Raw genomic sequence first — 71,458 nt, 5'->3', positions numbered from 1 at the left:
AATGTCCTTGGACTGCTCTTTGGTCTTGGCCATGGTGGAGAGATTGGAATCTGATTGATTCTGAGAACAGGTGTCTTTTATACAGGTAACCAGCTGAGATTAGGAGTCCTCCCTTTAAGAGTGCTCCTAATCTCAGCTCATTACCTGTATAGAAGACACCTGGGAGCCAGAAATCTTGCTGATTGATAGGGGATCAAATACTTATTTCACACATTAAAATACAATCAATTTATAACTTTTTTGAAATGCGTTTTTCTGGATATTTTTGTTGTTATTCTGTCTGTCACTGTTAAAATAAACCGACCATTAAAATTATAGACTGATCGTTTCTTTGTCAATGGGCAAACGTACAAAATCAGCAGGGGATCAATACTTTTTTTCCCTCCACTGTAGGCAGTGCATTGTTTTCAATGAGCTTGCAGATTTAAATGAGAAGGAGAGCAAAGCCCCGCCATTGTGTAGCTCTACAAAGAAGAAAGTGGAGCCCGAGTATGTAATAAGTAGGGTGACCTCTCTAAATATATAAATTCACAAATAAACCGGGTATTAAAAACCAGCATGTGAGGAGGTTGGGACATTTGACTCTTTCTCTGCCTTCATTTTTCATGATTTTCCTGTTCTGTTGCATTGCTCCAGGCTTCATTACAGATGGGAACTGCTTCCTCGTGGGCAGCCCCCGAATCCGGCAGCTGAGGAGGGTCCCTACCAGTGCTGGAAATTCAGACCTCTATGACTCCGAGGACACCAACAGCTACAGTCCTCAGTGGAGCATTGTCCGCAACAATAACACCCCAGGGGACATGTGGTCATACTACTCGGAAGAGGAGCTTGGAGGGTATCCTATCTGGGCGCAGCAAGGTTACTACTCTGGAGGTGGCTATGTGTCAGAGATAGGCCTGAACAGTACATCTGCAGCCAGGTATGACATAGATCCGGTATGTTCTATACATCTAAATCACAAGGGGTATACATAGCTGTTTTGCGTTGTATCTTTTAGGTCACTTTGCAGTAAAGCAAGGAAGCAGAAACACTTTTAGTATATTAATCTGCTTACTAAACAAGGATGCTGTACATGCAAACTACTTGCAATTGTAGGAAAACAATACAAGACATACAGAGTATTACAGACAGGGCTGTTTTTCAGCGAGAGCGTGGGGGAACGCAGTTCCAGCACCACCAGCACTGAATGTATATAATGACAAGGGGTGCTGGGGTGTGCTGCAGGGTCTGTTGATGCTGGCTGCTGGGGGATCTATTGTCACTGGAGGGGATCTGTTTTTGCAGGGGGATCTATTGTTTCTGGGGAGGTCTGTTGTTGCTGGCAGGGGATCTATTGTTGCTGACTGCTGGAGGGTGTATTGGTGCTGGCTGTGGGTAGATCTGTTGTTGCTGCCAGGGGTCTATTTTTGCTGAGGGGGGTATTTTGTTGTAGGTGGTCCATTGTTGCTGGGGGGGGGGGTCTATTGCTGATGATGCTGGGGGGTGTCTATTGATGTTGGCTGTGGGGAGATATGTTGTTGCTTCAGGGGGTCTGTTGTTGCTGGGGGGTCTATTGTTGCTGATTGTGGGGGATCTATTTTACTGCTTTTCTTGTTATCATTAACAAGTTCCATACAACTTACTTAGTGCCACAAATTTTACATGCTTCTGTATTCTCTAAAGGGGTGGTACTGGGAGGTGGGTAGGGAGTGGAACCGAAATGCAGTGCTCGGAGGTGGGCAGGGGCGGAGACAAGGGGTGACTTTGAAAGGGGGAGTTCCTGCACCTTTTCTCTGATAAAAAAAAGCCCTGATTACAGATATGCATACAACACACATGCACATGCTACCTAACCTTCCTAACAAATGAGAATTAACAATGGTCTGAGTGACTATAGGGATACACTAAAAAGTCACTTAGCTTGGGTTATAGCAGCTTCACAAACTCTGTAGGCAACCAGGACTCGAGGCTATTCATGCGATTGCAGAAATCGAGATATCTCGTAGTGTAAATTTAGTATTATCCCCAGATGAAGTCCACTCTGGCACAAACTTTCCTTCTTAGTTCTCCCTGTTGTTGTGAAGCCCCCCCTTTCAACATATGCTGCTGGCCTTTTATTTAGAAAGTTTGGGCAGCCATTCCCACATGGGCTTATCCGTTTACCTTCGCCCCTTCCGTTCTACAGTTTCTTCTTTTTTAGTTTCTATGAGAGAAGCATTTTCTAACTCAAACTCTAGATGGCACTGCAGTATCATACATGCCATAGATCAAATATGTCAAAAAGTCAAGCTATTGTTGACTTTTCTACATGTAGCCTGGGTGCATTGTTTGACCAGAACTCTAAAACAATGGAAGCAGCTAAAAATGTGTACATTGGATATCCAGTCATTTACATTTGCCCAGCATACAACAATAGTATCTATTTTCCCATTATATTAGAGGGCAGCATGGGCAAATATTCTTCCAACTGCATTTTAGAAATGTTCACACAAGAAGACTGATGTCTACTCCTAAAAACAGCCCAACTGGACCTTGGCCAGGCCTCTGCTGTGTTTCACCTGGATTGGTCTTAATCCTAGAGACCTACGATTAAGCCCAATCCAGGAAAAGAGAGTCTAAGGGGCCAGGCCAGGGGCGAGGACTGTTCAGGTGCTGGGGAATTTGGAATGAACTTGAACGGTTGATGTCATTAGAGTGCGACCCTGATGTTTACACAATGACAGCCACCTACAGTCAGAAGCACACCCATTCAGGCAACGGGGGTGGTTTAGGAGGATGGTGTAAAAATATGGTTGTACCATGAAACATGGCTTTAAAAAATAGATTATGCCTTTAAAAGGGTCAATCCACAAAAAAACTGACATTTCAGTGTTCTGTAGTTTCTGGAGATCTCAACCACCATCTTTTTTCCTGTCTCTTGGGGACTTTATTGGTGAGATCACCTAATTCCCCACACCTGCTGTGGCCATTTTTAGGAACTCACACTCTCTGCTGAATATTATATTTATTTTATACTATGGAGATAGTAATAGGAGGAGCTGGAAGATGCAAAGGTGGTTGAGAATGCCAGAAACTCCCAGGTGGGCAGGAATTACGACAGGGAGATTTCACCATTGGAGTATCCAAGGCACATGAGAAGCCAGGGGCTGACTCCCACGAGGCTCTACTATAACTCAGTTGTAACTTTTGAGTAGACTAATCCTTTAATCCACATATCCCTGACTATCTGCTGGGTGAACCATATAAATCAATGGGGTAGCATGGGCCAAATCTCAGAAGCTATATTCTGGCCAATGGCCATGGAAGGCTCAGCAAATGCAGACGTGTATAATAAACCATTCAGCTCAGTATATCACTTTTTTAACCAAATGGCATCGAAACAAAGTTAACTATTTAATTTCTGTATTATTTCTACAGTATTCTAGATCAGCTGCAAAGAAGCTATTGGCTGGACAGCTTTACCAAAGTTATTTTTGTGGAGTTCAATGTGTACAATGCCAACATCAACCTCTTTGCCATTGCAACCTTTATCCTGGAGACCACTGTGATTGGTAAAGTAACAGCTTTACTCCTCTTTAAAGCTGAACTTAAGGCAGATATACTGTAATTTACAGCCCTAGCCAAAAGTTTTGAGAATGACAAAATATTAATTTTCACAAAGTCTGCTGTTTCAGTGTTTTTAGATATTGTTGTCAGATGTTACTATGGGATACTGAAATATAATTACAAGCATTTCATAAGCATCCAAGGCTTTTATTGACAAAGACATGACTTTTATGCAAAGAGTCAATATTTGCAGCGTTGACCCTTCTTTTTTAAGACCTCTGCAATTCGTCCTGGCATGCTGTCACTCAACTTCTGTCCACATCCTGACTGATGACAGCCCATTCTTGCATAATCAATGCTTGGAGTTTGTCAGAATTTGTGGGGGGGGTTTTGTTCACCCGCCTCTTGAGCCTTGACCACAAGTTCCTGATGGGATTAAGGTCTGGGGAGTTTCCTGGCCATGGACCCAAAATTTAGATGTTTTGTTCCCCAAGCCACTTAGTTATCACATTTGCGGTATGGCAAGATGCTACATCATGCTGGAAAAGGCACTGTTCCTCACCAAACTGTTCTTGGATGGTTGGCAGAAGTTGCTCTTGGATGATGTTTTTGTACCATTCTTTATTCATGGCTGTGATCTTGGGCAAAATTGTGAGTGAGCCCCCTCCCTTGGCTGAGAAGCAACCCCACACATGAATGGTCTCAGGATCAGTGGCGGCCCATCCTTTAGGGGCATATGGGCGCCACCCCCCCTATCCATGCGTCCTGCCCCCTAACCTACATGCAGGGCGCTGGATGCATGGATTCCAATGAGGTTTTCTTTTTTTTTTCGAAGCATGTGATTAGAGCCAGAGGCTGGTGCAACTGGGAGGTGGTAGGGGGGTTCCGTGTTCAGGTCCGTCTGCCGCACCCCCCCCCCCCCCCAACCGGCTCCAGCCGCCACTGCTTAGGATGCTTTACTGTTGGCATGACACAGGACTGATGGTAGCGCTCAACTTTTCTTCTCCGGACAAGGTTTTTTATGGATGCCCCAAACAATCGGAAAGGGGATTCATTAGAGAAAATGACTTTACCCCAGTCCTCACAAGTCCAATCCCTGTAATTTTTTTGCAGAATATCAATCTGTCCCTGATGTTTTTTCCTGTTGAGAAGTGGCTTCATTGTGGCCCTTCTTGACACCAGGCCATCCTCCAAAAGTCTTCTCCTCACTGTGTGTGCCGATGTCCTCACACCTGCCAGCTGCCATTCCTGAGTAAGCTCTGCACTGGTGATGCCCCGATCCCGCAGCTGAATCAACTGTAGGAGACGGTCCTGACGCTTGCTGGACTTTCTTGGGAGCCCCGAAACCTTTTTCACAACAATTTAAACCTCTCTCCTTGAAGTTCTTGATGATCCCATAAATGATTGATTTAGGTGCAATCTTAGTAGCAGCAATATCCTTGCCTGTAAATCCCTTATTGTGCAAAGCAATGATGACTGCACGTGTTTCCTTGCAGGTAACCACGGTTAACAGGGGAAGAACAATCAATGATTTCAAGCACCACCCTCCTTTTAAAGCTTCCAGCCTGTTATTCTAACTCCAGCTTTACAGAGTGATTTCCAGCCTTGTCCTCGTCAACACTGACATCTGTGTTAAAGAGAGAATCACTCACATGATGTCAGCTGGTCCTTTTGTGGCAGGGCTGAAATGCAATGGAAATTTTTTTTTTTAGGTTTAAGTTCATTTTCATGGCAAAGAGGGACTTTGCAATTAATTGCAAGTCATCTGATTACTCTTCATAACATTCTGTAGTAGATGCAAATCGCTATCATAAAAACTGAGGCAGACGACTTTGTGAAAATTAATATTTGTGTTCCTTTTCAAAACTTTTGGTCAGGGCTGTAGGAATGTAGAGGGAACAGGGATATGAAGGTTTTGGATCAGAGCTGGTACCCAAAACATCACAAAATAAATACTGATCTCTATTTTGATATTATGACCATGAAGCAAATGAGCTGTGAGCGCCGCTCCAAGCTTTCGTCCTATGATACTCCAGTGGCTCACATTGATGCTGGATGCCAGCCCTGTACACACTTGAGGAAAGAGGATGAAATGCCGCACTTCAAAAGAAATAACCCAAGTATAGAAAAGAATAGAAGCAGCTTCAGCCTGAGCCATGTCACTTGATGCGTTTCACCCTGCCTGCAGAGCTATGACTAAACATGTCGGAGGGTATGGCTCAGTATGGCTTCTCTACACCTGGGTTGTTTCTATTGGAGTGTGGCATTTCATCCTCTGTCCACTAGATTTTATATATATACATTTTTTTTTTTTTTTTTTTTTTACTAAAGTGGTTCTAAAGCCTAAGCATTTAACATTCATTGCATTAAAGTAAAACATGTTTAGGCATCGGTTTTGGCCATCACCACCCGTTTACATGCCTGAGCCCTCATTCGATGCAGCACTGTACACGTCTGCAGCACTTCTCTCCCCTCACTTCCGGGTCTCACTGGCTTTGCTGGGGCACCGGGAGCCATTGGCTCCCACTGCTGTCAATCAAAGCCAGGGGTGGGTCCGAGTCACGCTGTCTGTGTCAACCGACGCAGCAGCGGGGTTTGGGAGCGAGCATGCATAAGTGCTTCCCATGGGGGGCACTGGACAGAGAGGAGAAGCCAGGAGTGCCGGCGGGGGGACCCGAGAAGAGAAGGATTGGGGCTGCGCTGTGCAATTGCATTGCAGAGAGCAGGTAAGGATAGAGATGTTTGTTATTAAAAAAAAAAAATATTCCTTTACAATCACATTAACTGCTAGGCTCCATTCACACGTGAACGATTCCAAAGTTGCGCCAACTTTGGAGTGCAACTTTGGATGGGTGCAACTTGGATACAACTTTGGCTTTGACCAGTGATAATGGACAGCTGTTGCGCACAAGTTGCATTGTATAACATTCATGCAACATCTGATGGTTAACATTGAAGTCTTTGGCCCTCAAGTTACATGAAAGTCATACCAAAGTAGTGCACAAACTACTTTGAAGTTGCAGCAATTTTAAGTTGCGCATATATGAATGGGTATCATTGAAAACATGGGGAATGACTTGTCAGGCGACTTGTCAGTCCAAAGTTGCATGACCAAGTCGCACAAGTGTGAAGGGAGCCTAAATGAACCAATTTTTCTAACATCATTTTTACAGTTTAATTTTACTTTGAGGTTTATTCTGTAAACAGTTAGTTGTTATTTGTGTAAGTTAATTTTATCATCTTGAATTTTTCTGTAAATTAGTCCTGAGGAAGGGCACTCCCCAACAATCACCCTATAAACGAAACACAAACAAAAATGTGAACATTTTATTAATCCATATTATAAGGAACATAAACAACATCTATAAACCAAAACCCTAAAATAAAAAAATTAAAAACAGATCTTTATATAGCAGAAATGTTCCCTGATATAACCTTCCACCCTAAACAGGTGGATATAAGAGATACTATTATATATATTATATTTATATGAGCTGTATAGACAGTATCCATACGTATCTATAGGTTATTGGGTCAGATGGCTCTTTAAGCCCTGCAGCCTATTAATGTTAATTGAAGACATTTGGGAGATGCGGGACTTTAAAGGTGCATAACGATAAAATATTGAGTCAACAATATGTAAAAAAAAAATATATACAATTTTTATTAAATGAACAATGTCATAAAAGCAGTACATACAATATAATCATAGCCAAAGATGTATGCAAAACATCCTATTGATGACAACGATTTACTGTAGTCACGTTCCATATTTTTTTTCTACATGTTTCGCCATATGGCTTCTTCAGGAAAGAATGTGATGCTTTGTTTATTTAAGTATGAGAACCTGTAATCCGACAGTTTTAGTTGTGCAATAAAAGACAGAAAAATACAGATTAAAGTATTAATACATAAAACATAAATTATTAATGTTAATGTTATAGGGTCCCTAGATTTGTTTTCAATGGTGTTTTTAGGGTTTTGGCTTATATTTTTTTATAATATAGATTAATAAAATGTTTACATTTTAGTATTTATTTTGTTATATTTTGGGATCCAAAGCCTATATATCTTGATCCCTGGTATATCATTTGTTTGTTGGGGTAGAATTATAGCTGGGTTATAATTAAATCCATTCCATAACTGTATATAAAAAGAAATACAGTATATTTTTGTATACTGTATGTGAAATAGAATTACCACACTGTGATGGTTTGTACACATTTTGTAGTCACACTTGCACAGCAACATTCAGACTGAAAGTGAGGAAGGGACTGGAAGGGAGTGCTTTCATTCTAATGCAGGAAACATCCTTATGGTGTAGTAGGTAGTTTATATTTAGGGGTAGTTATATTAATTTTATAGGGACTAGTATTATATTTTTTTATTTTTATTATTTATTAACTTTATTGGGATTGGTACGATAGATAGATAGATAGATAGATAGATAGATAGATAGATAGATAGATAGATAGATAGATAGATAGATAGATAGATAGATAGATAGATATCTCTCTATATATAAATCTCTCTCTCTCTCTCTCTCTCTCTCTCTCTCTCTCTCTCTCTCTCTATATATATATATATATATATATATATACAGTGCCTTGAAAAAATATTCATACTTCTTGAAATTTCCCACATTTTTGTCATGTTACAACCAAAAACGTAAATGTATTTTATTGGGATTTTGAGTGATAGACCAACACAAAGTGGCACATAATTGTAAGGTGGAAGGAAAACGATAAATACATTTTTTGACAAATAAATATGTGAAAAGTGTGTGTGGGGGGGGGGGCATTTGTATTCAGCCCCCTTTACTCTGATACCCCTAACTAAAATCTAGCGGAACCAATTGCCTTCAGAAGTCAACTAATTAGTAAATAGAGTCCACCTGTGTGTAATTTAATCTCAGTATAAATACAGCTGTTCTGTGAAGCCCTCAGAGGTTTGTTAGAGAACCTTAGTGAACAAACAGCATCATGAAGGCCAACGAACACACAAGACAGGTCAGTGATAAAGTTGTGGAGAATTTTATGCAGGATTAGGTTATTAAAAAAATATCCCAAGCTCTGAACATCTCGCGGAGCTCTGTTCAATCCATCAGTCGAACATGGAAAGAGTATGGCACAACCGCAAACCTACCAAGACACGGCCTTCCACCTAAACTGACCGGCCGGGCAAGGAGAGCATTCATCAGAGAAGCAGCCAAGAGGTCCATGATAACTCTGGAGGAGCTGCAGAGATCCACAGCTCAGGTGGGAGAATCTGTCCACAGGACAACTATTAGTCGTGTTCTCCACAAATCTGACCTTTATGGAAGAGTGACAAGAAGAAAGCCATTGTTGAAAGAAAATCATAAGAAGTCCTGTTTGTAGTTTGTGAGAAGCCATGTGGAGGACACAGCAAACATGTGGAAGAAGGTGCTCTGGTCAGATGAGACCAAAATAGAACTTTTGGCCTAAAAGCAAACACATCACCCTAAACACCATCCCCACCGTGAAACATGGTGGTGGCAAGTTGTGGGGATGCTTTTCTTCAGCAGGGACAAGGAAGCTGGTCAGAGTTGATGGGAAGATGGATGGAGCCAAATACAGGACAATCTTGGAGAAAAAACCTGTAATGCCGCGCACACATGGCCGGACTTCCTGACAGAAAAAGTCAGATGGGAGCTTTCGGTCGGACATTCCAATCGTGTGTATGCCCCATCGGACTTTTTCTGTCGGCATTTCCGACAGACTCAGATATAGAACATGTTCTAGATTTTTCCGTCGGAAATGCCGATGGAGTTTAGCCCGTTGGCAAGTCCGCCCGTGTGTACGCGGCATTAGAGTCTGCAAAAGACTTGAGACTGGGGCGGAGGTTCACCTTCCAGCAGGACAACGACCCGAAACATACAGCCAGAGCTACAATGGAATGGTTTAGATCAAAGCATATTCCTGTGTTAGAATGGCCCAGTCAAAGTCCAAAGTCCATACAAATGCCCCCCACACTTTTATCACATATTTATTTGTAAAAAAAATTTGAAAACCATTTATCATTTTCCTTCCACTTCACAATTATGTGCCACTTTGTGTTGGTCTATCACATAAAATCCCAATAAAATAAATTTACGTTTTTGGTTGTAACATGACAAAATGTGGAAAATGTCAAGGGGTGTGAATACTTTTTCTTCTCACTTCCTGTTTGGCTATGGGACAGGAAGTGAAGGGAATCTCCCCAATGGGGACACAGATGGTGAAAAAAAAAATCTAGCGGGTTATAACCCTCCCCCACTCTATCCAAAGTGAAAATAAAGGTTATTAATATTTGTATTTTAACTGTGTATTTACGATTTGTCTGGCACTCACTATAATGTGTTCTGCTTGTACCTTATAGCTGAATCTAACCCTTGTCCCTATCACAGGAGGCTTATTGCCATCGCTTGACCTGCAGATCATGCGTCTTTACTCGACCACTGACACCACGGTGACCTTGCAGCTTGGGGCAGATATTCTGTTCTTCGTCATTTTACTGTACACCATTATAATTCAGGTAAAGGAAGGCGCAATCATGTGTCAGAAAGTCAATATACCTAAAAGAACGTTACAAAAATTAGGTTATGAGTTCCTGTGAAGTATTCCCTTCTTGCAAATATAATTAGAAATCAGGCTATTGTGAGATATAGATTACTGCTGAGATGCATTGGGCAACTGTGTGGGGCCCAGTAGATGAGGGGGGGCCCATCCCGGGATGTCTTTCCAGATACACTATTCTACCAAAAGTATTGGGACGCCTGTATTAACGCGCACATGAAATATAATGGCATGGTTTTAGTTTAGCTGTATGTATCTTGCTACTACCATAACCTACCACCAGCATGCCATGGTGTTTTGCCATTCATTTCTAATTTAAACGAAATGGGTTGTTTTACAAGGTGATCGATTACAATCACTTTGAAGGAGAATTCTAGGCTAGTAATAGTTTTGCCAATAGCTGAGATGTGATGTAATCTGTAGAAGTATTATGATTGAAGATGTGGTTTAATGCAGTGGGATTAAAGATACGATATTACCTTAATTAGTAATCAATCATAGATAGATGTTCCTTAATTAGAATTTGAAAAGGACAGGAGCAAGCTCTAGACCAGAAGTGACACCTACATGCCAATAAAATTCCCCTCATCCTTGTAGACATAGATCACCTCCCTGAAGCCTCAAAGGAAAAGGCCAAGGAACACACCAGACAGGTCAGAGATAAAGTTGTGGAGAAGTATAAAGCAGGGTTAGGTTATAAAAAAAATCTCCCAAGCTTTGAACATCTCACGGAGCTCTGTTCAATCCATCATCGGAAAATGGAAAGAGTATGGCACAACTGCAAACCTACCAAGACATGACCGTCCACCTAAACTGACCGGCAAGGAGAGCATTCATCAGAGAAGAGCCAAGAGGTCCATGGTAACTCTGGAGGAGCTGCAGAGATCCACAGCTCAGGTGGGAGAATCTGTCCCCAGGACAACTATTAGTCGTGTTCTCCACAAATCTGCCCTTTATGGAAGAGTGACAAGAAGAAAGACATTGGTGAAAGAAAGCCATAAGAAGTCCTGTTTGCAGTTTGCGAGAAGCCATGTGGAGGACACAGCAAACATGTGGAAGAAGGTGCTCTGGTCAGATGAGACCAACATTCAACTTTTTGGCCTAAAAGCAAAACTCTATGTGTGGGGGAAACTAACACTGCACATCACCCTGAACACACCATCCCCACTGTGAAACATGGTGGTGGCAGTATCATGTTGTGGGGATGCTTTTCTTCAACAGGGAAGCTGGTCAGAGTTGATGGGAAGATGGAGGGAGCCAAATACAGGACAATCTTAGAAGAAAACCTGTTAAGAGTCTGCAAAATACTTGAGACTGGGGCGGAGGTTCCCCTTCCAGCAGGACAACCACCCTAAACATACAGCCAGAGCTACAATGGAACGGTTTAGATCAAAGCATATTCAAGTGTTAGAGTGGCTCAATCAAAGTCCAGACCTAAATCCAATTGAGAATCTGTGGCAAGACTTTAAAATTGCTGTTCACAGACGCTCTCCATCCAATCTGACAGAACTTGAGCCATTTTGCAAAGAAGAATGGGCAAAAATGTCCCTTTCTAGATGTGCAAAGCTGGTAGAGACATCCCCAAAAAGACTTGCAGCTGTAATTGCAGTGAAAGGGGGTTCTACAAGGTATTGACTTATGCCCCGTACACACGGTCGGACTTTGTTCGGATATTCCGACAACAAAATCCTAGGATTTTTTCCGACGGATGATGGCTCAAACTTGTCTTGCATACACACGGTCACACAAAGTTGTCGGAAAATCTGACCATTCTGAACGCGGTGACGTAAAACACGTATGTCGGGACTATAAACGGGGCAGTGTACAATAGCTTTCATCTCTTTATTTATTCTGAGCATGCGTGGCACTTTGTGTGTCGGAAAATTTTATATCCTGCTCTCAAACTTTGTGTGTCGGAAAATCCGATGGAAAATGTGTGATGGAGCCCACACACGGTCGGAATTTCGGACAACAAGGTCCTATCACACATTTTCCGTCGGAAAATCCGACCGTGTGTACGGGGCATAAGGGGGGCGCCATACAAATGCCCCCCACACTTTTCACATATTTATTTGTAAAAAATTGGAAAAACATTTATCATTTTCCTTCCACTGCACAATTATGAGCCACTTTGTGTTGGTCTATCGCATAAAATCCCAATAAAATACATTTACATTTTTGGTTGTAACATGACAAAATGTGGAAAATTTCAAGGGGTATGAATACTTTTTCAAGGCACTGTAAAATGGTTGGTGTAGTGTATATAGAATCCAAGAGAAATCCACAAAATGGTTATATGGAGGCTGATTGTTCTTGTTGCCATATGACTGATGTGCTGGTGTCGAAAATCCTATCCTTGACCCAACCATCAGAACCATTCATGGCCATTTTAATACAATGAAGTGTGGAACACAGAACCACCCTGTGGGCTGGGAGGGGGACCCCCCCCCCCCCCCCCCCGAGTTGATTGGCCGAGGGCTAAAGTTCAGCCCTGAATTATATCTCATAAATGAAGGAGCAGGAGATATGGACGATGTGATTCACATGAAGCTGGTTTGGAACTGGTGCGACTTTCTGACGTGCTCCTGTCACAGGATACAACTCGGTACAAGAACATGCACAGTTTGGCTATTGGCTATGAAAATAAAAGGGATTACAAAAAAAAACAGAAATGAACTTTTACCTGTTTTATCCTGCGATGGGAGCAAGTTAGAAAAGTAACAATTCACCAGTCTCAAACCAGCTCCGTGTGAATCACATCGTCAATATCTCCTGCTCCTCAATTTATTGAGATGTGGACCTTGGCTTGACTTTAACCCTCGGCCAATCAACCCTGGAGGGGGGGGGGGGGTTATTTCTCTCCCAGTCCTCAGGATGGTTCTGTGTTTCAGAGTGCATAGGGTTAAATGGGCCATGAATGGTTCTGACGGTTGGGTTGAGGATAAGAATTTTCGACACCAGCGCATCAGTCCGATGGCAACAAGACCAATCTCTGCTTGGCTTTCACTATCAGGTTCCATATAACCGTTTTGTAGATTTCTCTTGGATTCTTTATACACTACACCAACCATTATATATGTACATTACCCCAAAATGTGTACAATCAGAAGGAATTGTTTCCACCTCTCTGCAACTAATAATTTATTTTTTTAATGAGAGCTAAAGTGGATTCCTTCGATCTTTGACATAAATGAATGGCTGTAGACATTTGAGAGCCTCCAGAGTGCATAGACTTCATCTCCTGCGGAGCTTGTAGACAAGTTGGCCAAATCTTTCCTTTTGAGGCTTCGGGGAGGTAACCATTCTATATCGTTCTACAAGGATGAGGGGAATTTTATTGCCACCTAAGTGTCACTTCTGGTCTAGAGCTTGCTCTGTCCTTTTCAAATTCTAATTGAGGAACATCTCTCTATGATTGATTGCTCATTAAGTTAATACCATATTTTTAATCCCACTGAATTAAACTACATCTACAATCATATACATCTTTCTTGCACAGGTTAGCCAGCATAGGTGTTATCAGTGCTGGGACAAGGTCATCTAGAGCCCAGGGGGAACATGCCAAATTGAGCCCCCCTCCCACCCTAAGATGTATGAGCATTATATGTTAACAAAAATCCCCTCCCCCCCCAAAAAAACATTGAGTGCTAATCTGCATGCTTAGCTCAAGTCCTCTCATTCCACATATGCCCCCAGCACAATTCCCGCCCCCCCCCAAAAAAAGTTTTTTCCTTCCTAACACAAAAGCTCTACCCCTCAAATTTCCTCCCAGACCACAAGTTCCCCCCCCCCCCCATTCCAAATCCCCCCTCCCAGCACAAATTCTCCCCCAATTCCCCTTCCTAACACAAATCCCCCCCCCTTCCCCCAAATTTTCCCTCCTAGCACAAATGCCCCCCCCCCCCCCCAGTCATCCCTACTAGCACAAATCCCCCTCCCCAAAAAAATTCCCCTCCTAGCACAAATGCCCCCCCCCCAGTCATCCCTACTAGCACAAATCCCCCTCCCCAAAAAAATTCCCCTCCTAGCACAAATCCCCCCCCCCCCCGCCCCACCATATTAGTTTTTCTAGCACAAACCCCCAAATCCCCCATCCTAGTATAAATCCTCTTCCCCTATCTCCCCTCTCAAAACAAATCCCCCCCCCCAAATCACCACTCCTAGCACACCTCCCCAAATCTCCCTTCCTAGAACAATTCTTACCTCCTGCCACCCTCCTCCGCCCCCCGCCCTCCCAATTTTCTCCCCCAAACACAAATCCCCTCCCCCCAATATCCTTGTGATACCCCCGAACCTCACAGTGCCCAGGGCAGTTGCCCACCCCTTGTCCCGGCCCTGGGTGTTAGGAGGGGGGGAAGGCACAGTTTTAAGACTTAGTTTGGTTAGGTGGTAGCCTAGAATTTTACTTTAACTGAAGATGACATTTTTGAAAATAATCACCCCTTATTAATAGAAATCTGTTCCTTCCATGAAAGCACCACCACTTGGTTGTATACCCCCCCCCCCCCCGGACCAGAGGTTCTCAGTCCTTCCCTGAATGATATCCTGGCAAATATCCAGAACTTGAATGTCTCCATACAATGTGCAGGTGTTGGCAATAAACCAGATCTGTATTTCATTTTCAGGTGATGCGTCTCAAGGAGCAGAAATGGTCCTATTTCCGTCAGACTCACAACTTACTGGATCTCTGCATTATTTTCATAAGTTGTGCTAACATCGGGCTATATATTAAGAGGATAATTCTTAGGAAGCGGGATATAAACCGCTACAGTATTGACCACTCAAGGTAAGGTGACGCTATTTGGCAGTGCGAACTGTGAACTCGCACATGAATCAGATCGCATGAGAGTTCTTACCCATGCGATCCGATTCTAGTGTTCGTTTGCGTTTTCATTAGTTTTTCGTTTTTTTTTTTTTCAGTTTTTCAGGTCATTTGTTATGATCGCCATTCGTAAATTTGTAATTTCCTAAATTCATAAATTTGTAAATTCGAAAATCCGAAAGAAAATCTGAAAATTTTAAAGAAATTTTAAAGAAGTAAAATCCGAATTTTTTTTAAGTTAAATTATTATTGGAATTTCCTTTCAAATTAGGCTGTTAGTGAACTTAACTAATACCAATCCCCCATCCTAGCATAAATCCTCTAACTATCTCCCCTCTCAACACAAATCCCCTCCAAATCACCACTCTTAGCACACTTCCCCAAATTTCCCCTCCTAGAACAATTCTTACCTCCTGCCACCCCCTCCAAATTTCTCCCCCCCGAACACAAATCCCCTCCCAATCTCCTTGTAGTTCCCCCGAACCTCACAGTGCCCAGGGCAGTTGCCCCTCCTGCCTCTCGTTTGCGTTTCATTTGTTTTTTTTTTTTTTTTTTGTTTTCCGGGTCATTTGTTATGATCGCAATTCGTAAATTTGTAAGTTTGTAATTTCCTAAGTGCATAAATTTGTAAATTGAAAATTGAAAATTCTGAAAATAAGAAAGAAAATCCGAAAATTCTAAAGAAGGAAAATCTGAAAATACTTAGTGTAGATTAATGGGGAAAAAAAAATAATTTACACAACTGTAGTCTCAGGTAGACGTGTGCACTGCCGAAAAATGTGTTCGTTTGCGTTTCATTTGTCTGTTTGTTTTTTTCCCATTTTTCGGGTCATTTGTTATGATTTGTAAATTTGTAATTTCCTAAATTTCCTAAATGCATAAATTTGTAAATCTGAAAATAAGAAAGAAAATCCAAAAATTCTAAAGAAGGAAAATCCGAAAATTCTAAAGAATAACCAACTAATAATAACTATTAAATTATAGGTATTGGAATTTCCTTTCAAATTTGGCTTGTTAGTGAACGTAACGAATACGAATTTATCCGAAGTTAAGAATTTATCCGAAATAACGAATGCCGCATCTAAACAAATGGAACGGAACTAATTAATAATAAAAAATAATAATAACATCTTTATTATTATTATTATTATTATTATAGTTAGATAGTTAGAAAAAAAAGTCCATCAAGTTCAACCAAGAAAAAAAAAAATACAATCTCATATACACAAACCTATATTATTATTATTATTATTATTATTAATAATTCATTACGTTCCATTCGTTTAGATGCGGCATTCGTTATGTTGGATAATTTGTAACTCTGGATAAATTCGTATTCGTTACGTTCACTAACAGCCAAATTTGAAAGGAAGTTCCAAATACCTATAATTTAATAGTTATTATTTCAGATTTTCGCATTTTCGGGTTTTGCGAATTTGCGAATTGACTAATTTTCGAATTGATAAATTTTCGAATATTCCGATTTACGAATATTCGGACAAATTCGTTGAACGGGTTTTCATTCATTCAGATTTTTTCAAATTAACAAATTTGTTGAAGTTGGTTAAAAGACAAATTCGGAACGAAGCGAATTGCGCATGTCTATTATCAGGCTGCAACATAACAACATTGAAAAAGGTGAAGGAGGAGTCTGAATACTTGATGAATGCGCGGTGTGTGAGAGTTCACAACCACTTGATAACAATGCACATTAACAAACGTGTGTTCACACCGCGCACAGGAACAAAGGAAGGTGATTGGCCCCTGAGATACTGCGAGCAATAAATGCAGAAAATCAGCTAATGATGGTTTATAGATGGACAATCATAATCTTTTTTTTTTTTTCCATACAGGTTTATTAGCTTCTACGAGACAGCGATGATAGACTCAGCGCACGGTTATGGAATCGCCTTTCTTGTCGCTCTTATGACCGCCAAATTGTGGCACCTCCTTAACTTGAACCCCAACCTGCATCTGATCACAGCGACCCTCCAGAAATCCTGGAATGAAATCAGCGGCTTCCTTCTCACCATCATCATCCTCCTGGTGGCTTATAGCATCTCCGTGAGTAGACTGATATGATCGATATCCAGAGGAGCCTTTATACCCGAGCAAATGGCATGCACCCGAGCGGCGATGCCGATGTCAGTCACATGCACACGGCTCACGGCACATGGGGCGCTTTCACCCCCTTCCTGCCCAGGCCATTTTTTAGCTTTCAGCACTGTCACACTTTGAATGACAATTGCGCGGTCATGCAACGCTGTACTCATATGACATTTTTAATCATGTTCTTCACACAAATAGAGCTTTATTTTGGTGGTATTTAATCACTCCTGGGATTTTTATTTTTTTACAAGAAAAAATGAAAAAAGACCGAACCTTTTAAAGAAAAAAAAAAAAGGTTTTTCTTAGTTTCTGTCAGTAAATTTTGTAAATATGTAATTTTTCTCCTTCACTGATGTGCGCTGATCAGGCAGCACTGATGGGCACTGATGAGGCGCCACTCTTATGCCGCACTGATGAGAGGCGGCACTGGTAGGTGGCACTGATAGGTGACACTGAGAGGCAGCACTGGTGGGCACTGATAGGTGACACTGAGAGGTGGCACTGGTGGGCACAGATAAGTGACACTGAAAGGTGACACTGAGGCGGCATTGGTGGGCACTGATAGATGGCACTGGTTGGTGACACTGAGTGGCGGCATTGGCGGGCACTGATAGGTGGCACTGGTGGGCAATGATAGGTGACACTGAAAGGTGACACTGAGGCGGCATTGGTGGGCACTGATAGATGGCACTGATTTGTGACACTGAGTGGCGGCTTTGGCGGGCACTGATAGGTGGCACTGGTGGGCACTGATAGGTGACACTGAGAGGCGGCATTGGTGGGCACTGATAGGTGGCACTGGTGGGCACTGATAGATGGCACTGATTGGTGACACTGAGAGGCGGCATTGGTGGGCACTGATAGGTGGCACTGATAGATGGCACTGATTGGCGACACTGAGAGGCGGCATTGGTGGGCACTGATAGGTGGCATTGGAGGGCACTGATAGGTCGCACTGGTGGGCACTGATAGCTGACACTGAGAGGCGGCATTGGCGGGCACTTATAGGTGGTACTGAGAGACGGCATTGGCGGGCACTGATGGGCACTGATAGGTGACACTGATGGGTGACACAGAGATGACACTGATAGGTGGCACTGATGATGAGGCACTGATTGGCAGCCCTGATGGGCACTGGTAGGTGGCACTGGTGGGCACTGCATAGCAGCAGTGGCTCGCTGTGTATGGGACCAATGTCCCTCTGACAGAAGCCAGTAATCGGCTGTCAGTGTGAGGAGAAAAAAAAAACAGCCAATTACGATCTTCTGTTTACATCACGTGATCAGCTGTCATTGGCCAACAGCTGATAACGTGGTAAGTGGCTGGGATCACAGAGCGCACCTCGCACGCCCCGCAGGGGGTCTGCAGGCAGCTCATGCACGGGAGGACGTACATGGACGGTCACGGCACAGGTCACCGCTCCTTCAGAGCGCATGCGCCAATGATGTCCTCGGTGGCGTATACAGTTAATATCTCGTAGACGGCGCACGTTTAGGAGACATTTACAGTACCGATAGGTAAGCTGTATTATAGACTGATAGGTACAAACAATACAGGGAAGTTTACTTCCTCTTTAATGTTTGTTTTACCCTCAGGTACGAAGGGGTTAATATAACTTTCACTCACACTATAATATCACAGTTGTTGTATTGTGTTAACATCATAAAATACAAAAAAAATTGTGTTGCATCAATTTTTGCACCTAGGACAGTTGTCTCAAGGAAGAACCGTGTGTGTGATGTTTTCTTGCTTTTCCTTTTCAGTGTAATTTGCTGTTTGGCTGGACGATCAGCGATTACAGAACTCCTGTGAAAGCTTTTGTGACCATCTTTAGCCTTCTCATTGGGATATTTAATTATAATGAGGTAAGGGACATAATATCAAATCATTCCAACAACACTCCATGGGATGTCCCATGTTGGTATGCTCTACACACCAATGGTTGTCAACCCTCAGTCCTCAAGTACCCCCAACAGGCCATGTTTTGGGACTTTCTCTAAAATAGCTGTCCAAAATACAGAGCCATTGACTCTGATTTAAAGCACCTGTGCAAGATAAAGGAAAACCTGCAAACATGGCCTGTTGGGGGTACATGAGGACAGAGTTGAGAACCACTGCTCTACACTGATCATAACATTATGACCATAACCCACTGTGGCATGGACACCACTAGACCTCTGAAGGTATGTTGTGGTGTCTGGCACCAAGCCGTCAGTAGCAGATCCTTACAGGATCCACGGACTGGATTTGTTTTTACAGCACATCCTGACTGGATTGAGATCTGGAGAATTTGGAGGCCAAGTCAACACCTAGAACTCCTTGTTATGTTCCTCAAACCAGTCCTGAATTAATCAGACCAGGCCACTTTTTTCCACTGCTCCGTGGTCCAGTTCTGAGGTTCACCTGCCCAGTGTGGGCGCTTTTGGCTGTGGACATGGGACAGCATGAGCACCCCGACCGGTGTGTGCGACTACACAGCCCCCTACACAACAAACTGCGATGCTCTGTGTGTTCTGACGTCTTTCTATCAGAACCAGCATTCACTTTCAGCAATTTGATCTACAGTAGTTCTTCTTTTGGATCATACTCCATAGGCCAGCCTTCACTCTCTATATCATCAATGATCCTTGGCAACACATGAACCTGACACCGGTTGGTCGGTTTTCCTCCTTGGACCATATATATATATATCCCCAGAGGTGGCTGGTGGTTTTTTGTTTGGGGGGGGGGGCAAACAACCCCCCCCCCCCCCCTCACTGTCTGCCTGCCACCGGCATTTACCCCATCTAGGCGGCAGGCAAATCGGCGATCAGGCAGCGGTGGGGATCGGGGGACTTTAGGCTGCAGTGGGTTTTAAGCAGCAGCTCCTGTGTCTTCTTCATTTTTACCATGCGTCTCCTCCCCTCCTCCTAGGCGTCCAATAGGATCGCCTATCCTCTCAGCCAATCGGGTGACGGGTATCAGACCCGATTGGGTGGAAGGAGGATCAGTGTTGCAACAGTAAATATTCATTCGCTGCTACAACACACCTGGGTGGCCTCCAGAGGCAACGCTCTGCATCCCCAGCCCACCCTATTGTGAAGCCTATTAGAGCCTCTGCCACCCCCCCACCACCACCACCATAGGAATTCATGCGTCCGGTGTACTGAAAGGGGCCGGGCACATGGATAGGGAGGATGGTGGAGGTGGAGAGGGGAGGCGGCACCTGTGCGCCCACAATAGACGGGCTGCCCCTGTCTATCTCTCTATAGCAGGGATATGCAATTAGCGGACCTCCAGCTGTTGCAAAACTACAAGTCCCATCATGCCTCTGCCTCTGGGTGTCATGCTTGTGGCTGTTGGAGTCTTGCTATGCCTCATGGGACTTGTAGTTCTGCAACAGCTGGAGGTCCGCTAATTGCATATCCCTGCTCTATAGTGTGTACTTATCTCACTCCAGAGCACTAAGTGTCATTTCTGTCTGCTGCTTCCTTCCTCTGCTATCTGCATGAATTCGCTTCTGACATGTTTTCCTGCCACCAAACTGCAGCAGATTCCCACCAGATTAGACCTGGTGTCTGTAGATAGCGCACATGCCTCTCTACCCATGCAGTGATTAAACTGCACAAGCAGAGCCTGCAGCCCCCCCCCCCCCCCCCCCCAAAAAAAAAATCAGCTGAACAAGGAGGCTGGTAGAGCGATCCAAGGCATGCATCTCCAGCTGAACTGCTCTCTCTGTGCACTACTTTTGTTGAATAGGAACAAGATCTGCTTCCTCAGCTGAGAAGAATAGTGAAGGCATAAAGCCTGCCCCACTCTTTGCAAATTCTCTCCAATATGGCAAAAGCTCTTGGGGACTCCCAAGTTTTGTTCTGTATGGTGCAATGCCAATATGTGACACCATCCATGTCAATACAGTGTTGACTATTGTACTACCGTGTATATTTTAAAAATGTAAATGTTTTTATTCGCTGTTCAGACTTCCTGCTAGACTGGTTTCGTACTGTTCATGTAGTTCCCTAGCTCACCTCCTATTATATAGATTCTAGTTCTTCTTGAATTGTCTGTTTTCATTTTAGGTCATCAACCTGGACCCAGTCCTGGGATCTCTGCTCATCTTCACTTGTGTCGTATTCCTAGTCATGGTAGTTGTGAACGTCTTCTTGTCTGCATTGCTTAACGTATTCTCCAGCGAGCGCAAGAACCCCACGGTAATTACATATATATGTTTTTTTTTTTTTTTTTCTTAAACTCTGGGAAAGTGGCTACTAGGCCCAGGCGGACTCATCACAGGGGGCAGATGTTCCACCATACTCCCCAAGTGCCAGGTAGTGTCACTGGCTGGGGAGGAGCAGGCAACTGTGAAGGGACAATGGTAAGGTAAATATATTTTATGTGGGTTGGGGAATGTCCTTTCCAGAGACACTGTCACTTGTACCGAATGGGCAAGGAGGTAATGTCCCTCTAAAGCTGTGGTGGTCAACTTTCTTGATATTGGGGGGGCCAAGCCTCATGTGCAGCCCCCAAAGTAACCAAAGGACCGCACCTAAAATTCAGTCAATATTCAATATCAGAGAAAGGAGACACAGAACGGGATATAGGCAGAGACTGCAGACATGGTATAAGAGATGGGCAGAGACTGCAGAGTCTCTGACCATCTCTTGTATCATGTCTGCGGTCTCTAACCAGCTCTTGAATCATGTATGCAGATATGATATAATAGATGGTCAGAGACATGATAGAAAGATGCTTGAGATGGACAGAGACTGCAGACATGACATAAGAGATGGTCAGAGACTCTGCAGTCTCTGACCATCTCTTGTGTCATGTCTGCAGTCTCTGGCCATCTCTTGTATCATGTCTGCAGTCTCTGACCATCTATTGTATCATGTCTGCATTCTCTAATCAGTTCTTGTATCATGTATGCAGATATGATACAATAGATGGTCAGAGACTGCAGGCATGACACAAGAGATGGTCAGAGACTGCAGGCATGACACAAGAGATGGTCAGAGAATGCAGCCATGATACAAGAGATGGTCAGAGACTGCAGACATGACACAAGAAGAGATGGTCAGAGACTGCAGACATGACACAAGAAGAGATGGTCAGAGACTGCAGACAAGACACGAGAGATGGTCAGAGACTGCAGACAAGACACGAGAGATGGTCAGAGACTGCAGACAAGACACGAGAGATGGTCAGAGACTGCAGAGTCTCTGACCATCTCTTGTGTCATGTCTGCAGTTTCTGGCTATCTCGAGCATCTTTCTACCATGTCTGCAGTCTCTGATCAGCTCTTGTATCATGTATGCAGATATGATACAAGAGATAATTAAAGACTGCAGACATGATACAAGAGATGGTCAGAGACTGCAGACATGATACAAGAGATGGTCAGAATGCAGTAATGGGACAAGAGATGGTCAGAGTGCAGACACGCTCTATGAATTGCTGGAGAGTGGTGACATGCTTCTGGAGACATATTACTACTATTATAGGGTCACACAGATTAGTGTCTGCAAGGGCCCCAAGGGCTGCACAAAAAGTTCCAATGGGCTGCATGGGGCCCACGGGCAGCAGGATGGGCACCAGGGCCCTAAACCAACCCTTGCTTGACAGGCATACGGTGGCCGTCCACTCCCGAAAATGCTAGTTGCCTGGCTGTCACACTAACCTGACTGCGAGCTTTCTTCTGCTCAGTTACCCCCTAGTGAAGGCAAATGTCCATCATGACAGCCAGTGAAACAGCCTCCTCCAAAAAGAAGTGGTAGTGGAGGTATTTTTCTCAAGAAAGGTTCCCTTCTAGTAACCAGTGCCTTGTGTCCTTTTAGCCTTATAAAGAAAAGGAACTGGTGGACCTGCTGGTGATGAAGCTGTCGGGGGCGCTGGGAATACGAAAGAAGGTGGAGGAGACAGCAGAAGAGAAGAAGGAAAAGGAGCAGTAAGAAGAGATGACATTACAGCCGGATTACTCGCCAGCAAAGCGAGACGTAGAAGTGACACCTAGACGCCAATGTTAACAGTCATAAATTACAAGAGCAATCTGACTTGCATGCAAACATAAAGCCTCAGTCCACCCAAAACTGGTGTTTAGATTGTGGTAGGCACTGGAGAATTAGGCCTTGTATTCCCGTGTGAGGGCCATGTTTGCCTGCACTGGGATGTACAGGTGTTCCCTGCAATCAAATATTCTCCCTAAATAAAAGTACATTTACTTGTAGCGGGGTAGGAATTACTTATCCACTGTGGAAGCAAGTAGTCGTTTTGCCAAGAGAAAATCAAAAATGGTTTCACTCATGACAACTGCCCTGAGATGGGCTTCAAGTTAAACTCCTGTCAATTACATAGTTGGTGAGGTTGAATAAAGACACCAGTCCATTCAGTTCAACCTACGTGGGTGTATGTATGCATTTATTTCTCCACCACTTCCCATATCCCTGTTATGTTTGCTAAGATGCCCATCTCAAAAAGTTGTTTGAAATGACCAACACTTCCCCCGCTGACACCACTAATTGTGGAAGGGAGTTGCACATCCTTACCGCCAGTGGCGGCCTAACCATTAGGGGTTCCCGGGGCCCTCCATCCACGCCACCCCTTATATAGTTAGTGGATAAACTCATGCATAGGTTCAGGCCCCTTTCAAGACGCCTGAATTACAGCGGCAGGGGGTGTTTTTTTTTTTTAAGCCCCTGATTAGAGCCAGAGGCTGTAATAGGCTTCAAAATAGGGTGGGCTCGGAGCGCAGAGCATTGCTGAGCCATGAGCCCACCCAAGTGTTACAACAGCAAAATATTAATTGGCTGTTGTAACACTGATCCTCAATCTGGCCAATCAGAAGCGGGTGTGAGATCTGTTTTCTGATTGGCTGAAAAGAGAAGACTCCAGATTGGCCACCAAGGAGGGAAGAAACAAAAGCCGCCGTGGTGAGCAGGGGAATGGGAGGCCGCCGCGGTGAGCAGGGGAATGGGAGGCCGCCGCCGAGCATGGGAAGCTGCAATGGGATAAGTGCGACTGACTGTCCCACCGACCGACTGATGGTTTGCCGCCCCCCACCTCCAGAAAAAAAAATAAAAAATTCCACCAGCCGCCACTGCTTACCGCTCTAACAGTAAAGAGCCCCCTACGCAGTTTAAGCTAAATTTGCTTCTCATCTTCACTGAGTGACCATGTGTCATCTTGAGCGACCCGAGACGGAATGGTTTTCTTCCTATGCTAGGATCACTATTTAGAAATATAAACTCACCGGCCACTTTATTATTAGGTACACCTTGCTAGTAGTGGGCTGGATCCTCTTCTGCCTTCATGGCACAGATTTAGGAGGGTGTTGGAAACATTCCTCAGAGATTTTGGTCCATAGTGACATGATAACATCATGCAGTTGTTGCAGATTTCTCAGCTGCACATCCATGATGCGAATTTCGCGTTCCACCACATCCCAAAGTTGCTCTATTGCAGTGTTTCTCAACTCCAGTCCTCAAGGCACACCAACAGGTCATGTTTTCAGTATTTCCCTCAGATGAAACGGCTGTGGTAATTACTAAGGCAGTGAAACTGATCGAATCACCTGTGCAAAATAATGGGAAGCCTGAAAACATGACCTGTTGGGGCACATTGAGGACTGGTGTTGAGAAACCCTGCTCTATTGGATGAGATGTGGTGAGTGTGGAGGCCATTGGAGGACAGGGACCTCATTGTCCAGTGGTGAGATGATTGGAGCTTTGTGACATGGTGCATTATCCTGCTGGAAGGAGCCATCAGAAGATGGGGACACTGTAGTCATAAAGGGATGGACATGGTCAGCAACAATACTCAGGTAGGCCGTGGTGTAAAAACGATGCTCAATTTGGTACTAAAGCGTGCCAAGAAAATATCCCCCACACCATTACACCACCACCAGCCTGAACCGTTGATACAAGGCAGGATGGATCCATGCTTTCATGTTTACACCAAACTCTGACCCGACCATCTGAATGTCGCAGCTGAAATCCAGACTCATCAGACCAGGCAACGTTTTTCCAATCTTCTATTGTCCACTTTTCCTGAGCTTGTGCGGTTGTAACGAGTGGCCATTTGAGTTACTGTTGCCTTTCCATTATCTGGAACCAGTCTGCACATTCTCCTCTGACATCAACAAGGCATTTTCCTTCACACAACTGCCGCTCACTGGATATTTTCTCTTTTTCGGACCATTCTCTGTAAACCCGAGAGATGGTTGTGTGAAAATCCCAGTAGATCGTCAGTTTTTGAAATACTCAAACCAGTCCGTCTGACACCAACAACCATTCCACGTTCAAAGTCACTTAAAATCTCCTTTCTTCCCCATTCTGATGCCCGGTTTGATTTTCAGCAAGTCATCTTCACCACATCTAGATGCCTGCATTGAGTTGCTGTCATGGGATTGGCTGATTAGCAATTTGTGTTACCAAGCAATTGAACAGGTGTACCTAATAAAGCAGCTGGTAAGTGTACAGTGCATCTGGAAAGTAGTCACAGCGCTTCACTTTTTCCACATTTTGTTATGTTACAGCCTTCCTAAATGGATTAAATTCATTATTTCCCTCAAATTTTTACAAACAATTCCCCACAATGACAACTGGAAAGAAGTTTGTTCGAAATCTTGGCAAATTTATGAAAAAAAAAAAAAAAAAAAAAAAGGAAACAATAACATGTACATAAGTATTCACAGTCTTTGCCTTGACAGTCAAAATTGAGCTCAGATCATCCTGTTTCCACTAATTATCCTTGAGATGTTTCTGCAACTTGATTGGACTCCACCTGTGGTAAATTCAGTTGATTGGACATGATGTGGAAAGGCACACACCTGTCTATATAAGGTCCCAATTTATATAAGGTCCCACACTATATAAGGTCCCACACTATATAAGGTCCCACACTATATAAGGTCCCACAGTTAACAGTGCATGTCAGAGCACAAACCAAGCCATGAAGTCCAAGGAATTGTCTGTAGACCTTCGAGACAGGATTGTATGGAGGCACAGATCTGGGGAAGGGTACAATAAAAATTCTGCAGCACTGAAGGTCCCAATGAGCACAGTGGCCTCCATCATCCATAAATGGAAGAAGTTTGGAACCACCAGGACTCTTCCTAGAGCGGGCGGCCCGGGCAAACTGAACGATCCGGGGTGAAGGGCCTTAGTCAGGGAGGTGACCAAGAACCCGATGGTCACTCTGACAGAGCTCCAGTGTTTCTCTGTTGAGAGAGGAGAACCTTCCAGAAGAACAATCATCTCGGTAGCACTCCACCAATCAGGCCTGTATGGTAAAGTGGCCAGACAGAAGCCATTCCTCAGTAAGTGCCGGTTCACACTTGTGCGATGCGGGAACCCTGCGAATCCACTGCGGGTTCCCGTATCACACCCAACTTGCACGGCAGTTCACACTGCCATATGCGAACTGCTGGGAGTGTCAATACATTGTTAATGACACCCCCGTTTCAGCTCGCATATTGCACTGTGAATTGACAGAAGGCCAAGGAACACACCAAGCAGGTCAGGGAAAAAGTTGTGGAAAGTTTAAAAAGGAGAAGTCCAGCATGAGCTTGTTTGGCTGGGCTTCACCTATGGGTTACAGGAGTGCAATTCGTGTTTTGCACTCTTGTGACCCGTTTTCAGCAGAGAGCAGACGTCACAGAAATCAATCCGGGCACCGCGTCATCCCGACAATGGAAGTCTGGATCCGTCAGGTGCCTGGACTGTCACCCCGTCTGAGCCTCTCAGCGAGCCGCTGAGAGCCCGAGACGGCCGCTCCCTGCCCCGCCATAGCTCAGCGCTCCAGTGAGCGAGGAGGAGCAGTGCGGAGAGCTGCTGATTGGACAGTCAGCAGCCCTCTGCTCGGGGGGGCTGGGAGAACTGAAGCCATCTGTGATGTTCGATCGCTCAGTTCTCAGTGTAGAGGCGCCGGGGGACCGATGCTGCATCCACCTAGGCAAGTACGATGGGAGGAAAACCCCCCAAACCCATAATTCTCATTTAACGCACGGTTAGGTTATAAAAAAAATATTTACAAATGCATTTGTAAAAAAAGGTATTGAAAACCATTTATCATTTTCCTTCCACTTCACAGTTATGTGCCACTCTGTGTTGGTCTATCACATAGAATCCCAATAAAATACATTTACGTTTTTGGTTATAACATGACGAAATGTGGAAAATGTCAAGGGGTATGAATACTTTTTCAAGGCACTGTATCATGTCCATTCCAGCCCCTTAATGTTTAACGCCAGGAAAACAGCCAATTATATACAGTTAAGATATTTGGGAGTTATTTAACTTACCAAGGGATTTGTGTAAGTGTCCATCTAGTTCTGAGATCCCCCCCACCAGTCATCAGACCACCAGTAATGGGAATGACATGAAAAATCAAAGCTTTGCTCCTCTACCAAGACAGTCACTTCCACATGGGATTACCACCAGGGTAGGGCATTACAATCGGCCTCTGTAAAGCCTACTACCTTCGCCTCAAACGTCGCTTGTCCCAATAAGACTGCACACAAATTTAAGAAGGCCATGGCTTTATTTTAAAGATCAGCACACTTAAACAAGCCTAACATAAGTTCGTAAATAATATATACAAAGATTAGAAAATCATGTATTAAGAGCAGCTCATTAACGTGCCGGCAAAGGGAAGGTCTTACATTTTATTGGATGATAATTCCACAGTTGAGTTCCAAAGTTCTTGGTTAACAAAAAAAAAGGCATCAGCTTTAGAGAAACAGGTTCTTGGTTTAGACTTTAAGACACAAACCCCCCCTGTTGACAATTAATTGACAAAAAACAAAAAAAAAACAAAAAGAACATACACCCTTCCTTACTATAGCCAAAATCTACCCCATCGTTAGTGCAAGGGTCATGAAGAACCTGCAAAAGTAGAGGAGAGTCCACTTTCCCAGGAGGTATTTGGGAGGAGCTGCTCATTGCAGGATTTACAGTAAAAGTTTTAGATATGAAAATTTCTTCTCAGAAAAAGAGAGTCAGGGTCAGGAGTTGAGAGGTTGACCAAAAATCAAGGCTGTCCCCACTTGCTTAGGTTTTCTTCTTTAGCTCCTCGAACCTACGTGAGAGGTCATCAAAATCGATATCATCTGAACTGGAAGTGCCCACTCCGGTTGAGGCAGATGGAAGGGTGTCGGGAACGGAAGGTAACTCGGGCAGGACAAAGTTATCTGCCATTTTCGCCCGTGGCTTGGGAACAGGAGCGTTGCTTCCTGGACCTAGGGAAATGTCAAAGAAAAAAAAAAATGGCAACTAGAATCAATTTACATCTAGGAGGAAAGATGCACATGGGTAGGGAATTACACAGCACAGTACATTTACAAATATATGTGAAGGCACACCGCCATGTCATCTCTACAAAGTGTGGTCCCCAACTATAAACTCCGCACACCCAGGGACATTCCATGAGGCTACCGCCAAGGCAAACCTGCTCTTAATTCATTCATTGAGATGGATATAAATATGGGGTTCCAGGTAGGCAGCTGGGCCGTTTCTCATTGTCCATTTTGGCTGCTCCCTCCTCTCTAAGCTGCTGGTTGCCTCCCTGCCTCTCCTGACCTCCATTCCTGACCATGGGTACTGGTACCGGATGTATTCATACAATTTTCAAGTGCGGTGTTGACGGTTTTGTTCAGTCTCATTCGTGTTTACTGCATTTAATTAAAAAAAACTTGAAACATAACCCTAACTGTTTCTTTATTACGTACAGTTCGGTCCATATATTTGGACAGAGGCACAATTTGAGTTTTTTTTCAGGTTTTTACCAAAACATCTTCAAGCTATAGTTATATAATAGATATGGGCTGGAAGTGCACGATCCCAGGTTTAATTTGAGGGTATGTACATCCAAATCGGAGGAAGGGTTTAGGAGTTACAGCTCTTAACCACTTGCTTACTGGGCACTTAAACCCCTTTCCTGCCCAGACCAATTTTCAGCGCTGTCACACTTTGAACGACAATGGCGCAGTCATGCACCACTGTACCCCAATTACATTTTTATCATTTTTTTCCCCACAAACAGAGCCGTCTTTTGGTGGCATTAAGTCACTGCTGGTTTTTTTTGTTAAAAAAAAAAAAAAAAAACGAAAAAAACGAAAAAAGGCCGCAAAAATTTGAACCCCCACCCAAAAAAAACCCAAAAAAACAGTTTTATGTATTTTGCGAAAAAAAAATTTGCAAACAGGTAATTTTTCTCCTTCACTCATGTACAGCGATGAGGCTGCACTGATGGGCACTGGTGGGCCCTGAGGGGCACGAATGGGCACTAGTAGGTGACACTGATAGGCAGCACTGTTTGGTGGCACAGATGAGGCGCCATTGGTGGGCATTGATAGGTGGCACTGACTAAGTGTGGTATTTGCATTTGAAATCTATTGCTGCGAACCTACATCATGCGTTCAAAGGAGCCGTCTATGAAAAAGGCCATTGTAAGGCTTCAAAAACCATTAGGAGTGGCCAAATCAACAGTTTGGTACATTCTGAGGAAAGAAGAACGCACTGGTGAGCTCAACATAAAAAGGCCTGGATGTCCACAGAAGACAATAGTGGTGGACGATCGCAGGATCTGCGCTACGGTAAAGAAAAACCCATTCACAACATCCAGACAAGTGAAGGACACTCTCCAGGAGGTGGGGCGTATCATTGTCAAAGTCCACAATCAAGAGAAGACTTTGCAAGAGCAAATACAGAGGGTTCACCACAAGGTGCAAACCATTCATAAGCCTGAAGAATAGAAAAGCCAGATTACACTTTGTCAAAAAACATCTAAAAAAAAGCCAGAGCAGTTCTGGAAAAGCATTCTTTGGACGGATGAAATGAAGATCAATCTGTACCAGAATGACGGGAAGAAAGTGTGGAGAGGGCTTGGAACAGCTCATGATCCAACACACACACAACGTCATCTGTGGTCACATGGTGGAGCTTGCAGTGTGATGGCATGGGCATGCATGGCTTCCAGTGGCACTGGGTCATTGGTGTTTATTGATGATGTGACAGAAGCAGTCGGATGAATTCTGCAGTGTTTAGAGATATACTGTCAGTCCAAATTCAGCAAAGTTGATTGGACGGCGCTTCACAGTACAGGTGGACATTGATCCAAATCACACTGCAAAAGCAACCCAGGAGCTTTTGAAGGAAAAGAAGTGGAATATTCTGCAATGGCCGAGTCAATCACCTGATCTCAACCCAATTGAGCATTTCACTTGCTGAAGGCAAACTAAAGGCAGAAAGACCCACAAAGAACAACTGAAGACAGCTGCAATTAGAGCCTGGCAAAGCATCAGAAAGAAGGAAAGCCAGTCTTTGGTAATGTCCATGGGTTCCAGACTTCAGGCAGTCATTGCCAGTAAAGGATTCTCAACAAAATATTAAAAATTAACATTTATAATTTTATATTCATTTGTCCAATTACATTTGAGCCCCTGAAAATAGGGGGGGGGGCTGTGTATAGAAATGGTTGTAGTTCCCAATAATTGTACTCAATATTTAGGTTCAACCCCTTGAATTAAAGCAAGTCTGTACTTCAAATTCATTTGGATTGAGTCGTTTTAATTTTATTCTGGTGGCATACAAAGCCAAAAGTGTAAAATTGAGCATATATATATATATATATATATATATATATTTTTTTTTAACACAAGTTTAAAACAAAAATGTTAAAAACAATTTCATTGGGTTTTTTTGTGCCGACTAATTGGATTGAGTTTTTGGGATTTTTTGTATTTTCCCAAAGGAGTTTCAGACATGTCATTAGGTGCTGGTCACAATATATCTACAATCATACAGTTCTGACTGCTAACAGTACAAGCTATGCATTGCCGGATCTCCTTACCATCTTGTGCTGGAGGAGCGTTAGCATGGGGTCCACTATTATCAATCTGTAGAATGAAAGGGATCGGTTACTATTAAAAAAAACAAAACACACACACACCTCCCAACAACACACACCTCCCAATAACAACACACACACACACACACACACACACACAACCTCCCAACAACACAGAAAATTAAGTTTTAAGAAACCTTCTACTGGACTTCATAACTGCATTGTGGGACCCGGAGGGCAGAGGGAGATGTGGCTCGGCTTGGGTGCCCCCACAGCAAGCTGCTTGCTATAGGGGCACTCAACAGAAGGGAGGGGCCAGGAGCACCGAAGACGGACCTCTCCTGCTTAGTGTGGTCAGTTTTTAATAGGAAAGCAAGGGGACTAGCTGGATCACCAGGGATTTCACACAAAAGAAACCAATACAAAGAGAACAGGAGACTCTCTCATACAAGTACATGGTACAGTAGGCACATATGAAGTATTGGGGGAACAAACGCTTTAAGGCCAAGGAGGTGCAAGACATCTCCTGGGCTTTATATCTGACAGGTTTATTGCTCTGCTGGGAATTACACTGGGAGACACTTTGGGTCTGTGAGAGGAGAAAGGCACACAGAGCCGCTATACCCACCCCTTCCCCCCCTTCTGCCCATTCAGAGAAGCCTTTGTATTTTGTGAATGTGTTCACATAAATACAAAGGCTTCTGTGAATGGGCAGGAGGAGGGGAGGGGTGGGTATAGCAGCTGCAGCGGTCAGAACTATAATAACAGACACAAGCCCAGGAGGTGTCATGCACCTTGCTGAACTTAATTCATAGTGTGCCTTTGTTTTTTTTTTTTTATTACAAAATAAATTCCTGGAATTCGCCTTTAAGCGTCACAAGGGGGTTCTGGAGGGCCCGTCTCACTTGTTATAAACACTGAATTACAGTTGTAACATGATCTAATAAAGGAAACATAAGTCCAGTAAAAGAGAAGGAGGAGCCATCCCTCACTACTTACAAATTCATATGTAGGAGGCATGGATGGGATCGGTGGTGGCATAAGTCCAATCGGTGGAGGATGCTGGTTGCCAAAAGGCTGGTACATTCCCACGGCAGGTCCATTGAAAGTCTCCTATTACAATATGATTGGAGAAGTACATGAAATGTCTGTTGATTTTTTTTCAAATATAAAATTTTATTTCAAAGAGAGAATAAAAAGAACAAAGACAGAAATGAGATACATTTTCCAGTCTGATAACTGATATACATAAATGAAGACATATCCTAATACAAACAGTATCAATGGCATTTGTGTTTAAGTGTTCAGAATTTAAGTTGATATCTAGCTAACAGAGTCAACTTCTGCAGGTAATACAACTCATCTCAGTCTGTGTATAATGCAAGCTTCATTCCTGAAATGTTGTGAAATTTCTAACATGAAATACCATAACTATCAGTAACCCTAAGTAGAAATGTCTGTTGATTTAACCACTTCAATACCGGGCCAATTCTGACATTTCTCTCCTACATGTAAAAATCATCATTTTTTTGCTAGAAAATTACATAGAACCCCCAAACATTATATATGTTTTTTTTAGCAAAGACCCTAGAGAATACAATGGCGTTTGTTGCAACTTTTTATCTCACACAGTATTTGCGCAGGAATTTTTCGAACGCGTTTTTTTGGGGAAAAAAACTGTTTTGTGTTTAAAAGAAAAACCAAAAAACAGTAAAGTTAGCCCAATGTTTTTGCATTTTATGAAAGATGAAGTTACGCCGAGTAAATAGATACCTAACATGTCACGCTTCAAAATTGCACACGCTCGTGGAATGGCGCCAATGTTCGGTACTTAAAAATCCCCATAGGCGACGCTTGAAATTTTTTTACTGGTTACATGTTTTGAGTTACAGAGGAGGTTTAGGGCCAAAGTTATTGCTCTCGCTCCAACGTTCGCGGCGATACCTCACATGTATGGTTTGAACACCGTTTTCATATGGGCGGGACTTACGTATGCGTTTGCTTCTGCGTGCGAGCACACAGGGACAGCGGCGCTCTAAAAAAAATTTTTTTTTTTTATTGTTATATATATATATATATATTTTTTTTTTATTTTGACACTTTTTTGAAAAAAAAAAAAAAATTGATGACTTTTATTCCTATTACAAGGAATGTAAACATCCCTTGTAATAGCAATATAACATGACAGGTCCTCTTAATAGTGAGATATGGGGTCAATAAGACCCCATATCTCACCACTAGGCTGGGAAGACTGAAATAAAAAAAAAATAAATAAAACGATCGCCGCTTCCCAGCCGAAGCGGCGCTGTTTTTTTTAATGGAGAGGCCGGGCGTGACGTCATAACATCGCGCCCGGCCTCCGACGATCATAGAGACTCCGGGGACCATCTGATCCGCCGGAAATCTCTACGATCTACATCCGGCGCCGGTGGATCCACTCTCCGCCTCACCGATCGTAACGGTGAGTCGGAGCAAGCACCGGAGGGCGGCGGGGGGGGGGAGACGACGTCCCCTCTCGCCTCCCATAGGAACGATCAAGCGGCAGAACGGCCGCTATGATCGTTCCTATGGTGTAGAGATTCGCCGGCTGAAACCGGCAATATCTGAATGATGTCTGTAACTACAGGCATCATTCAGATATACCCGCCCAAAGCCCAGGACGTCATATGACGTCCATGGGCTGGAAGTGGTTAAAGTATCTCCTATAATATTGTATAAACAAATTTGAAAACTAAAAATGGCCAATTTTACAATCTTGGGGTAAAATTCCAATATTAATTCTTATGCATTAAACAAGAGTACATGGCAGCGCTTTCCTATTGTTCTCTATAAACATAAGAGGTTTAGGGAGCTACTGTACCTGTAGGTACAAGGAATATCTCCTAAAAAACGTGCACATGTTCTGCACCCGGTGACGTCACCGGCGCATGCACACTGCGCTCTGAATTGGGGGTACACTGAATGTATCGTCAAGCCAGAGCTCTGTGCTGCGGCTGTGGCTCCAGTGCACATGTGCGGGAGTGACGTCATCGCGGTTCCGACAAACGTCCGGAGCCCGTGAACCTGGAAGGAAGGCCAGACAAAAGGTGGAACCCGTCGGCAGTGACAGTGCCCCATTGGAGGGACCCGTTTTACAGGTAGGTCTGTCATAATGTGCTAGTATGCAATTCGAACTAGCACAATATGCCATTAACTTGCAGCAGGGCCAGATTTTTTTTAAGACTAAGTGATTGTTATTTAAAAGAAAAAAAAAAAAACACGAGGGTTTACAAACATATCATACTTAGCTCCACTGTGCAGCTCGTTTTGCACAGTGTGGCCCCGATCAGCCTCTTCTGGGGTCCCCTGGCAGCTCTCGCGGCTCCTCCCCGCTTCAGATAACCCCCTAGGAGAAGAGTTTCCCCAAGGGGGTTACCTTGCGGGCGTGCTCCTGAGTGCAGCATTTGCGCCCATAGACACGGATGCCGGACTCGGCCCCGCCCCCCGATCCCCGCGTCATTGGATTTGATTGACAGCAGCAGGAGCCAATGGCTGCGCTGCTATCAATCTATCCAATCAAAAGCCGGGACCCCCTGGAGAGAGGGAGAGCGCGTCTCCGCCAAGGGAAATACGGGGCTCGGTCACTGCAAGGTGTTTTTTCACCTTATTGCATAGGATGCAGTAAGGTGAAAAAAACCTGAATGTTTACAACCCCTTTAAGTTATTTTTTTTTTCTCACATTTAAACATGCATACTGTAGGTCTACATAAGGATTGTATATGGTTACATAGTAGGTGAGGTTAAAAAAAAGACACAAGTCCATCAAGTCCAACCTATGTGTGTGATTATGTGTCAGTATTACATTATATATACACCTGTATGTTGCGGTCATTCAGGTACTTATCTAATAGTTTCTTGAAACTATCGATGCTCCCCGCTGAGACCACCGCCTGTGGAAGGGAATTCCACATCCTTGCCGCTCTTACAGTAAAGAACCCTCTACGTAGTTTAAGGTTAAACCGCTTTTCTTCTCATTTTTATTAGTGGCCACGAGTCTTGTTAAACTCCCTTTTGCAAAAAAGTTCTCCCTATTGTGGGGTCACCAGTACAGTATTTATATATTGAAATCATATCCCCTCTCAAGCGTCTCTTCTCCAGAGAGAATAAGTTCAGTGCTCACAACCTTTCCTCATAATTAATATCCTCCAGACCCTTTATTAGCTTTGTTGCCCTTCTTTGTACTCGCTCCATTTCCAGTACATCCTTCCTGAGGACTGGTGCCCAGAACTGGACAGCATTCTCCAGGTGCGGCCGGACCAGAGTCTTGTAGAGCAGGAGAATTATCGTTTTATCTCTGGAGTTGATCCCCTTTTTTAATGCCAATATTCCGTTTGCTTTGTTAGCAGCAGCTTGGCATTGCATGCCATTGCTGAGCCTATCATCTACTAGGACCCCCAGGTCCTTTTCCATCCTAGATTCCCCCAGAGGTTCTCCCCCCAGTCTATAGATTGCATTCATATTTTTGCCACCCAAATGCATTATTTTACATTTTTCTACATTGAACCTCATTTTCCATGTAGTTGCCCACCCCATTCATTTGTTCAGAGAAGTTATTGCCCTGCTTAGCTTAGTATCGTCTGAAATCCCTCTTCTTGTTCGAGTTTAACACATGGCTTCCTCTGATTGGCTGAGGTGGAGATCACGACATACACCCACCTCTCCATCTCAGCCAATCAGAGGATGCCCTGTATTCATTGATGAAATACAAGGTTTCCTGTAAAAGACTGGAGTAGTGCTCAACCCAACTTGATTTTGTAGCAGGAGGACGATGGGAATACCATCCCGCTACCGGAACACAGCGCTGTATACTGTATGTAATTGATGCTATATACAGTTTATACAGCGCCCCCGCAGGACGGGAAGATGCATCCCACTGCAGGAACACAGCACTGTATACTGTATGTAAATGATACTATGTACAGTATATACAGCGCCCCCACAGGATGGGAAGACGCATCCCGCTGCCGGAACACAGTACTGTATACTGTATGTTATTGATGCTATATACCAGGAGTCTCCAAACTTTCTAAACAGGGGCCAGTTTACGGTCTTTCAGACCTAAGGGGGCCCTTGGTTGATATAACCTCCTCCTAACCCCTCCTCTATTCCAACACACCTTTCCCCCTCTACTTTGACTATAATCCCCTAATCTTCCCCTGTTCCCTTCTTATTCTCTAGTATTTCTCTGGGGTTACTTTGAGAGCCATCCTAATGAATATTCGGAGATAGTACTAAGGATACTACCAGAGGTTTCCATGTAATGAATAGAAGACACTGCAATGTATTTTGTTTTTTTGCAATGTAACCATTGTCTTTGTGTCAATCTATTCTGTATATCATTTTTGTTCCTGCAGTAAATACAATATATTGCATACCCCTTTTTTTTTTAAAATAAAATAATATAAAAAACAAATACACATACCGGACCAGCAGGTGGAGGGTAGGAAAAAGGAATCGTGGGAGTGGGCATCTGCATGGCACCCATTGTTGGCAATGGCGCTGCAAAACCTCCTCCACCGCTGCCGCCACCACCTCCTCCTCCTCCTCGCTTTTTTTCATCTGAAAATTCGACATCTATAAGGTCTGCCTCTATACCAGTGGGAACCTCGGCCTTCAAGCATAAAAAGGAAAAAAAAAAAAAAAAACACCAAGTCACATGACACAAACTGACTGGTTCTATATGGAAGGTCGAATATTCCTAGACAGAGAAGAGCATGGCGGAGGTAGTTTAGAATGAAAAGCTATGCGGTGTGAACGAGTAATTATCAAGATTCACAAACATGTTTTATAAAGTACTCAGTGATCTGTCTCAGCCATCATGTTAGGCAAATGTAACCGGTAATGAGCAGACAAAACAGATTTCTTTTATTTCTTATGGGATTCATATTCTGTAACTGAAGGTCATAACAGAATGGTGCAATCCTAAAACAAATAATGGCAACAAGCAAACAAATTAAAATGACACTTGACTTGCATATTGAGATCTTTAGATTCTTTTCCATCTTAAAGTACCATTTACCTTGTTATGCAGGTCTTTTGACAGTTCTATTTTGCTCCTTATGGCTCGGTATCGGTGATTCCACGAAAAGGGCTGGTTCACACTGGTGCGATGCCAGACATCGCATTGCTGTGCAGATCACCTGCGAGGTCTGTGCGATGTGAATCCAGTCGTACAAGCTGTATGGCTGAATTCGCATCGCATTCGGACCAAACTCGTGCAGGACCCTTTTTTTTTTTTTGTACGCAGCAGAATCGGATCACATGTGATCCGATTCCTTTCCGAATTCACAGTTCGCACTGCGATCCGATCTGGGGGGGGTGTCATTAACTTTGTATTGACACCCGCAGCGGTTCGCAGAGGGCAGTGTGAACCACCAGCGATTCAGATGCGATGCGGGAACCTGCACTGGATTCGCAGGATTTCCCCGCATCGTACCGGTGTGAACCGAGCCCAAGAGCTAACAAACGCATAGACTATTTATAGAGACACTAACTGCAATTTAAAAAGCCACAGATGTGGGAAATTAACCTTTAATTGCCATTGTAACCTGTGTGTGTGTCACCTTCTGTGTCAGTACCACGGCCAATCATTCCGGGGGATGGAAACTTTTGATGCGATGCACACTAGCACATTATGACATCACCTTTCAGGTCAGAAAAGAAAAAAAAAAAAAAAACACCCAGCGACTTACTACTGCTTTAACAGGATCTTCACCTACCATTACGACAGAATCCGGCTCATACGGAACATTGTAATTCTTGGCGATCTCGATCAGGTATCTCTCCACCAGGATTTTAGGTGGGGACTCCACACTCAGCTTGTGCATCAGCTAAGGGGAAAGAACAGGTTACCATTTATCTTCCAACTTATGGGAGGTCTGTGTTTATCATGAAATGAGACAATAAATGCATAAACGCTTCCCTCCATACCCGATCGTTGACTGTTCCAATCTGGTTTGTCCTGCACAGTTTGCCGTACTCTTTACTGTACTTGGCGCATAGCTGATCAGCAACCTGCAGGAAGAAGGAGAAGGGAATATCACTTGTTAGAGAAGGAAACCCAATCACCATTAGTCATTTCCTACCTTCTGGAATGTTCTAAGGCAGGGGTCTCCAAAGTTTCTGAACAAAAAGGGCCAGTTTACTGTCCTTCAGACTTTAGGGGGGCCGGAGTGGCCAATAAAAGTAGAAAAGGCACCAGCGTCAGGGGGAGAAAAAAAAAAAAAAAAAGGGAAGTGGTGCCTATATGGTGTACTAGAAGAAATAGTACCCCATCATTAGTACTAGAGGGGAGGGGGGGAAATAGTACCTTATCATTAGTACTAGAGGGGAGGGAGGGAAATAGTACCCCATCATTAGTACTAGAGGGGAGGGGGGGGGGAAATAGTACCCCATCATTAGTACTAGAGGGGAGGGGGGGAAATAGTACCCCATCATTAGTACTAGAGGGGAGGGGGGGAAATAGTACCCCATCATTAGTACTAGAGGGGAGGGGGGGAAATAGTACCCCATCATTAGTACTAGAGGGGAGGGGGGGAAATAGTACCTTATCATTAGTACTAGAGGGGAGGGGGGGGAAATAGTACCCCATCATTAGTACTAGAGGGGAGGGGGGGAAATAGTACCCCATCATTAGTACTAGAGGGGAGGGAGGGAAATAGTACCTTATCATTAGTACTAGAGGGGAGGGAGGGAAATAGTACCCCATCATTAGTAATAGAGGGGAGGGGGGGAAATAGTACCCCATCATTAGTACTAGAGGGGAGGGGGGGAAATAGTACCCCATTAGTACTAGAGGGGAGGGGGGGAAATAGTACCCCATTAGTACTAGAGGGGAGGGGGGGAAATAGTACCCCATTAGTACTAGAGGGGAGGGGGGGAAATAGTACCCCATTAGTACTAGAGGGGAGGGGGGGAAATAGTACCCCATTAGTACTAGAGGGGAGGGGGGAAATAGTGCCCCATTAGTATTAGAGGGGGAGGGAACAGCACCCCACCGTCGGCGCCAGCGTGCAAGGAACGGCGCCCCACCGTCTGCGCCAGCGCGCAAGAAACGGCGCCCCGAGGGCCGGATAAAGGCAAGCAAAGGGCCGCATCCGGCCCACAGGCTGCAGGTTTGGAGACCACTGTGCTAAGGGAAGTGGAAAATTTTGTTTTGCTATGTGTGTAAGCAGTGGTGCCTCTGCATCGGAACCATAGACCTCCTGCTGAGTCAGAGATAGAGCTCCCTAATCAGCCAGGAGTGTGAGCTCTGCTGTAAGGAGAGATGCAACTCATGTGAACGTGGTGTCAGACCACCACAAGGAGACCACTGTTGTCACACACATAGCAGATAGCAGTGGGGGGGCGGGGGACAGGCTTTTCTACTGTAGCTGTGGTCTTCTTATGGCCAAAACAAACTAAAGTGCCACAAGCTGCTTATTCATTTTTCTAAAACCAATATTTTTTTTTTTAATTATGTCATTATGATAACCATCAAAGTTTGAGAGGTGATGGGAATAGAATCTATTCTAGCAAAGTAGACAACTCCTTTAACTCACTGTCTTGAGCTCAGAAACCTCTGTTTGAAGTCGTGGAGCCGCCCAGATGAGGGTGGAGACCGCTTCAGACAGGCCAGGGTCCAGCTCTCTACAATGGAAGGAGACGGAATCAGAAACATTGAACCCCATCAATGCTTTAATGTATGGCCTATCAGGCAGAATGTAGAGTCTTACTTCATGGACTGGATTAACCCAAATCGGGCCAGCAGTAGGTCACAGTACAACTCCAGGATCTCCATGGCTTCCACCAAGTAATCTTCTCGGATGATGTGCTCCACCCGGATCCTCGCTCTTTCATCCTTTCCAGTGGACAAATAATCAGCGATCTCCTTCCTCGCTTTCTGTGCCAGCTCAGCTGCGGGGACACAGAAAAAATAAATAAATCAGGGCTGTACCCAAACACCCATCCTTTTGTTTTGTAAACGCCTCTAAAAAGGTGCCCTAGCGCTAGGTGCCTTTAGCGTTAATTAAAAGAGAAGTATGAGGTTTTTTGTTTTTTTAAAATTCATATTTACCCAGCATTGGTCCCCCCGCCACCTCTGCACTGAGAACCGAGCCACCGAACATCACCTTTCTCTATCCTCCCCAAGCGGAGAGATGCTGCCTGTCAATCAGCATCTCTCCTGCTCTGCTCCTCCACGCTCATTGGAGCGCTGAGCTGTGGAGGGGCGGGGGGGCATATCAATGGCTCGCTGGGACGCAGAGACTGCCATCAGTCCAGGCAGCTGGCGGATCCGGACTTCCATTGTCGGGATGACGCGCTACCTTGGACTGATACTGGTGACCACAGCAGGCTTCAGACTGCTCTCCGCCAAAAATTGGTATACTGGAGGGGAAAACGAATTGCACTCCTGTGACCCATAGGAGAAGCCCAGCCTAAAAAGCTCAGTCTGGACTTCTCCTTTAATTTCAATGGCCAGAATAATTATTATGGCCAATGAAATTAATTAACACACGTTTACAAGCATCAAGCGTTTTTTTCGGCCCAAAAAAACACTGCTGGCTGGAGGAAAGGCGTCTAGGAGAGATAGCAAAATGTCCGGTGTGCATGAGGCCTAAAAAAGAAAAAAAAAAAAAAAAAAAAACACATCTGAGAACTTCTGCTATATTCTTGTTTATGAAAATTTCTGGCAAGAGCTACTACACTAAACTACATATGACCATTCACAGCCAAGGAGGAGGCTCCTAGCATATACTATTACTATTAGAATCAGTGAGATCATCCTGTACAAGAAAGCAGGTTGTTGGTGGCAACAAAGAAGCAGTCTGTAGCAACCTATCACAAACAAGCTTACAAAGCGTTAACCTCAGTATGGTACAATGGACCCAATAGTCTGGAAAAAGTAGCAAGCAACCCCTCATCTATTCAGGGCTCCTCAGTTATTGGATTCCGGCATGTAAAAAGGACCAATGGTACAAGAAAAACTCACTCTTCTTCTTCTCCAGGAGCTTCAGCCGGTTTATCACAAGTCGCAGATTCACGCGAAGCCGCTCGGCTTTAAACCCGGAACCCAACATGATGTCCAATCACTGCCAAGAGAGGTGAAGATAAATTGTGAAAAGATCATGAAATCTAAATGAAGTCATAATAAAATATATATACACACACACTATATTGTGAAAAGCATTAGGATGTTAAGACTGGGACGCTATAAAAAGGGAATGTGCGTGTAAAGGCAGGCGTCCCAATACTTTTGGTAGTATACATACATATATAGATAGACACACACACACTGCATAAGGAACTGGACATAGGTTTAGATAAAGAAAAGAATGACAAATGCTGATAGCATCCAAGCTAACCTTTGAATCTTGGTCCACCCATAAATCCAATACAGCAACCACACAACTCGCCTACCAGGACAACATGGCCAGGGAATTTGTATAATATACTGATATATCACCATGAAATCAGACATGCAGTATTGCTAATAAGAAATGACCAGAAAAGTTTTACCACTGAGGAAGCTGCCAAACTCCTTTCCACGGGCCACCTCACCACCTGTACCCTGGAGCCTGTCCCCCTCACAATTACTGCAACCACCTTCCAGCTCGATCCTAAACCCTCATCTTCAAACCCCCCTCACTCTTTCTCTCTATCTCTCTACAGGCACATTTCCCTCCCCGCTCAAACATGTACTGGTTGCCCCCATACTCAAAAAAATCCTCACTGGACCCCATCCGTTTGAATAACTTAAGACCCATTTCCCTTCCTGCTCCTGCTTGCCTCTAAGCTTCTTGAACGCCTTGTCCACAACCGTATGAGCTCCTACCTCACTGGCAACAACCTTCTCAATCCCCTACAATCCGGCTTCCCCCAACAACATTCCACTGGAACTGCCATACTAAAACTCACCAACAACCTACTAACTGCTAAAATCAACTGACACTACTCCATACTCATACTCATACTCTTAGACCTTTCTGCTGCCTTCAACACCGTTGCCCACCCACTCCTCACCAAACTCCACTCTGTTGGCCTCCTCCTACCTATCTCAGCGCACCTTCTGTGTCATATACAACACCATCTCCTCCGCTCTTCTTCCTCTGTTGGGGTACCCCAAATTATTGGCCCTACCTATACCTCTTCCCTGGGGCAGCTGATAACCTCCCATGGCTTCCAATAGCACCTCTATGCTAACAACACCCAGATCTATCTCTCGACTCCTCAACTCACCCCCCTCACGTATCACAAAACATACTGACTGACATATAAGTATGGATGTCACACCACTTCCTCACACTCAATCTTTCTAAAACTGAGCTTGTAATATTTCCTCCTCTCCGATCCCCCCCCCCCCTCCCCCATCAAGGACTTTACCATTGAGATCTACGGCACAACCATTGGTCCCTCCACACATGCCAGGGTGCTCAGTGTAATCCTAGACTCTGACCTCTACTACATCACCCACATCCAATCATTAGCTACCTCTTGCCGCTTTAACCTCCGCAACATTTTCAGAATCTGCCCCTTCCTGACTAATGGCACCACAAAACAACTTATTCACCCCTTGGCTATCTCCCACCGTGACAACTGCAACTCCCTCCTCACTAGCATACCTTTAACACAGACTAACCCACCTTCAGTCTATTATGAATGCTGCTAGTCTAATACACCTTACTAACCGATTTGTGACTGCTGCCCCCCGCTCTGCCAATCTCTTCACTGGCTTCCCCTACCCCATCGTATAAAATTCGAAATACTAACCACAACATACAAGGCCATCGACAACATCGCCCCCAGCTACATCACCATCCTCATCTGCAGATATCGCCCAAATGGTCCTCCCCGCTCCTCCCAGGACCTCTCTAGCAACCTTGCCACACTCGCATCCAGGACTTCTCCAGAGCCTCTCCCATACTCTGTAACTCCCTGCCCCATTATGTCCAGTCAGCCCCTACTCTGTCTGCCTTTAGGCTATCCTCGAAAACTCACTCATTCAGGGAAGCCTACCCCACCTCCACTTAAGAACTGTACCCAGTCCACCTCCATCAGATCATCCCCCACAGCTAATACCTTTTGTACCACCTCGCCCTCCCTTTAGATTATAAGCTTCATGAGCAGGGCCCTCCTATTCCTTCTATATCGAACTGTATAGTAATTGTACTGCCCCCCCTCTACATTGTAAAGCGTTGCGTAAACTGTTGGCGCTATACAATAATAATCCTGTGTAATAATATAATAGTGATAATAAAAGTTTCATTACAGTACTAACTGGACTATTCTTTAAAATGTGAAGGAAAGGAAAAGTAGGTGCCTTTCATAGCAACACAGGAAAAAGTGACTGGTGCGTTGGGAATATTTGACTGCTACTACATTGTAAGTAAACAGCACATTAGTTGCCTGAATTAGCAATACAATTGTTGGGGGTATCTTTATTGTTTATCAATCAGTGGTGCTGGGACTTCGGAGTAATGAAGGAAAAAAAAAAAAAAAAAACACTCGGGTTCACTTGCTACGGCTAGGCTACTCACATTTCTATTCCACCATCCACAGACCCCCTTCCATCTCCATCCCACTATCCATAGTAAAGCTGCACGATTAATCGGAGAATTGTTATTGTGATTCTCCGCCCGCCACGATCGCAACTCCGGATTTGAGAGATTCTGACCATCAAGCAATTTGTTGTAAGAATGTGAGCTGAAAAGCGTGCACCGATCGATGGTGTCCCCGGGATGCTGCCCGTTTCCCTGTTTCGGAGCGGAGGGGAAGCAGTTGGAGCCAGTCACTCAGCAAAGAAGAATTTGATTGGTCGGGCAAGTATGTTTCTTCTTCCCAAAGGTCTCGGATACAGTGCACCAGCACAAGCGTGACTGCAGCACTGACTAAATGCGAGCTGCTATATATTTTTTTTTTTTTCTAGAATCAGTAAATGCTCAATTAATCAATCTCTCAATTAATCAATCTCTCTGAATTAATCTCTCTCCTAAAAAAATAATTACGTCGCAAGAATCGCGAGAGAATCGTGATCTTTTTATTCTAAGCAAAAAAATTGTGATTCTCATTTTGGCCAGAATCATGCAGCTCTAATCCACAGACCCCCTTCCATCTCTATCCCACTATCCATAGACCCCCTTCCATCTCTATCCCACTATCCATAGACCCCCTTTCATCATTACCATTTATTATTCCACCATCCATAAACCCACTTCCATCTCTACCCCACCATCCATAGACCCACTTCCATCTTTATTCCACCTCTAGCATTTCTATTCCACCATCCATAGACCCACTTCCATCTCAATTCCACCATCCATAGACCCACTTTCATCTTTATTCCACCTCTAGCATTTTCTATTCCACCATCCATAGACCCACTTCCATCTTTATTCCACCTCTAGCATTTCTATTCCACCATCCATAGACCCACTTCCACCTTTATCATATTTATCATCCATATAGACCCACTTCCATCGTTACCATTTCTATCCCTTCATCCATTGACCCACTTCCATCTCTATCCCACCATCCATAGACCCACTTCCACCTTTATCATTTCTATCCCATCACCCATATAGACCCACTTCCATCATTATCATTTCTATCCCACCATCCATAGACCCACTTCCATCATCACCATTTCTATCCCACCATCCACAACCCACTTCCATCGTTATCATTTCTACTCCACCATCCATAGACCCACATCCATTATTCATTTCTACTCAGCCATCCATAGACCAACTTCCATCATTACCATTTCTATGCCTCCATCCATAGACCCTCTTCGAGCTTTATCATTACTAGTCCATGATCCATATACAAATAAAATTAAATTGCATGTCCATTGTGACCACAGGGAACCAAGCCAGTGAGATAACTTCACAGATACTGCAATATGGGCGCCCTTATTTCTGGCCATAGAGAGCCTAACTAGAGAACAGAAACACTACACACAGGTATCCTCTACATTATTCATGACATGGAGGTGTCATTTCTTCGAGTGAAGGACCTGCTTGCACTACAGTCACATAAACCAGGAGATATTCCCAGGACTGGGCCTACAGCAGTGGGATAAGATGGATCAGCCTTAGAACACAATTCAATTTTTCGATTGGCCATTTCGGCACATCTGTGAGATGGTCCAGCATCAGGGGTGAAGAGGCTGCCTAGAAGAGTCACATAACTCTCAGCAGATCAAAAATGGAGCCATCTCTTCTTCAGGAGCGAAACTACCTCTTACCATGCGTGTGCATTACAAAAGGGTTGATGCAGGAACCATAGGCCTGCATTAGACATGAGGCGCCAAAGACGGTCCACTACCTGAACACTGAGAAGCACCGTCTGCCAGGAGAGCCATGGATTGGTAAGTAAAACTGTTTAGGCTTCTATAGACTAAACAAGTGCAGCCCCACTACAAGGGAGGTCTTTTGCTTGACTTTCAGGAGCTGCAATATATTACATTGTTTTTTCCTTGGTTTTGGAACAGAGACTAAGCACTTCCCCATAGCAGCTAGACTCAGGCGCCTTTCACCAGCTGCCATGTTCCAGTACATGTCTGAATTTTATGGTTTGCACATCAGACAGTTCCGTCTCCAAAAATTAGGAAAGAGCCTCCTCCATGGATCGGACCTGTTTTTCCAGCACCTCCCACAGATGCTTAGTGGGTTGAGATTTGGAGAATTTGGAAGCCAAGTCAAACTCATTATTGTGTTCCTCAAACCATTTTTGCAGCCTGGCAGGGCACATTTTCTTGCTGAAAGAGGCCACTGCTGTCCAGGGAATGCCATCTCCATGAAGGGGTGGACTTGGTCACCAACAATGTTTAGGTAGATGGTGCGTGTCAAGTAACATCCACATGAATGGCAGAGACAAGGTTTCCTTTGTTGAAAAAGACAGGAGGGTTTAGTTCCGCTTTCACTTCTTCAGCAATTTGTGATCCAGTAGCTCTTCTATTGGATCGGACTACACAGGCCACCAACCCCACCCTCCCCTCCCCCCCAACGAGCCTTCCCTCCCCCCCGTCCCCACCATTGAGGAAACAAGCCTTCCTGTCCCCACCAACGAGCCTCCCCGCCTTCATCAACGAGCCTTCCCTACCCGCCTCTATCAACAAGCCTTCCTGCCTCCATCAATGAGCCTTCCCTCCCCCATCAATGAGCCTTCCCCTCCCCATCAATGAGCCTCCCGTTCCCCGCCTCCATCAATGAGCCTCCCGTTCCCCGCCTCCATCAATGAGCCTCCCGTTCCCCGCCTCCATCAATGAGCCTCCCGTTCCCCGCCTCCATCAATGAGCCTCCCGTTCCCCGCCTCCATCAATGAGCCTCCCGTTCCCCGCCTCCATCAATGAGCCTCCCGTTCCCCGCCTCCATCAATGAGCCTCCCGTTCCCCGCCTCCATCAATGAGCCTCCCGTTCCCCGCCTCCATCAATGAGCCTCCCGTTCCCCGCCTCCATCAATGAGCCTCCCGTTCCCCGCCTCCATCAATGAGCCTCCCGTTCCCCGCCTCCATCAATGAGCCTTCCCCTCCCCGTCTCCATCAATGAGCCTCCCGTTCCCCGCCTCCATCAATGAGCCTTCCCCTCCCGTCTCCATCAATGAGCCTTCCCCTCCCCGTCTCCATCAATGAGCCTCCCGTTCCCCGCCTCCATCAATGAGCCTTCCCCTCCCCATCAATGAGCCTTCCCCCCCCCGTTTCCATCAATGAGCCTCCCCCCCGTCTCCATCAATGAGCCTTCCCCTCCCCGTCTCCATCAATGAGCCTCCCGTTCCCCGCCTCCATCAATGAGCCTTCCCCTCCCCGTCTCCATCAATGAGCCTTCCCCCCCCCCGTCTCCATCAATGAGCCTTCCCCCCCCCCGTCTCCATCAATGAGCCTCCCGTTCCCCGCCTCCATCAATGAGCCTTCCCCTCCCCATCAATGAGCCTTCCCCCCCGTCTCCATCAATGAGCCTTCCCCCCCGTCTCATCAATGAGCCTCCCGTTCCCCGCCTCCATCAATGAGCCTCCCGTTCCCCGCCTCCATCAATGAGCCTCCCGTTCCCCGCCTCCATCAATGAGCCTCCCGTTCCCCGCCTCCATCAATGAGCCTCCCGTTCCCCGCCTCCATCAATGAGCCTTCCCCTCCCCGTCTCCATCAATGAGCCATCCCGTTCCCCGCCTCCATCAATGAGCCTTCCCCTCCCCGTCTCCATCAATGAGCCTTCCCCTCCCCGTCTCCATCAATGAGCCTTCCCCTCCCCGTCTCCATCAATGAGCCTTCCCCTCCCCGTCTCCATCAATGAGCCTTCCCCTCCCCGTCTCCATCAATGAGCCTTCCCCTCCCCGTCTCCATCAATGAGCCTTCCCCTCCCCGTCTCCATCAATGAGCCTTCCCCTCCCCGTCTCCATCAATGAGCCTTCCCCTCCCCGTCTCCATCAATGAGCCTTCCCCTCCCCGCCTCCATCAATGAGCCTCCCGCCTCCATCAATGAGCCTCCCGCTCCCCGCCTCCATCAATGAGCCTCCCGCTCCCCGCCTCCATCAATGAGCCTCCCGCTCCCCGCCTCCATCAATGAGCCTTCCCCTCCCCGTCTCCATCAATGACCCTTGCCTTCCCATGACCCTGACGCTGGTTCCCTGGATTTCTTTCCTTGGACCACTTTTGGTCGGTCCTGACCCCTGTAGACCAGGAACACCCCTACAAGAGCTGCAGTTTTGGAACTGCTCTGACCCAGTTGTCCGGCTACTACAATCTGCTTCCTGTCAAAAAGTTGTTCAAACCCTTAGGCTGGGTTCACACCTATGCGAATTGGATGCGGGTTTACTCGCATCCAATTTGCATGGTAGGAGATTGTGACCGGCTCCCTATGGAGCCAGTTCACACATCTCCTTTGCGGCTCCGGTGCAAATTTGCACAGGAGCCCTGTGCGTCTTTTGGTCCGTTTCAGGTCCGAATTCAGCCCAAAAATCAGACTTGAAAGGGTGAATGGGGATGCACCGGACCCCCTGCTGTGAGCCGCATGCGAAGATAGTTGTGAACCCAGCCTGACACTTGCCCATTTTTTTCTGCTTTCAACACATCAACTTCAGGAACAACATGTTCACTTGCTGCCTAATTTATCCTGTGAAGTTTCAGGTGCAATTGTAACCAGATAATTAATTTTACCTGTCAGTGGTCATAATTTTATGGGTGGTTCGTGCAGAGTGTTTGTGTGTAGGATGTAGACACACATATATACAGTATATATTATTATCCATATACACACTATGTATACATATACTAATGCTAAGTACATATAGCTCCATACACACACACAGTATATATTATCTATATACAGACCACACACACACATACATACAGTATATATTATATACACTCCTCTATATACTGATACACCTATATTCTATATACACTCCTCTATATTCCCATACACCTATATTCTATATACACTCCTCTATATACTGATATACATATATTCTCTATACAGACCGGCTGTGTCCTCTCCCGGGTGATGGGCCTCTTCCTCCTTCTACCTGTCTGTCTCCCCCTGACTGTATCGGAGCCCCGCCCCTCCGCTGACACCACAGTCATGTGCAGGGCGGGAGGCGGGACCAGAGAAGGGAGCAGCAGCTGGTCCGTCAGATTAGGCGACGCCTTCAGATTTTGTAACGGAAGAGACGTTCCATCGCCGCCATCTTGCTACACCCCGCCCTCCTCCGCAGTAACGATACACCGAGAAGGGGGCAAGCGGGCATCTTGCTACACCCACCGGAGTTTTGCATTTCACCGTTATTTTTAACAGTAAACGGAGCTTATAAGGTGAAATGCAGTGTATAAAAATCCAACGAACTGTTTAGATGTTGATTTTTAAAAGCAGCGGCAAACCTGCTGATTTCACAGGTTTGCCAATGTGACAGAACACCGCTGCTTTTATAATTCAACATGAAAACAGTCTGATGGATTTCCAAATACTGTATTTCACCTTATAATCTCCGTTTCCTGTTAAAAATAACTGTGAGATGCAAAACTCCAGTGGGTGTTACAAGATGTCCGCTTGCCCCCTTCTCGGTGTATCCTTAGTGTGGAAGAGTGCGGGGTGTAGCAAGATGGCGGCGACGGAACGTCACTTCCGTGACAAATTCCGACGGTCGCCTAATCTGACGGCACACATGCCGCTGATAGGTGGGGCAGTGCGTGTTTCTGCGGGTGACGTCACGTCATGTGACAGCCCGCTCACCTCCCGTAGGGGGTCACATGTGCGGAAGTAATAATTAAGCGGAGCGTCATGTTCTATTTCTGGGCTTTTCTTTGTCTTTTAAAAGAATTGTGTAAAAGTTCAGGAATGCCATGACTACCGGTCTATAGAGAGTTCCATGTGCTCATTTTATGTATGTCATACAAAGTAGTCAGTAAAGATCAATAAAGCTGATTGTGAAGTTAAATTGAACACAGACATCAAAGAAGGGTCCGGTGTACTCAGGATGTGGCTTGTCCTACTCTTAAAGCGGAGCTCCACCCAAAAATGGAACTTCCGCTTAAAGGAAAGGTGACCCCCAGACATGCCACATTTGGTGGGGGGAGCGGAAACCCTCTTTTTAGAGGGTCCCAGCTCCCACTTCCTCCCCAGGGCGCCGGAAGTCAGTTCACCTCTCCCCCCTCCCTCTCGGCAATCGTCTGGGACACGTCACAGCTCCCAGATGATTGCCCGGCCAGTCACAGCGCGCCGCGTGGCTCGCGCATGCGCAGTGCGTACCCGGCTGTGAAGCCACAGCCGGGCACCCACAGTGACAATGCCGGCGCCTCAGAGAGGAGGAGGAGACGATCGGGGCTTCATTCATACCTCCCAACATTTTGAGATAGGAATGAGGGACACCTACTAACAAAGGTATGTAGGCATAGGACATGCCCCCTGTCACACCCCCTTAAAGGAGAATTAACTAAAAAAAAAAAGGTTAAATCCACAAGGGCTTTTTTTTACCACTAATATTCCTATATATTGGCTTTTAAAATGTACAAATGCAGCAATTTAATAATTGGATGAAAGGTTTAGCACTGGGAAACACTTTTTGAAAGATTAAAAAGTGCATTTTATATACAACTATATAGATCAGACCAAAGTGAGGGACAGATGAGGAGGAAAGAGGGACAGAGGGACAATGTTCCAAATCAGGGACAGTCCCTCAAAATCAAGGACAGTTGGGAGCTATGCTTTGTTCCCCGGCATCGCTGGATCCCTGGACAGGTAAGTGTCCGATTATTAAAAGTCAGCAGCTGCAGTATTTGTAGCTGCTGACTTTTAATTATTGTTTAATTTTTTTTAAGCGGAACTCCGCTTTAAGCCTCGTACACACGGTTCCATTGTTGGCAGGGAATTGTGTGATGACAGACCGTTGTCCTAAAATCTTACCGTTAGTACGCTCCTTTTGACAATTGTTGTCCAATTTTCGGCCAACAAATGTTGGATGACAGTCTAGTAAATTTTCGGCGGACGTTTTGACGTCAGATTTTCGTATGGTCAGTACACAAATCCGTCACACAAAAGTCGAAAGTACAAACACACATGTTCGGAATCAGTGCTCACCAAACACAAAATTAGCAGAAGGGGCCCAAAGGGTGGCGCTCAAGAGCTGAAATCCCTCGTAGTACGTCACTACGTTTATGTTTTTGGCACAACAATTGTGTAACGTTAGTATGGAAAACAAGTTCCCGACACACGCCCTTTTGACAAAAATTAGACGCTCGGTTGGCCAACAATCGTACTGTGTGTATGAGGCTTTACAGTCTTTCTAAAGCCCAGTCTTTATTTGTAGACTGGATATAGTAAGGAAGTGTTAGAACCTCTATCAGATTTTTTTTTCTGTGTCCCAACAGGGGAGATTTCCCTTCACTTTCTGTCACAGAGACACAACAGGAAGTGAGATAATCCCACCAAAGTTAGGGGAAAAAAAACCTCTTTTACAGAGTTGTCACCAGAACAGGTGTCCTCATCTGGAGATTTCTCTTCACCTCTTGTTCTGACAGTTAAAATGTTGGACTTCCCATTACTCTCTCCCAGTGACTGCGTTCACCACAAGAAAAAGAGAGGGTGATTTTCCCCAGCAGCGGACACAGACAGCAATAAAAACGCGGCAGGGGTTCTGATCCTCTTCTCTCTCAAAAGTTAAAGAATAACTCTAGATTCGGTTCTAAGTAGAACTCCATCTTTAATGCCACTTTAAATAGTGTGCTTGGCCCAATCTATCTTTATTGCATAATGACATGGCCGCTATGTAATATATCCTAGCAGCAATAGCTACATACAAGCAGCATTATGTTCTGGCAGTAGTACTGCTAATTTTTTGTCTGCTGCCGGATATGAAGAAAGTTGGACTTGGTGCTTTATCACCAATCAGGAGAAGCCTTGTATTTTTATCAATGAACACAAAGCTGCCTCTGATTGGCTGAGGTGGAAATAGAGACATCATTCTCCTGCCTCTCCGCCTCGGCCAATCAGAGGAAACTTTGTGTTCATTTATAAAAATACAAGGCTTCTCCTGAATGGTGGAGAAGCACTCAGCTCAGCTCTCTTTATATCCAGCAGCAGATAGGAAGTTGTCCACATGTATATAGACTATAATATCTACTGAATTACACCCTGTACAGTCATGTGAACAATAAGGAAACAGTCGCTGGCTATAGTGATTATGTCTGATCATTGACCAGAGATGGCAGTGTGAAGATGTGATGGCCATAAGATCTTTAGGTAGAAGGACCATCAACATATATGACTATAGAGGTTGAGGGTGCCAATATGGCTAAGCAGATATCTTTCGTGCTGGCCTTATCCCAGGAGAGCACTAATGAATATGGAAAAAAAGAAAATTCTGACAATGTTTGCCCCAGAGCTCAGTTGTAAGAAATTTGATATTTCCCATACTGAGCCTGACTTTAGCTGCTGATCCCAATGGTCCATGACCAAGTCATGTCCTCTATCCACAACAGATCCCCCACCTCCTCTCTTCCCTGTCCATAATCAGATCCCAATAGCTTCTCTCTCTTACCTGAATCCATGATCATCTTCTCTGTTCCTACACTCCTTCCCTTCCCCCTGTCCATGACCACCTCATGCTCTGCCGCCTCTCTCTTCCTTCATCCATGATCATCTTCTCTGTTCCTACACTCCTTCCCTTCCCCCTGTCCATGACCACCTCATGCTCTGCCGCCTCTCTCTTCCCCCCATCCATGATCATCTTCTCTGTTCCTACACTCCTTCCCCCTGTCCATGACCACCTCATGCTCTGCCGCCTCTCTCTTCCCCCCATCCATGATTATCTTCTCTGTTCCTACACTCCTTCCCTTCCCCCTGTCCATGACCACCTCATGCTCTGCCGCCTCTCTCTTCCCCCCATCCATGATCATCTTCTCTGTTCCTACACTCCTTCACTTCCCCCTGTCCATGACCACCTCATGCTCTGCCACCTCTCTCTTACCCCATCCATAATCATCTTCTCTGATCCATGATCATCTTCTCTGTTCCTACACTCCTTCCCTTCCCCCTGTCCATGACCACCTCATGCTCTGCCGCCTCTCTCTTCCCCCCATCCATGATCATCTTCTCTGTTCCTACACTCCTTCCCTTCCCCCTGTCCATGACCACCTCATGCTCTGCCGCCTCTCTCTTCCCCCCATCCATGATCATCTTCTCTGTTCCTACACTCCTTCCCTTCCCCCTGTCCATGACCACCTCATGCTCTGCCGCCTCTCTCTTACCCCATCCATGATCATCTTCTCTGATCCATGATCATCTTCTCTGTTCCTACACTCCTTCCCTTCCCCCTGTCCATGACCACCTCATGCTCTGCCGCCTCTCTCTTCCCCCCATCCATGATCAACTTCTCTGCTCCCACCTTCCTTCCCTTCCTTCTGTCCATAACCAGCTCATGCACTGCCGCCAGCCTCCTCTTGCTTTCTCCATCCATGATCACCTTCTCTGTTCCTACACTCATTCCCTTCCTCCTGTCCATGCCCTGCCCTTTGCCTCCTTTCTCTTCTCCAAATCCATGATCATCTTCTCTGTTCCTACACAGCCATGCGCGCTACGCATTCATAAGCCCCGTGTAAATGAGGCCATGGCTCGTGCTAGGGTTGCCACATCATCCCTTTGATCCAGGACACATATTAATTACACAGGTTCTGGGGCTGATTTCATGCAGATAAGGCATCAAGTGAGTTTAATTAGCCACAGAACTTGTGTAATTAATGTGTGTCCTGGATTAAAGGGGTGATGTGGCAACCCTAGCTCGCGCGGCCGCAACGCACAAGTGTGACCGGGCCCTCGTTCACACGGGGCATATCAATGCATACCCCTGTGAGGGCCATGTTTCCCCACACATGGATGCACAGGTGTTCTGGGTAAACATGGCCGCCATGCGCGGTACGCATTCATACGCCCCGTGTAAATGAGGCCTTGGCTCGCGCGGGGCCGCAACGCACAAGTGTGACCGGGCCCTCGTTCACACGGGGCATATCAATTTGTACCCCTGTGAGGGCCATGTTTTCCCGCACATGGGTAAAGATGGCCGTCACGCGCGGTACGCACTGATACGCGCCGTGTGAACGAGGCCTTGGCGCATGTTGCCGCAATGCAATGTGTGAATGGGCCCTCGGTGTGATTTTTTTTTTAACAGACTCATTTTTTGGGGTGTCATAGACTTTCCTATCACACATTGGGGTTCATACTGGGTGATTTATTAGGACTACCATATAATATCTGTGTGTATGTGTGAGGAGTTCTTCCACAGACACAATGCTCTCCCCCTCCTTCACCCCCCGGCCGGGTCATGTGACGCTGACGTCACCGGAGGGCCTCTCTCCCTCTAGAATCCAGCAGCCGCCGGGAGCCGGGACACACCCGGGATACCGGGGGAGGGGGGGCGGGCCGGGCCGCTCCGGGGTGACCGGGACACCATGCAGGTAGGTAGGTGCGGGCACAGGGCCGCCTGTCAGTGCACGGCAGGGCCATTGTAATGTGTCCTTCCTGGAGCCCCCTCCTCCCCCATTCTAATGCAGCAGACTGGTGAGCGGTGCAGGGTGCAGGAGGTGGCTGGGATCCGGGCAACCCCGCACTATGCATGCTCCATACCCTCCCTGCAATGGTGCACAGCAGGTATTCTATGGGATCACCATCAGCAGACAGAATTTTTTTTATTTTTTATTTTATTGTTGCAGCCTGCAGGATATTTATTGGATGCATCATTAATAATTGCGCTGTCTGTATCGTACTGATGTATTGTCGGCCAACGATCTGCTTCCGATTTGTTCTTGCAGCGTCCATCGTCGGTTAGGCGACCGCACCGGATTGGTTCCGGTTGATCAGGTGGCGGCATGGGCAGTTCATTAATTGGCAGTTCAGTTGCGCTACTAAAATCGCGAGCGATATAATGCCCAGAAAAACGCACTGCGTTTTAGATGCGTATAGTTCTGTGTGCATCTAAGCCCCCGTTCCCATTGGAGCGGTTTGACAGGTCGAATCGCATGACAAGTTGCACCCTATCGCTGGCAATGGCCATGTTTAAATCGATGTGATGCTGATTTTGCAGTGTCACACCGATTTGGAAAAGTAGTTCCTGCACTACTTTTAGCGATTTTTGGGTGGCACTTGAATAGACATTTGTGCACGAAGCTGCACAGATGTCTTCCAAGTCGCACTGAGATGCAGCTTAGAAATCATGCGATTTCAGATGAAGTCACATCACTTCACAGCTGCAGTCTATGTGAATGGGGGCTAAGGGCCCTTTAACTAAAAGGTGAGTACTTACCTGTCCAACGGGCCCACACTGGAGCTGGCATCTTCATCGGCCGGCAGGGGGTGATGTCGCTCCCATGCACGCGCAGTTCACTGTATACCACCGGAGACGTCCGTGAGCAGGCAGGTGGGCAGGGGCATTTTATTGGCAGTACCGCTGCAGAATGCAACCCAATCAAGCGAATGGGGCTGCAATGCGGAGGATTGAAACAGGAGGGGACATATCGCGTCTCATTGGTGCCTCTGAAAAACGATCCACCACAGATCACTTTTCAGAATTGCAATAATAACAGCCCCATGTCTAATAGTAGCCTAGGTAAGGCTCCTCATATGGCTGCTGCCACTAACGTCATTTGTCTTTTGTAAATATATATATATATATATATATAGATAGATAGATAGATAGATAGATAGATAGATAGATAGATAGATAGAGAGAGAGACCCCTAGGTGCTGATAGGAGGAAAAGGCAAAATGAGCAGAGGGATGGCTCATCAGTCTGTTGCTGCTCCTCCACTGTCCAATCACAGGCTGGGGAATGGGTAGTAAGCAAACTGTATTGCCGCAGAGAAAAGTCAGGTCAGCAGGCTGGTTTTGCTGCATGGCAGGGCTGGCTGGGCGAAATGACAAGTCCTTTGGCAGGTAATGCGTCTCCAATGTCTGTATTATGACACTGTATGTAGATCGGCCTTTTTCAACCTGGGTGCCTTGAGGCTTCTTCAGGGGTGCCTTGGCAAAATGCCCAAAAATTGCCCAAAAATTGTATACAAGCCAGCATGTGGATGAAGCCTGACTTTTTAGTTGCACTAAGTCTCGAGTTGATGAGGAGGATGACTGTCGCCTGCATAGCATCCCTGTTTGACCCTCCCTTGCCCTTCTCCATCAGCTGAGTGATGGAGAAAAACTGAGGGGGAAGAGAAACATTGGAATACTAGTCAGTACCAGTGTGCAAAAGTGTATTTGCATTGGAAGAATAAATCACCTCTAACGTTGGGTGTCCTGTTGGGTGTCCTACTTAAATGCACTACATGCCTTTCTGCAGCTTCTCCATTGAACCAAAAAAAAAAGCACAATTTTGCATTTCAAAAAAAAAAAAGCCCTTGGCCCTTTTCAAAAACCCAGCGGCTGAAAAAAAGCATAGATGTTGAATGTGTCCCATAGGAAAACCATGTTATATGAACTGTATTGCGTTTCTGCAAAAAAAAAAAAAAGCAGCAAAAAACGCATAGGGGTGAACCGTGCCTAACTCTAAACTGTTAACCTGTAAAGACTTTTTAAAACGTTGCCTATGGAGATTTTTAGGTACCATAGTTTGTCACCGTGTGCAATTTTAAAAATGTGACATGTTAGGCATCCATTTACTCGGTATAACATCATCTTTTATATTTCACAAAACAATTGGATATTACACTGTGTTTTTGTACATTAAAATTCATGAAAGTGTATTTTTGAAAATACACTGTTTGAAAACCAGCAGCACAAATAACGTGTGACAAAAATTGCAACACCCATCATTTTATTCTATAGGGCCTCTGCTTAAAAATGATATAACGTTTTGGGGGTTCTTTTTCTAGCAAACAAAAAAAAATGCATATTTTTACATGTAGGAGAGAAATGTCAGAATAGGCTTTGGGCTGAAGTGGTTATTAAAAAGTGATTTGGATTTTTTTTTATTATTATTATTATTATTATTTCATTTTTTTTTTTTTTTTAATTTTTAAACTTTTTTATAAAATTTTTATCAAAATAAAAAAAAAAAAAAAAAAAAAGTGATTTTGAATTGTGTTGAATTCACCTTTTTTTTGTCATTTCAGAGCTGCTCTGTGTAGAGGGACAGCGTGGATGTGAAGCATTCGTCATAAAATGTCCCGGAGGAAACAAACGACTCCAAATAAAGTACATTGTGAGTATCAGGAAAGTAAGCCAATAAAACGTCTCCCCTCTACGCTTGTACACTATATAGCAATGAGACACGCCTACTGCGCAGTATGTATAGGATTGGTGAAAGGAGGGCTCACTAGATCAAATTATTATTACTTAAAGCTGAACTCCGGGCACAAAAACTTGCATTCAGTTACAGTGGGGAAAATAATGATTTGGTCCCCTGCAGATTGTGTAAGTTTGCCCACTTACAAAGAAATGAAGGGTCTATCATATTTATCATAGGTGTAGTTTATACGATAGAGACAGAATATCAACCAAAAATCCAGAAAAAACACATAATACAAATGTTATAAATCGAGTTGCAGTTCAATGAGTAAAATAAATATTTGATGCCCTACCAACCAACGATAATTCTGGCTCCCATAGACTGGCTACAGTAGGTGCTCATGTGGTACACAGATTAGTCCTGTCAATGTAAGAAGGTTCTCCTAACGACAACTCGTTATGTGTATAAAAGACACCTGTCCACAGAATCTCTTTCTTCCATTCAATCCTCACCATCATGGGCAAGACCAAAGAGCTGTCAAAGGACATCAGGGACAAGATTGTAGACCTGCACAAGGCTGGAATAGGCTACAAGACCATCAGCGAGAAGCTTGGTGAGAAGAAGACAACTGTTGGAGTGATTATTCGCAAATGGAAGAAATACAAAATAACCATCAATCGCCCTCGGTCTGGAGCTCCATGCAAGATTTCACCTCATGGGGTGAGGATGATGATGAGAAAAGTGAGGGATCAGCCCAGAACTACACAGGAGGAGATTGTGAATGATCTCAAGGCAGTTGGGACCACAGTCACCGAACAGACCATTGGTAACACAATACGCCGCCATGGATTAAAATCCTGCAGCCCCCGCAAGGTCCCCCTCCTCAAGAAGACACATGAACAGGACCATCTAAATGAGTCAGAGAAGGATTGGGAGAAAGTTCTGTGATCAGATGAGACCAAAATTGAGCTCTTTGGCATTAACTCGACTTGCTGAGTTTGGAGAGCAAAAATGCTGACTATGACCCTAAGAACACCATCCCTACAGTCAAACACGGAGGTGGAAACATTATGCTTTGGAGCTGTTCCTCTGCTAAAGGTACAGGCTGACTTTGCAACATTGAGGGACCAATGGACGGGACCATATATTGTAAAATCTTGGATGAGAACCTTCTTCCCTTAGCCAGAACACCAAAGATGGGTCATGGATGGGTCTTCCAGCAGGACAATGACCCAAAACATATCACCAAGGCAACAAAGGAGTGGGTCAAGAAGAAGTACATTAAGGTCATGGAGTGGCCTAGCCAGTCTCCAGACCTTAATCCTATAGAAAATGTATGGAGGGAGCTGAAGGTTCGAGTTGCCAATTGACAGCCAAGAAATCTTAAGGATGGAGAGAAGATCTGTAAAGAAGAGTGGACCAAAATCCCTCCTGAGATGTGTGCAAACCTGATCACCAACTACAAGAAATGTCTGACCTCTGTGCTTGCCAACAAGGGTTTCTCCAACTACTAAGTCATGTTTTGCTTGGGGATCAAATACTTATTTTACTCACTGAACTGCAACTCAATTTATAACATTTGTATCATGTGTTTTTTCTGGATTTTTGATTGATATTCTGTCTCTATCATTTAAAATACACCTATGATAAAAATTATAGACCCTTCATTTCTTTGTAAGTGGACAAATTTACAAAATCTGCAGGGGATCAAATCATTATTTTCCCCGCTGTATATTCCACAATAGCCACAAAGGATATACAGTGGAACCTCGGATTATGAGCATAATCTGTTCCAGGAGAATGCTCGTAATCCAAAGTACTCGCATATCAAAGCGAGTTTTCCCATTGAAGTCAATGGAAACGAAAATAATTAGTTCCGCATTGACTTCAATCCGTGCCCCCCCACATGCGACCAGAGGTGGGGGGGCACGGAGAGCCTCGGAAACGGCGGAAAAGGCCCGAGGGACACTTTGGCGGACCTCGGCAAACCTCAGAAAGACTTCCTACCAGAGATTTGCCAAGGTCAGCCGCGCTGTACTCGGGCCTTTCCGGTGCATTTCCGAACGTGACGTTCGGCTCTGCTCAGCTCCTGCGCCCCCACCTCAGGCCAAAAGCGGTACTGCACACCGCTTTGGCCTGAATCGTGCTCGTTTTCCGAAACACTCCCAGACCGAGTTACGATTTTTAAAAATACAAGTGCTCGTATTGCGAAAACGCTCGTTAACCGCGTTACTCGCAATCCGAGGTTCCACTGTAAACCCCTTGTAAAAGTAGCAGTGACATCATCACTGTGTTGTACATGGCCTGGGCAGAGAGCAGAGCTGTGGGCGGGACCCGGCAGGCTGCCTGCAGAAAAACGACAGAAGAGGGCGGAGACAAGACCAGTCGCCTTGCACAGGCAGAGAGAGCAGCAGTGACTGGTCTTTATTACAGGACGTCTCGCACTGGATTACTACACAGATCTGGAAGGAATACACAAAGCTCGCCGAGATTCAAGAATCTTCATGATGAATGGATTTAGATGTTATTGATCCCGGAGTTCCGCTTTAATCCAGCCTTCTGCTGAAAAGTGTTTATTCTGATGATCCGCTTTAAAGCAAACCTCTACTGGGAGAAATGTGTGGGCTGCCACTGAGAAAATCCCCAAACTCCTAACACCGGGTTCTGGTGTCACTTTCTCCACCCAGTATAGGTGGGGAAGAAACTAATGGAGAAAGATCCGCACTTCATTAGACAGGTGAGCCATCAGGAGTTTTTTTTTTTTTTTTAAGACACCTGATGTCCCATTAAAGAGAACAACCCGTCACCAAAAAATGCATCACATAGGGGAGAAATTGGTACCAGTTTGTACTCCTTGCTCTTGTGTTAAAACGGAGTTCCGTCCGTTTTTTTTACTTTTTTTTTATTTAAATAACCCCTTTGACAGTCTCCACTCCTGCTTTACAAATTCTCAAAAGTATCCCCTTGGAGGAAGTTCTTCTTAGCAATCCTGCTCCTGTTGTGCCTGCCCCTCCAGCCGCCAGTCACTGCCGATACCGCCAGTCGCTGCACCTCCACCCATCACCAATACAAACAAAAGACTAAATTCCCAATTGAAAAATGGCGCCTATCTCCGCCTAGCATTGCGTCTATTCTGTTTTTTTAAATAACGTGATGCTAGTTGCGGGGGAGGGGGGGGGGGGGTCCATTGACTGCTGGGAATAATGACACAGCTATTCCAGGAGCCAATGGGAAAGCGGAAGTGACGTACCTCGCCATGGTGATGGTAGGACGGAGGTACAGCTTCAAGAGAACAGAAAAAAAAATATCCAAATATGAGTGAGGGTCGGGGTCCTGTGTTATTCAGGCCATAGTTGTGATTGATGCTGGAACTCGGCTATAAGACGCTACTAATAAATAGTAGAAGTGTCACATGACCTTCCTTATTCTGTACTTGTATCGTACAAAGAGTTGTAAGGGGTTCTTCTTGTTTCCTCGGCAGGGGAGCAGATGTTTGCCGGACTAGAGCAGCAGGCTTGTCAAGCAATGATGAAAACAGAACTCATAAAACAGGAAGCTTCTATGATGGAACCAAATGACAGGATGAGCAGTAAGTATGGAGCAGATGAGTGACAGGTGACTCTAGTATCAGTGATGTACACGCTTCCTACTCACACCTCTGCGTTCTCTATCCACTTCCACACCGGTCATTTCCTGGCACTTTTTGTTTACAAGTTTAAATTCGAGTTGTTTGCTAGAAAATTACTTATAACCCCCTTATAGTCCTGGGCAGGAAGTGTGTGTCTCTGGATATCTGTTCTCTATTATAAATGAGTCCCTTTGCATTTTATCGTGGACTTGTAGGTGGTGTGTGCTATCTATCTATCTATCTATCTATCTATCTATCTATCTATCTATCTATCTATCTATCTATCTATCTATCTATCTATATCTCTATCTTTCAATTATCCTTTTTATTATTGTCTGTATTAGTTGTTGACTGCAAGGCACCTCACCTATCTGTCCCGCAGGTGACAGCGATGAAGACGAGACCACCATTGATGACCTGTCTTCTCCGGCTTCAGAAGAGGACAGTGGTGACAAAGAAGAGCCAGGAGTCAGCAGAGGGAAGGAAGAGAGCCGTTCTGTCAGTGGAGTAGGTGACCCCCCGTCATTTGAAAATGCCAAATGTACCATTGCTTCCAAATAGCTGGCGCCTTTGTTGGTCCTGCACGTCTCTTTATTAATCCATAAAAGTGTACAGTGGAACCTTGGATTACGAGCATAATCCGTTCCAGGAGAATGCTCGTAATCCAAAGCACTCACATATCAAAGCCAGTTTCCCCATAGAAGGCAATGGAAACAAAGATAATTCGTTCCGCATTGACTTATTACATGCAATACCGCATGTGGCCAAAGGTAGGGGGGCGCCGGAGAGCCTCGGAAATACTCGGGGACAGCTCGGCTGAACTCGGGAAGGCTCGGAAACACTCGTGAACGGAGTATTTTCGAGTATTTCCGAACGGCTCCGAATCCGAAAGTGTCCCCAGCGCCCCCGCACCTCTGGCCAAATGCGGTACTGCACCGCCTATTAGCTTGAATTCTGCTCGTTTCGCAAACTGAGTCAGAATTCTAAAAAAAAAAAAAAAAAGTTGCACGTCTTTCAAAATGCTCGTTAACCGCGTTACTTGTAAACCAAGGTTCCACTATACCTGTAATGGAGCCATAATGATATTGGTACCCAATAACAGGTCCTCACAGGTACCTGTAGTATGCTTCTTCTAGAGAGGAGCCGTAGGGCCCCCAAAACCTCAGGGTTCTTTATTAGGGCACATGGGGCAGAGGGCCGTACACCACCAGAATTCAGGGGTTTTTTTGGCCCCTGGAAGTCACAAGCGGTTGGGTACAGCCACCTGTACAAACCAATGGCAGGCTGACAGACCTCAACACTGTGTGCTCAGTGCCCATAGCCGCACATCGGAGTAGTTGTCTGCACACAAGGGTGGATGAGCGGCTCTGGACACAGGCAGTACTTTGCACCCTAAGGGATTCCATCCATTCTTGTAACTGCTTGGATGTGCGGGTTATGGGCGTAAAGCGGTGGCATTTGTCAGCCTGTCATAGATTTGTACATAGTTGAAAAACTATAAATCCCAGTTGGTTTGTAATGAATAATTATGTATTAAACACAAATGTGACTGGTCCTCTCTTCTCTGGCTTTGTAGGTTCCCCACGCCCTCGGTCACCTGGATTCCGTTCTGTATCTGTGCCCACTTTGCCAGCTGGAGTGTGAAAGTCAGGAGCAACTTATTAGTCACGTATATCAGGTCAGTGAGCATCTTTCACCAATCGAAGTCACCCGGCTGGAAACGGCTCTATGCAAGTTGATTAACCATTTGCTGACCAAGCTGCAGTACATTTTACTGTGGCTGGGCACCTGCAGGGCAACAGCGGATTGCGGATCTCAAAGATCATGTGATCACAGTGCCAACAAAGCTGGTATAAATGAATTCATTCTTAAAAGCTCTGTTGACTATGCTCTGATTGGCCCACAGCTATCACATGGTACCTGGCAATTGCCAGTTAAAGCAGCACAGTGCTGAATAGCAAAAATGCCCTGGTCATCGAGGGGGTAAAACCTTTGCGGAGCTGAAGTGGTTAAATGATTCCTAGCTGTGACTGTTCAATGAGCCTGTATTCTGGCATGCATAGTTTGCCTTTAGGATATATAGAAATTATTTGTGCCCACTGTGCAAAAATAACGAATTCGACCCCTTGATCCTTGGATTGATCCAAATGCTGATAGAGGAATCCCTTATGTTCTAAGATGATAATGCTGCATGTCACAGTATTGACCATGGATACAGCATGTTTTAGGGGGTGACTGTGGATACAGTATGTTGTAGGGGTAACTGTGGATACAGCATGTTGTAGGGGTGACTGTGGATACAGCATGTTATGGGGTGACTGTGGATACAGCATGTTGTAGGGGTGACTGTGGAGACAGCATGTTGTAGGGGTGACTGTGGAGACAGCATGTTGTAGGGGTGACTGTGGAGACAGCATGTTGTAGGGGTGACTGTGGAGACAGCATGTTGTAGGGGTGACTGTGGAGACAGCATGTTGTAGGGGTGACTGTGGAGACAGCATGTTGTAGGGGTGACTGTGGAGACAGCATGTTGTAGGGGTGACTGTGGAGACAGCATGTTGTAGGGGGTGACTGTGGATACAGCATGTTTTAGGGGGTGACTGTGGATACAGCATGTTTTAGGGGGTGACTGTGGATACAGCATGTTTTAGGGGGTGACTGTGGATACAGCATGTTTTAGGGGGTGACTGTGGATACAGCATGTTTTAGGGGGTGACTGTGGATACAGCATGTTTTAGGGGGTGACTGTGGATACGGCATGTTTTAGGGGTGACTTTGGATACGGCATGTTTTAGGGGTGACTCTGAATACGGCATGTTTTGGGGGGGTGACTGTGGATACAGCATGTTTTAGGGGTGATCGTGGATACAGCATGTTTTAGGGGTGATCGTGGATACAGCATGTTTTAGGGGTGACTTTGGATACAGCATGTTTTGGGGGGGGGGGGGGTGACTGTGGATACAGCATGTTTTAGGGGTGACTCTGGATACAGCATGTTTTGGGGGGGGGGGGGGGTGACTCTGGATACAACATGTTTTAGGGGGTGACTGTGGAGACAGTATGTTTTAGGGGGTGACTGTGGAGACAGTATGTTTTAGGGGGTGACTGTGGAGACAGTATGTTTTAGGGGGTGATCGTGGATACAGCATGTTTTAGGGGGTGACTGTATACAGTATGTTTTAGGGGGTGATCGTGGATACAGCGTGTTTTTGGGGGTGACTGTGGATACAGCATGTTTTAGGGGTGACCGTGGATACAGCGTGTTTTAGGGGGTGACCGTGGATACAGCATGTTTTACACACAAATGGAGACTTTCCACAATATATCTTATTGTCTCTGTTTATTTCCAGCACACAGCTGCAGTGGTCAGTGCGAAGAGCTACCTGTGTCCGGTATGTGGCCGCGCTCTCAGCTCTCCGGGTTCTTTAGGACGTCACCTTCTTATACATTCAGACGATCAGCTTTCCAATTGTGCCGTCTGTGGGGCTCAGTTTTCCACCCTTGCCACGTTCAACAGGTGAGAGGTGAATTTAAAGAGAACTAACATTTGACATGACCACATCCCGCTCGGCCTATAGCAAAATGACGGCCGGGGGCGGTGGCTCTCCCCTTCTGACTGGACATGTCACAAAAAATGTAATCACTTTATATGTCATGTTTAACCACTTGCCGACCGCTATATAATATATATATATATATATATATATATATATATATATATATATATATATATATATATATATTGAGGTTTGCAAGTGGCTGAAGATATCATCTACAATAACGAAGGTGCGGCCAGCTGCTCCCATAGACGATCAAAAAGTAGATGCTCTTTGTTCACCTCTATGGTCTTGGAGGACCAGAACTACCTGTACATCATGACATCACTTCCGGTCCAGGCTGAAAGTAATCATTTATTTATTTTTTTTATATATAGCAAAAGATCAACTTTTTTTTTTTTTTTTTTTTTTTTTTTTTTTTGATCTTTTGCTTTTAAAAGGTAAAGAAGAGATTTGGGGTCTTTTTGACCCCAGATCTCTCCATAAAGAGGACCTGTCATCCTTCTATTACAAGGGATGTTTACATTCCTTGTAATAGGAATAAAAGTGATAAAACAAAAAAATTGGTGTAAAAAGTAAAATATATTTTTTTTAAAGAGCCCCCATCTCTCCATGCTCGAGCGCAGCAGTGAACGCATATATAAGTCACGCATGCATATGTAAACGGTGTTCACACCACACATGTGAGGTATATCAATGAATGGTAGAGCGAGAGCAATAATTCTAGCACTAGACCTCCTCTGTAACCTATGGAGATTTATAAAGTGAAGGGCCACCCAAAAAAAAAAAAAAAAAAATGCACCAAAAATTAAAAAAAATAAAATAAATAAAAACGTGAGAGAAAAAAAATGTACTCACCTGAAACCCATGTTGCTAGGCAGTCTTCCTAACCTGCCTCTTCCTATTCCGCGGCGTGTAATGCTCCTCGGTGAGCGGCCCCGTTGCCTTCTGGGAACTGTGTGTGCTCCCAGAAAACCACGGGGCCATTCACAGAGCGCCGTGCCGCTAGCTCGTGCGCAGTAGGAAACTGGCAGTGAAGCCGCAAGGCTCCACTGCCTGTTTCCCTTACCTAGGATGGCGGTGCCGGGACCCGAGGGACGGGTCGGCCTTGGGCGGCTGACATCGCGGGCACCCAGGACAGGTAAGTCTACTTATTTAAAGTCAGCAGTTACAGTGTTTGTAGCTGCTGACTTTAAAAAAAATTTAGCCCACCGGAATCCCGCTTTAAGTACCGAAGTTTGTCACAATTTCACGTCATTTTAAAGCGTGACATGTTTGGTATCTATTTACTCAGCGTAACATCATCTTTAACATTATACAAAAATAATTGAGGTAAATATTGTGGGGGTTTTTTTTGTTTTTTTGTTCAAGCGTATTTTTTCCCCAAAAAATTGCGTTTGCAAAACCGCTGTGCAAATACCATGTGACATAAAAAAATTGCAGCGATCGCCATTTTATTCCCTAGGGCCTCTGCTAAAAAAAAATGTAGAATGCTTGGGGGGTTCTAATTAATTTTCTAGCAAAAAATACAGATTTTTACTTGTAAACAAAGTGCCAATTGGTTAATATTTGCTTAGGATTTTTGGGTAAAAAAAAAAAAAATCTTGACTTGCGTAGCTTTCCTGTCCCTTCTTCTAAGTCTCCTCCGCTTCCTTTTCAGTGAGAAGCTACCTGAGCTTTTGTCTTCAGACTCCTGGAACCAGAACAATCACAAATCCCCCAACGGCGAGGAAGGAAAGGACGAGGATTTCACCCCCATCTATCCAGCAGGGGTGTTACTCGTGTGCAACAATTGCGTGGCCTACCGGAAGATGGTGTCATCTCAGACCCCCGCGGTGCGCAAGTGGTCGACCCGCAGGCAGAACGAGCCCATCCAGGCCAGAATGCAGCGCTTGGAGCGAGAACGCACTGCCAAGAAAAGCCGGAGAGACAGCGAAACCCCCGAAGAGCGAGAGATCAGGAGGATGAGAGACCGGGAAGCCAAGAGGCAGCAGAGGATGCAGGAGACGGATGAACAGCGGGCGAGGCGCCTCCAGAGGGACCGCGAGGCCATGCGGCTAAAGCGGGCCAACGAGACTCCGGAGAAGCGGCAGGCCAGACTTGTTAAGGAGCGAGAGGCCAAGCGGTTGAAACGGCGCCTGGAGAAAATGGACATGATGCTCCGGGCGCAGTTTGGGCAGGACCCCACCGCTATGGCCACTTTAGCTGCCGAAATCAACTTCTTTCAGCTTCCGGTGGGTAACAATGAACTGGAGCAGCAGATTCTCGGGAAGATTGCACTGGACGATCAGAGTAATGGCGCTCTTCACTGACCCGCTGACACTTTTATCCAACGGTTAAAGGGTAAAGAGATCCAAATCTGCCATTTCGGTTTGAGTGAATGCGGACAGTACTGACCCCCACTGAAAAATTGCTGAGCTCCCATTTTCACTGAGGTTGTAATTTGGGGTGGATTGGCTAACTCGCTGTTTTAGGCTGTGTTCACATCTATGCGGGTGCAGGGCCACGTGTAAATCGCATGCATTCCGCAGAAACGCGTTGCTGTTTAGCAGATGCGTGGGGGTGCCAGTCTCATACACGGAAACGCATAGAACTCACATAGAAAGAAAGCTCCCAATCGCTAGTATGCATCAGGAGCTTTCTAGTACCCGCCGGCTGGGATCACAGAAGTTACTTAATATTAATATAATATAATCAATGTTTGCTTTTGGGTTTAATACTACTTTAAATCCTGACAGAAATTTTAACTCATCCCTGTTCTATTTAAAACAACTTTTGGCTTCAGCTGGCCTTTAATGGTCTCCCCAGTGGGTGGTCGGGTCCTGCAGTGAAGGTAATCATGAAACGGGAAGCCTGGAGATGGGTCGGTCTGTTGGCATTCACTCAGAACTGAAATCTCAGTTGCAGATTTGCTTGTCCTGGAAACGCACCTGTACTTGTAGGAAACAAAAGTCGTGGAGCAGGAAAGAGGTGGACACTGTACTTTGTACCTCCAGTGTAGGGTTCCTCTAGCCATGGGGGCCTCCATGTGGTCTGGCTGTAGCCTTGGCTCTGTACTTTCAGTGTAGGGTTCCTCTAGCCATGGGGGCCTCCTTGTGGTCTGGCTGTAGCCTTGGCTCTGTACTTTCAGTGTAGGGTTCCTCTAGCCATGGGGGCCTCCGTGTGGTCTGGTTGCAGCCGTGGCTCTGTGCTTTCAGTGTAGGGTTCCTCTAGCCATGGGGGCCTCCATGTGGTCTGGCTGTAGCCTTGGCTCTGTACTTTCAGTGTAGGGTTCCTCTAGGCATGGGGGCCTCCATGTGGTCTGGCTGTAGCCTTGGCTCTGTCCTTTCAGTGTAGGGTTCCTCTAGCATTGGGGGCCTTCATATGGTCTGGATGTAGGAAAATGTTGTGGCAGGTTGGGTGAGATAGACTCAGCTGTCTTATTGGCTCCTCAGAACACCAAGGCAAGGAGCACCAACCTGACCTCTCTTATCCAAAACTGGGAGAGATTTAAAGGTCTTGTTGAACTCTTTCTGAAGGGGCCGTACCGGGCAAGCATACAGAACCTGACTTCTTTCCTTGGTGAGCCACTGACCTGGAGCGACCCTGTGTACATCTGGTGTCTGGACATCTTTATAAGCACACACATATTTTATTTGGTCAGTGACTGGCTAAGTAGTGAAGGTGGGGTCAGGATGTTGGCCTAGTAAAAGGCATTATACAGGACAAAGCTACAATGGTTCCTTACAAGGCTGAACGTCACCTTCATATCAAAAGACTACAAGTCCAGTCTTTATTACCATCTTTCCACCAGGATTTTGTTTTCTCCAACATTACAGGTGCCTTTTAAAGCCAACCTGTCATTAATATAAACAAATGTTTGACTATCGTCTAGTAAACATCTAAAGGTGTCTTGTAGACCTACAGGGTCTATTCATACCTCGTGGTTTCATTGCTTTTTTTTCATTGGAATGCATTTCTATTCATCAAAATGTTTTCAATGGAAAATGCTTGGGGGGGGGGGGGTAATAGGCCCTCAATGGTCGTTTAAAATGTCCTTTGTATCCCTAGGACCTACCAGAACCCAATGGCACATCACCTGCCTTCAAGGTGGTCAGACACTTTGGGGAAGATTTACTAAAACTGGAGAGTGTAACATCTGATGCAGCTGTGCATGGTAGCCAATCAGCTTCTAATGCTACACTAATCGAAAAATAGTTTGAACACGTTTTCGAAAAACGAACACACGGTTGTGAGAGCAAATGATATTGCCATCATGTATTGATCGGATTTCAAACGATAAATTGTTCAATGGACAGGAATGAATCAGTCTCTCGTTTGTTTTTGGCTTCTGGGTCACATGCCCAGTACCAACAGTTTAATATTTAACGAGTGAGAAACACATTAATCTTTCAAATACATTGTCCGTTTGGCAGAAGTTTTCCAAACTCTTCCTTCGATTTTTTATTTATTTATTTATTTTGGCTCTAAAACATCACAGCTGATTTTGATTTGTGCCCAATAATTGGACCAAAAATTAACAAACTGTTCAAATGACAGATTTTTGAATGATTTTTCGTCTAGTGTATGGGTACCATCACTTCAGCTTGTTCAATTAAGCTTTGACAAAAAAACAAACAAAAACAAAAAAAACTGGAAGCTGATTGGTTTCTATGCAGAGGTGCACCAGATTTTGCACTTTCTAGCTTTAGTAAATCTCTCCCTTTAAGTCTTTGTGAAGCACTTCCCCATAACTAGTGCTGCTTCCAAGATCCAGGCAATGGCAGCCAGTAAAAATTTGGTTTTAGGAAAATTGTCAAGTGAGAAATATAGAGGCTGTCACCTCTGCTTCCCCCTCCCTAACATCCACGGCTGTTGCCTCTGGACCCCTCTCCATCCACGACTGTAACCTCTGCATCCCCCTCCCTCCACCCACGACTGTCACTTTTGCATCTCCCTTCCTCAGCTCCCATCTCTGTATCCCCACTCCATGCACAGTTGTCGCCTTTGCACCCCCCCCACTTTAAACATATCCCAGCAACACTTTGTCTCCCCTACTGCTCCGTTTGGCCAGCAGAAGAAAGGGAGAATACCACCCATGTATGGTGATCATGTGACTTGCTCCCCTTCTTCCAACATAGCAACGCTGGTGCATGGTGTTCAGGTATCCAGTGCTATCATATGGTGGTGGGAAGGGAGTTCTCTGCACTTTGTATGTTTCAAGGCATGGCCTAAATTTTGTAGTGGGGCCAAACTGTTCTATAGAATTGTGTGATGGTGAATTCTACCCTGCCTTTTTAACTTCAGAACAGGGGAGAAGGTGGGGGGGGGGGTGTTTACCAGCCTCTCGGATATTGCCATCTACTGAGCCTTTGAGTTCCGGAAAGGCCTCCAGGGGTAGAAGGTGGGGGGGGTCTTTACCAGCCTCTCGGCTATTGCCATCTACTGAGCCTTTGAGTTCTGGAAAGGCCCCCAGGGGTAGAAGGTGGGGGGGTCTTTACCAGCCTCTCGGCTATTGCCATCTACAGAGCCTTTGAGTTCTGGAAAGGCCCCCAGGGGTAGAAGGTGGGGGAGGGGTCTTTAACAGCCTCTCGCCGATGGCCCTCTACAGAGCCTTTGAGTTCTGGAAAGGCCTCCAGGGGGTAGAAGGTGAGGGGGATCTTTATCAGCCTCTCGGCCATGGCCATCTACTAAGCTTTTGAGTTCTGGAAAGGCCTCCAGGGGGATCTTTATTAGCCTCTCAGCCATGGCCATATACAGAGCCTTTGAGTTGTGGAAAGGCCTCCAGGGGGAGAAGGTTCTTTATCAGCCTCTCGGCCATGGCCATCTACAGAGTCTTTGAGTTCCGGAAAGGCCTCCAGGGGTAGAAGATGGGGGGGGGTCTTTACCAGCCTCTCGGCTATTGCCATCTACTGAGCCTTTGAGTTCTGGAAAGGCCCCCAGGGGTAGAAGGTGGGGGGGTCTTTACCAGCCTCTCGGCTATTGCCATCTACTGAGCCTTTGAGTTCTGGAAAGGCCCCCAGGAGACGGAATGTAGCACATGCCTGCTGTGCTGCAAAATGACAAAACCTTTGTTTAAAATTTTAATGACAGGTTCACTTTAAATCAGACCGCACACAGGGACAAGCAGTACGAACAATAATTCCTTTTAGAATGTGATACAATTTCATTGGTTTTATCTATACCTCTTGCTTGGTTTCTCTGACCGTGAATCATAAGAACAGAGACGAGCCCTGCACTGCCTCCTGGGGTGGATGACGTGGAAAATCATCACTCGGGATTACAAAAAGCTGCTGGAGGAATGAAAAAAAAAAAAGTCAATGTCTTTATTTTTGGTGTGCGCATCCTGTACACCCATCCCAACGACAATGAGACTATTATTATATCTGTGCAGGGTTCAAAAGTCATAGACTCTACTGCATTGTGAGAGCTGAACAGACTCCGGCCCTTCTGAAGCGGTGCAGTGGTCAGACTGTGTTATACAACAGGGTATGAAAAAATAAGCAGAGTCGGCACGTAGGTTCCATGGCCAATGCCATGACGTGTCTGAACTCTGCAGTGCGTGAGTATGTGTGTAGTATGGTTTATTTATATGTGCGTGTGCGTGTGTGCAACACAGTATTGCAACAGCATCAGTGTAACTGTGTACAAAATGTTATGTGGAGACAATAAATTATTTTAATATGGAGTGATAATGGCTTTAGTTTTACACAAAATCATATACAAACCCTTTTCCTGTTCAGCATTTTAACCACTTCCAGCCCAAGCCTATTCTGGCACTCCTCTCCTACATATGAAAATCTTTTTTTTTTTTTTTTTTTTTGTTCAAAAATTATGTACACAGAACCCCCAAACATTATATATGCTTTTTTAAGCAGAGATCCTAGGGAATAAAATGGTAGTCGTTGCAACTTTTAATGTCACACGGTATTTGCGCAGCAATTTTTCATGAATGAAAAAAAAAACACTAAAGTTTTGTTTGTTTTTTTTGTATAATGGTAAAGATGATGTTACCCCTAGTACAGGGATATGCAATTAGCGGACCTCCAGCTGTTACAAAACTACAAGTCCCATCATGCCTCTGCCTCTGGGTGTCATGCTTGTGGCTGTCAGAGTCTTGCTATGCCTCATGGGACTTGTAGTTCTGCAACAGCTGGAGGTCCGCTAACTGCATATCCCTGCCCTAGTAAATAGATACCCAACATGTCACGCTTTTAAAATTGCGCACACTCATGGAATGCCACCAAACGTCAGTACTTAAAGGAGTTGGAGACATCTTGGCATTCCACCCGCCCCTTAAAAAACTAAAAGTCAGCAGTTACACATACTGTACACACACTACAGCTGCTGACTTTTAACATTAGGACACTTACCTGTCCTGGAGTCCAGCGTTTTCGGCACAGCAGCTGATGTTTACATCAGCTGGTCAGGTGCTGCCACCGCCTTTGCGGGTAAGGGAAGCCGGCAGTGTAGCCTTTCAGCTTCGCGGCCAGGTCCCTAATGCACATGCACTCTCTCACTGGCCCAGCAGTAGGGGGGGGGGGCAGAGCTGCTGACGTAATTTGCCGTGGCCCGGTCTGCCTGAAGTGGGGACAGGGTACCTGTAAAAAAAAAAAAAAAAAAAAACACAGGTACCCGCTCCTCCCTCCAAAAAAGGTGCCAAATGTGGCACCAGAAGGGGGGGAGGAGCCAGATAAGCGGAAGTTGCACTTTTGGGTGGAACTCA

General features: G+C 45.2%; 3 protein-coding genes and 1 long non-coding RNA gene across 7 annotated transcripts in view; 3 read left to right on the top strand and 1 right to left on the bottom strand.

Moving 5' to 3' along the window:
• Positions 1–17,004, top strand: part of LOC141111764 (polycystin-1-like protein 2) — a 22,215-nt gene extending 5,211 nt beyond the window's left edge. Inside the window, exons 4-8 of the mRNA XM_073603904.1 lie at positions 637–919; positions 3,397–3,530; positions 9,932–10,059; positions 14,726–14,886; positions 16,776–17,004. Of these exons, the coding sequence (XP_073460005.1) occupies positions 637–919; positions 3,397–3,530; positions 9,932–10,059; positions 14,726–14,886; positions 16,776–17,004 (935 nt within the window). The remainder of the gene's footprint in view (positions 1–636; positions 920–3,396; positions 3,531–9,931; positions 10,060–14,725; positions 14,887–16,775) is intronic.
• Positions 17,005–18,823: 1,819 nt separating this feature from the next.
• LOC141112797 (uncharacterized) lies at positions 18,824–27,855 on the top strand. Of its 2 annotated transcripts, XR_012236643.1 has the most exons (3): positions 18,824–18,896; positions 21,090–21,221; positions 22,845–27,855. It is a non-coding gene; the product is annotated as an uncharacterized lncRNA (long non-coding RNA). The 2 variants fall into 2 exon arrangements; XR_012236642.1 differs by lacking the exon at positions 18,824–18,896 and having other exon boundaries at positions 20,994–21,221.
• On the bottom strand, positions 27,528–48,494 carry IST1 (IST1 factor associated with ESCRT-III). Its single transcript, XM_073605860.1, has 10 exons — positions 48,344–48,494; positions 40,862–40,961; positions 39,606–39,786; positions 39,432–39,519; positions 37,822–37,905; positions 37,611–37,721; positions 36,314–36,502; positions 31,852–31,965; positions 30,856–30,901; positions 27,528–28,243 (listed from the first exon to the last, which is right to left on the bottom strand). The coding sequence occupies exons 2-10, from the start codon at positions 40,947–40,949 to the stop codon at positions 28,056–28,058; spliced, it is 1,089 nt and encodes a 362-aa protein (XP_073461961.1). The 5' UTR covers positions 40,950–40,961; positions 48,344–48,494; the 3' UTR covers positions 27,528–28,055.
• A 5,162-nt stretch (positions 48,495–53,656) lies between these two features.
• On the top strand, positions 53,657–70,427 carry ZNF821 (zinc finger protein 821). 3 transcript variants are annotated; one of them, XR_012236641.1, is made up of 8 exons: positions 53,657–53,806; positions 56,453–56,541; positions 60,050–60,157; positions 60,579–60,703; positions 61,773–61,874; positions 63,547–63,713; positions 65,414–69,052; positions 69,218–70,427. XR_012236641.1 is itself a non-coding variant. In XM_073605856.1 (7 exons), exons 2-7 carry the CDS (start codon positions 56,502–56,504, stop codon positions 66,063–66,065), a joined length of 1,194 nt encoding a protein of 397 aa, XP_073461957.1. In that variant the 5' UTR covers positions 53,657–53,806; positions 56,453–56,501; the 3' UTR covers positions 66,066–70,427. The 3 variants fall into 3 exon arrangements, 2 of the variants coding, with proteins under 2 accessions (XP_073461957.1, XP_073461959.1); XM_073605856.1 differs by having other exon boundaries at positions 65,414–70,427; XM_073605858.1 differs by lacking the exon at positions 53,657–53,806 and adding an exon at positions 53,820–53,999 and having other exon boundaries at positions 65,414–70,427.
• The last annotated feature ends 1,031 nt before the right edge of the window (positions 70,428–71,458 follow it).

Source organism: Aquarana catesbeiana, linkage group LG11 (assembly GCF_042186555.1).
Source record: "Aquarana catesbeiana isolate 2022-GZ linkage group LG11, ASM4218655v1, whole genome shotgun sequence".
NCBI classification, from domain to species: domain Eukaryota; kingdom Metazoa; phylum Chordata; class Amphibia; order Anura; family Ranidae; genus Aquarana; species Aquarana catesbeiana.
This window is presented reverse-complemented; position numbering and strand designations above follow the sequence as displayed.

What these genes read in the sequence shown, in the direction of transcription:
- IST1 (XM_073605860.1), bottom strand. Translation starts at nt 40,949, where the DNA reads ATGTTGGGTTCCGGGTTTAAAGCCGAGCGGCTTCGCGTGAATCTGCGA. An exon ending in AGGTTTCTGAGCTCAAGACA is followed by an intron (nt 37,906 to 39,431) that starts GTGAGTTAAAGG and finishes TTCTTCCTGCAG; the next exon opens with GTTGCTGATCAGCTATGCGC. An exon ending in AGCCGGATTCTGTCGTAATG is followed by an intron (nt 36,503 to 37,610) that starts GTAGGTGAAGAT and finishes TTATGCTTGAAG; the next exon opens with GCCGAGGTTCCCACTGGTAT.
- ZNF821 (XM_073605856.1), top strand. Translation starts at nt 56,502, where the DNA reads ATGTCCCGGAGGAAACAAACGACTCCAAATAAAGTACATT. An exon ending in GACTCCAAATAAAGTACATT is followed by an intron (nt 56,542 to 60,049) that starts GTGAGTATCAGG and finishes TTTCCTCGGCAG; the next exon opens with GGGAGCAGATGTTTGCCGGA. An exon ending in ACCAAATGACAGGATGAGCA is followed by an intron (nt 60,158 to 60,578) that starts GTAAGTATGGAG and finishes TCTGTCCCGCAG; the next exon opens with GTGACAGCGATGAAGACGAG.